Source organism: Perca fluviatilis, chromosome 20 (assembly GCF_010015445.1).
Source record: "Perca fluviatilis chromosome 20, GENO_Pfluv_1.0, whole genome shotgun sequence".
NCBI lineage: Eukaryota > Metazoa > Chordata > Actinopteri > Perciformes > Percidae > Perca > Perca fluviatilis.
Window position 1 is genome coordinate 24,203,089 of NC_053131.1, and position 60,948 is coordinate 24,264,036.

The following is a 60,948-nucleotide window of genomic DNA, read 5'->3' on the forward strand; positions in this document are numbered from 1 at the left end:
TCTATGACAAACCTGTGCCTACTGGATTTGTTTGGTTTCCAAAGAATGAGTCACTGCAAGTCTTTGCCCCAGAAAGCAAAAAGTTCCCTAATTCTAGTAATTTTCCAATTGAAAAAATAGCCTGCAAAAAATAATCTTCCTACAGAGTGAAAAAAAACATTTCAAGAAGGTCATAGGACTCTGAAAGCAATTCTCACTCTAATAGATTTCCATGAAATTAAATACATGAAACCACATTTTTACCGTTGCCTTTGGTTTGACGATAACATAAACTCAATGCACATGCACAAGCACATGCACATGCACACACTCAATTATATGCTATTCCAGGACTTGCACTGGCTAATTCCATTGCTTACTATGAATACTATTTTAGCAATATGAGGCATTGCAGGGCCAAAGCAACCTTTTGAAGACTATTCACAAATGTCTGTGGGGAGTTAGGTGTGTGTGTGTGTGTGTTTGTGTGTGTGTTGTGGGAGGGGGGCAGCATCCCTTATTAGAAAACCATGTCACATTCTCTCCTGCGCCGACTGGACTCGCTGCGCTGCCAGTAATCCCCCCTCCAAGTCTCTCTATGCATGTTATTCAATTCGCTTATAAGTAGTTAGAGAAACTGTTTTCAGTTGCCACTAATAACTACTGACCTCCAGTGACACAGGCCAACAATAGGTTTGTCAGGCCTGAAACGCACAACCAAAGAAGCTGATTAGGAACTCAAGAGGTTTGAAGCAAGAATCAATGGCTGCTCTGTCCTGCCACGGTGCTTCCAGCATGGCACTGATGATTGTGGGACCTCTATTAGTTATGCCTCATTAAATCCCACAAACTCTTCTTTAAGAAAATTAGTTTAGGCAATTCTAAAATTCTATTACGGCCATGGAGTCCCTACTGAGGTGCCACTGTGTTTAGACTCCAAGACAGGAGAGGCTGGAGAAAGACCTGCTTTACTGTGTAGAGATGTGTGTGGGTGCCTGTGACATTAAACACATTACTCTCAATCCATTTGTATCCTCTTTCCTTCCTTAAACATCACTACATTTTGAGCCCAAAATAAAACACCCACACACATTTGGAACTCTAAATTCTTCGTCTAATTCTGCCTATCCTTCTTGTGTTATTGACAAAATATGAAATGCATCAGCAGACACAATGCGATGCAATACATCAGTGTCTCACAGGATATGTTGGTCTCATGTAGATGTTTTGTCATTTTACACTTACATTACAGAGAACTGCAATTGGCCACAGCCTCTGTAGAGAAAGCATTTCAAGTACAAATTTCACTGACTATATAGCTATGTGTTGTGAAACTATGGTGACACACTATTAAGGAATTTAGTATATTGTTATTATTGCCAGGATTAAAATAAATAAATAAATGCTTTTATACAAAACATCTGCAAAATTTTGATCAGCATGAAAATGTTTTCTAAAATGTGTGTCATTCCATGGAGTTAAATCTGTCCTTAGATGTTTATTATCCAAAACAATTAAAGTAAAATGGGAGAATTAGTTAACGGCTGACTGTAAACATCAGTAACTAATTTCTTTCATGACATGAAGTCAAAGCTCAATATGTATCCATTTGTAAGCCATTCAAAATCCTCCTGTACTCATCTGTTTGGCTGTTATATCTCCAGGGCCACACATGACATACTCCATCCTTGGAATGGGTTTGATCTGCCCATAATGACAATAGAAAGATCCAGCGAGCATAAAAGACATTTAATCGTCACCTCTAAATATGTAGAGTTGATGATGATGAAAATGAGTAATAAACAGGGGGTTGTATTCAGAAATAGGAAAAAGACACATTTGCAGGCCAAAAGAGTTCATCTCTCTCCTTCACTACGCTCCTCTTTACTTTTGAACCAGCAAGCCGTTTTCTCCCAGCTCACCGTTGCCACAGTAATGGCCAGCTGCCAGTCTGCGGATTACTGGTTAATAGGGCCAGCACTGAAGAGCAGTTCAATGAAGGTAGGCAATGGATAAGATCAGTGTGTGTTGGCTAGGGCAGAGTTATATATGTCTGTGTGCCTGTAAGTGTGTGTTACTTTGTTTTATGTCTTTTCATTGTTTTATTTCTTTTAATGGAAACAATCTCACCATGTTGTCAATGTATTTAGATGCACACAGTCATGCATTTTAATTTGACATAAGTAGGCATGCATGCTGCAAACACATAACACACAAACAAACACAAAAGAGAGTCAGAAATTGTACAAGTAAAAAAATGCTCTGGAAAATTCAAGGACGCTTTAAACATGCTTGTAAAAAAAAAAGCAAAACAAAGCTCTCAGAACTAGTTAATGGGGGGCAATGATCCAACAGCAAACAGCCAACACACACGCACGCACGCACGCACACACATAAAAACACAAATCGACATGAATGGCAAAAGACGACAGAAACAGCTACCACACAATAGCTACGTCTGTCGAATTAAGCCCAGAAGGACATAATCGTTTCTTCAAATATAACATTCTGTAATCTGCCCCCTCCAAAACATGCAGGCGTCTCAATATAACTGTCCCAGAGGGCCACGGGGGCCAAAGAGGACCACCCACTTTCTTTTCAATTATCATCTTGCAGCAACCTGTCTCCTCTCCAGCATTCAGCAGGAGACACTGACTGCTCTCCAGAGGGAATTACAATTGTGCCTCGAATAAACTTCCAGACTGTAGCTGACAATCTCAACTCTGTAGAGCCTGTGACCCCGAGGACAAACAGGATTACGCCTCAAATCGCATGTTCCTTTCCTCTCTCCCCTCTTCCTCTTGAGTTGCTGTGGTCAGGGGGTCTCAGGGTGGAGGCAGGGAAGGGAAATGTGGGGACACAGCTGAATACCCCTCGAAGTCTGCAAATACACAAATTACTTCAGGTACAAGTGAGATCAATGTAATTTAATAGCCATTAACTCCAGTTTGTAAATTTTCTATGATAACAGAAATGTTAATGTCATATGCTACAAAAAGGAGGGTTTATTTTCTGGATTATTACAATGAAGTTTGGTTCATTTTTGGGGGTTAAGGTTAATTAATTTTGATTAAGTTTAGGATAAGGGTTCCACTTAAAGCTATAGCAGTGGTTCAAACCTGGGATCGAGATCCCCCAAAGGCCCAAAGGGGTCACAAGATAAATCTGAGTAATGACATGATTACCGGGATAGGAGAGAAACAAAAATATATTTTCAGTAAAAAAAATTCTCAAATTATTTCCTTTTTCTTGTGAAAATAGTGGGCAGTTCCCCTTTAGGCCATGGAAAATAAAAAGTCAGGACAATCCCTTGACTAGTCCCTCCCTAGTCGACTGACATGATAAACCTGTGACAAGGTGTCACACATTGACATTGTTTCATATTAAGGGGATACAAGCCCAAAAGGTTGGGAAACCACTGATCTAAACAGTCACAAAGTCCATAGTTTTTGCATTGTACAGACAAAAATGTGACATTTCTTTTCACACAAATAACTGTACATTTCTGAATGGATTGGGCTTCAAAATATCTTATTGTTTGTTTACTAAGTAAGATATTGTTTTCAGCTCAATAATGTAATACTTAACAAAAGTGTGGCATTTTTTACTAAAGGTTTGGTATATTTGGAATAGTATTACTCTTTTATATTTTAGTTTATGAATGATAACCTTTGGATTTTTGTGATTTTCAACTATCTGCATCTACATTGTTTTTTATGTTGAAAAAACAAGTCTCCCTTTATTCTTCCAGCAGGCTAACATTAGTCTATTATTTACTCGTAAATTGTATCTTCTGTGTATTATCTGTCTGTTAAGACCTCATCAGTGCAAATAACAATCACAATGAGAATTTGTCTCAGGGACACCAATTAGGGCACAATCCACATGGGACAAAGGCTCTGTTTCAGATGGGAGTCATACTGGCCAGTGGATCTGGAGTGTTTATTTGCCCCGCTGTAGCCAGCTGGTCATACGAAGGCACAGAAAGGGTACATTGACTCCACCCTGCAGGGGGTAGTTGCACAGCAAAAGGGAAATGGGACTCTTTTTCAAATCTCCTCTCCACAATGCAGCACACCCAATCAAAGAGCCCCAGACCCTTTTGTGGGGGTAGTGAGTGGACAAGGGAGGGAGGGAGGGAGAAAGGGAGGGGGTGAGTTTGGGCGGTCAACCCCTCCTCCTGCCGATGTCCTGTCTGTGCGACCAGCCACACTTCACAGCTAATTAGCGGTCAGATCCACTGGCCCCTAATCAGCAGAACATGTTAAAACTGCCCTAATCAGGCCTAATCCTGGCTTTGTGTCACACATACAGCTTTCCCCTGCCTACTTACTCCGTCTGCTGTATTGATTAAGGCATCATTTGGAGATTTGGTGTTCAATACACTGCAATCTGTGATTGGGCCATAGGTGTGCTCTGGATTACATTGTAAAATGTTGTCTAATGAAACTTTAAGGTAAAGCTTCTTTAGGTAGCATGGGTGGCTTTCTTCCAACCCCAGCAAATTATTCCATTGAAGAAATGTTATTGATACTCTCTTTCATCCTAAGTTAATTCAAATAAAAGAAATGTTTGGAAAAGAAGTTGAGATTGCAGGCTATTAATTAAATGACTGAATAACTACTACTCAGGTGAAAGACAACAACAATATTATATGAAAAATGACTAGGTACCTTAAGTAGTAGAGCTTCTTTGCATTTATAAGCTGTATATGTCAAAGTATATACATTCTGTTATAAATATGGCTTTGGGCCATTGGGGTATCTCTGCTGTTTTCACGTCATTTGTGTGGAGGAAGTGTAGTGAGAAGCATATTTCCATGAATATAAATGATGTTGGCTTGTATGTATTCTATATTGTAAACAAATGAAAAACAGTTTCTTTACTTTTATGAAAAAAATTCCTTTTTCCTTTTCACTTGATGTGGATTCAGTCTCTGACAGATAGTATAGATCAAAACCTTAATAGCAATAGTCTTTAATAAATAAGAAATTAGTTATGAAAATTGTGTGCCGGAACTTGTTTTTCTTCATGAACTAGATTGTCCATCACCTCTCATACCTTTACTTTTTTAATTTATTTTTTAAGTGTGTTTATTTATATGGCACCTATCATACATAAAATGCAGCTCAGAGTCCTTTAGAGTATGGCATTAAAAACAAACACAATAGAGAAAAGAAATACAAAAAATAAGTAAAATATAAATAGAATAGAATTAAAAAAAAAGATGAGAATGTACTACATTAACTAAATACTTGCCTAAATAAGAAGGTCTTTAGTTGCTTATTTAAAAAATGTCACAGAGCTTGCATACATGGGGCAACGCCTGCGAGCTGATTCAGGCAGCCAACTCGAGCTGCACTGCGTACACACACATGACATGCCTCACTCCCCGTAACATTTACCACCCCCCCACACACACAAACACACACACACACAATTTGGTGGCTTCTCCACTTATTTTGTGGGCTACTTTAGCAACAGTAAATACCAGCATCAGAGGACCTAGGGGCTGATTGGTTGATAAAGACTTAAAAGGTCAGAAACGTAGGAAGGTGCTATAATATTAAGAGCTTCACATGGGAGGACAATGGCCTTAAAATCAAATCTAAATGGGGAGCCAGTTAGTTATATAATTGTAGATGTATACTGTAACTTTTATGTGCCTTTATTGTGTTATTTATGTACTGTAATCTGTTGTAGAGAACTTGCTCTTAGTGGTATTCCCTGTTTAAATAAAGGTTTTCATTAATCAATCAATCAAGCAATCAATCAATTAGTGCTGGGTAGCTAAAGCAGGAGTAATATGCTCTCTTTTCCTAGTCTTTGTTTAAAGTCTAGTTTTCCTATGAACTTTTTGGCTAGCCCTGTGAAGTTGCCGTTACAATGTAAATACAACACAATAATAAAACTATAGGTTAACATAGGTTTTGCTGTTGCATAGTGACATTCAAATGTTAGAATACTTATTTGATGCATTTACTGAATTACTGCACATGCATATTTACACCTCTTATGCAACAATTTCAGTCTTTTAGTCATTAGTATAGTGTTAATTAAGATGTAATGCACATACACTCAAAGATGGGTGTGAATAATAAGAAGCTTCTCCTTATGCAGACTATTCCGTAATCATTTATGAGTAATGAGTCTGTCGCCAGACAACCATAAAATGAAATAAACCGAAACATCTGTCAGAAAGTTTTAGTCCATTTTTATTTAATATGCTGCTTGTACAGTCTTTTATCCTCATCTTGATAACATATCTTGATATGATATAATATGATAACATAAATTGTGGCTGTTCTATTTGCTTGATTTAGACGATTCAGAGACTACTTAGAAACTTTAGGAGGAAAAATGAGGTCATCAACATTGACAGTATGGATGAATTTTAATCCAAGTGCTGAACTGTGGAGAATGGATTAGGTAATTACCATACTTTTCAGCGATATAAGGCCATAAATTAAAATCTCCAACAACTTCACAAGTGACAACTCATCTAATCAGGGGGACAATCACGGAGAGGCCTTGCTGTTTACTGATTGCTCTAATCAAAAATGGCTTATTCAAACACAGCTAATTGGTCAGTTTACTCACGGAACGGGGAGGCAAATGTAGAGGGGCTACTGTCGTGATTTGAAGGACCCAAATATCTCCCATTTGCATTGAGTGCCACCAGAATACACTTGACTCCCACAAGTTATCAGCAAACCAGACAATTATTCATCAGGCACAAATTGGCACATCAAAGTCAAATCAGAGAATTACCGTCAGGAAGACCCCAAAGCAAGGGCTGAGAGAGGAAAGGTGGCCTTTGATTGACCGTGTTGCCCTTCGCTCAGTCTATCAGCCCTATACTGTCAGGCTTGGTACTTTTCAGAAAGCTTCAAAGTGCTTCACAACATTTTGCGTCAAAAAGATGAACAGGAGAAGGATCAACACTGGTTAGGACAGCAAAATGCTTCTTTCTTTTCTCTTTCCAGCTATCACAATGGATATGTATGTACATATAGTATGTTAGGGTCAAATATAAAACTGCTATTGCCAGCTTCAGAGAGAGGATCTGACATGACATGGTTCAAGCTCCATTCATGTAGTGGAATATACTGTAAGTACACCTAATTTATCATTTTGACTGTGTTTTAATATTTGTTTGTTAGAATGTCCCAATAGGGAGAAAAAGTCTTTCAAGTCAAGACAGTATAAGTATAAAACAGATTTGTTGGTTTGTTGGCTTATAACAGAAAAACTGCAGGGCCAAAATGCATTTTTGAGGTTTTATTTGAAACCTGAATTCTTCTAGTTTATGTAAATGTGTTTGTTTGTTTTTGGTCCTCGTCTATAACAAGTCATATTTGAATAACAATAACTAAGACATGCTTTATACCACACTATGCCCTACACCACACATGCATTCAATATCTTGTCAGCAACACCTATATACGGTTTCAGACCTCTAGGCCTTACCTTATGGGAGCTAGGGAGCTTTCAGTATGTGGTGTCACTGGTGTCCCCAATCCTTTCCAAAATATCTCCAAGTGATCAAATTGTGCTAAAGGCTTTTAGTCAGGTCTGTGACATTGGGAAAAAAGACACACTGAAGCATTTAAATGACTTATAAAACCATGTCATGTGACTGCTGGCTCTGGGAGGAGGGACTTATCTCCGTTGGAAAAGAAATTTGATTGGCTACAATTGTCAGTATTGACAATTTGATTGTGGATGTATTATAAGAACTGGATACAGCGTTCGAGGCAGAGCCCTTTTCATTCCTATGAGAGTTGCTTAGTGGCGGATGATGAAGCATTCATAGAGCTAAAAATTACCCATATGATCGGTGCTACTTCCGCATTGTGCAGCCCATAGAACAGGCGCTGAATAATTTAATTGTGCAGCTCTTCTAGACTTTGAAATGTGAAACCTGTCCGAAGTTACATAACAGGGTCGCCGGCGACCCATTGTCGCAACATTGTTGGACACGATAGATGGATAGTTTGAAAATAGGCTAAATCTTTGCAGCAGAACCAGAGATATCATTTTTTTCATTACACAAATTCTACTTCCTTGTCAAAACCTACATGGCTACCCACAATGCAACTCAACTGACGACAGTTTGGTCAGAGATCCGGGTGTGTTATTCTAGGGTTAGCTAAGCCTTGTGCCGCTGGATGCAAGCAGAGATGAGGAGCAGGCTACATAGGCCCAGTACACTGGTACAGTTTCTAACTCCAAACCCCCAGATTTATTTATTTATTTTAAACTTGTAGTCTTCAGCCCCAACTGATTGGCGATCTGAGTGACTGGCAATTTGTCAGACTTCACACATTTCCTTCTATACAGATTTGTCACATAGGCTATGGTAGTAGTAGCCTACTTCCCAAGACCAGTGAACATACTAATGTGAAAAAATCTGCGCATTTACCCTTTTAATATCTTTAAAAACAATACAATGAATTTTATTACAAAAATACTACTGTAACCTGCTTAATACTAGACGTCATAAATATGATGTTAATCTAAAGGTATTTGATCACATACGTGACTTAAAAAAACACTAGGTATTGTTATACATATGGTTAAAAAGTTATTTCATGAAAGGGTTAAAAGTACAGTGTAATAAATAAGTTTAAAAGATACAGATGTATAGTTATAAATTTTTTTTTTTTTGAAGAGTTCATGGTTGTAAGAGTGATACTGGTCATCCATTGGTTAAGGTGGGTGGGATCACAGGTAAACAGGAAGTGAAAGGGTGAGAAGGTGTGTTAAGTGTGATGGCTTGACTGACAAAGTCAGAATGTTAAAGGTTGTATAAAAAATGATGTAGTTGTTTTCTTATACTATCTACTCGACAGTATTCATCTTCATTCATTCATATTCATATGCAGTCTACATATTTTCTGTGAACAGCTAATATATTTCTACTCGAAGTTTATCGGACAGTTGTTCACGTATTGCTAGCTTAGCCTCTGAGTTGTGTCTGTTGTTAGCATCCATTAGCAAAGTGAATGGACTCTTAGCCACCGTAGCTAACGCTATTGGCTCCAGTCCAGCGTTTTCAACGTGGAAACCTGAAGATTCATCAGAAAAGTTAGTGCTAAGAACTGCAACGTTCACGGCTTTGAGACATTGGAATAAAAAGACCACACCAGCTTCGGACAGCTGCGTTATACCATTATTTACCAGAGACCGAGAGACGGGCAAAAAGCTTCGGACAACTGCTTGCCATCCCGTTCTTCATCAGAGTTGTACACGTGCAGACCGGACTCTGACGTTTTAACCAAGGTACCACGCTTTATTTTATTGCTCTTTTCTGAGTTAAGTGGAGGAAAAAACAGTGGACTTCTCTGCTCTCAAGCGTCGCATCAGGCCTGCAACGGGTCTTGTTATTTTAATATACCGGCTTGTGCGTGTGTCTGTGTGTGTGCTTGAAGTGTGGGCCCACTGAGTTTATTGTGAACTTGAGCATAAGGTAACCTGATTTAAGGTGTGTGTTTACAGTTCAAGGGAATAATTATTGTGGTTATACAGTAAAATGTGTTTCCATTTGAAGGGAATTCTCATTGGTTGCTGTAAATTAAGTTATTAAAATGAAAGAGAAAAACTAAGTTTAAAGGTTTAAAGGCGAGTATGTGTTAAATAAGTGACATATTTATCTCACTGCCATATGCTAATTCCTTAAAAGTCATCTCAGTGCATTTATTTAAGTAGGTTAAGTAAACTAACCCTAATAGTTTCTACAGATGATTTAAGGTGGCTAAAGGAACTCAAGACATTTAGAAGTGTTAATAGGTAAAAGAGAATGGTACAATATTACTTTAGGTATTTTTTATTGCAAATTACCTTAACTGATTCATCGAAGTCAGGGCCCTCCCTAGGGCTGGGTATCATTCAAAATCTTTCGATCCGGTGTCAATTTCGATACCTCAGTTTCGATGCCGGTTCCTAACGATACTTTTTTTTCGATACCATAGGTTTTAAAATCCATTTCAACATCAACAAAAATACATTAAACACAAAGCTTTTATTTTTAATCAAAACAGTTATCAAAATTAAAAAATTCTGGTAAAACTGCTCACTCAGAGTAACATTAATAAAAGTGCCTTGCCTTGCAAGCTCAGCCTGTCAGTCGGTCATCAGGGCAGAGAAACCATTGTTGTGCATGCTTGTCTAAGAGGAAGTGTAACGTCAACAGCACAGCGACCGCTTTCGGCTCGTCAATCATATCGCAGCAAACACTGTCTGCATGAAGTTTTGAAAAACTGTAACTACACTTGAAACCAACCGTGACTCTCTGTGACTTCAGCAAAACTGCAGACCGTTTACTTCGTCCGCACCTCTGTGTGTGTGTGTGTGTGTGTGTGTGTGTGTGTGTGTGTGTGTGTGTGTGTGTGTATCGGTCGGAGCTACGCTCTGTGTCAATATGCTGAGAGGACAGATTGCTTGCGCTTACGCGCTCAGACGCTTTTGGAACTGAAATTTGGCACCGAAAGATAAATAATTTTTCGATACTCATAGGATTGGAGTATTTTTCGGTGCCATAAAAGTATCGACGTTCGGTACCCAGCCTTAGCCCTCCCCTGACTAAACTGGGGATAGGTGGGCTACACTACAAAATTAGGTAGCATAACAAGGGATGTGCAGGTTATTATTGCTCATGCTATGTTAAATATTGCACTAAGCAGCATTGCACTGAAGTGGCAAGCATGTGTAAGAATAGCAGCATATTGGATAAAGACATGAAAGCAGCAGTGGCAAGGTGCAACTAGAGTACTTTGACCTGGTCCAGCAGTGTAGTACAAAATTCTGGACCCTGTACACAGGCATCCTCTATGGGCCCTCCCCGCATCCACTGCTATTCTAGTATCTTAGTCTATATCCATGATGTTCCACTTCCGGGATTGTTCAGGTGCCGCCGGAAATTCCGCCTGATGTCTTTCATTTCAGCCGGATGTCTGTTACCCTCTCCTTTCTTTGTGTTGGCATTTTAAACTAAGGTGGATTTATGAGGACTATTAACTGCTCCTCAGATCTCTGCAGGTTAAATCCAGACAGCTAACTAGACTATCTGTTCGAATCTGAGTTTTCTCTCGCACGACTAAAATATCCTTTGAACGTACACGTTCAACCAAAACAAGTCCCTTCCCGAGGCTATTTTGCAGAGGTGCCATTGCTCCGTGTGGCTTGTGATTGGTTTAAAGATATGCCAAAAAAAAAACAGAGCACTTTTTACCCCCATCCCAGAATGCTGTGTGGACTCGTCAGACACTCCTTAGCAGTGCTGTGGAGGAAGGTCTGGCAGTGCGAGACTACTAGTATCTTTGTGGCCCCCCTTCTCACATGAGTTAACCCTTATGTCTTCTCGTCAACCTTTTCAAAGTTTGTTTTTGCTTTTTCCGTTTTAAATTGTTAAATTTTTCTTCTACACATTTTCAGTGCTTATTTCTACGTCCCATATTTGCTGATATAAAACAAAAATTGAAAACGGGTCAATTTGACCCGAAGTCAACACAAGGGTTAAATTCTGCTGAAGTTGAGCTCAAAGGAAATGTAATGAACCCCTGTCCATATTTGAGCATCCTCTTGGGCTTCAAGTGCAAGAAAGGCAACAGCTTTATTATGCAGTGTAAGCTGTTTGTCCAGAGAGACCAAACTAGCAGCTTATAAAAACTCAACGTTAAACCTGCGCCAGCATGTAGCGTTACGTTCAAATTTGGAGAATTATGACACCGCTACTGGTATTGGTCCAATACCAGTAAAGATAAATAAAATAGATAAATAGTATCTGTAAAATAAGAAACCAAAGTTTATCAGTATGTGATTCCTTTCCTCTCATAATGACATAGTTTTCAACTAGCCTATATATTTGGAGCTGTAACAATTCCAAATTTTGCTGTACAATTAATTGCCTCAGAAATGATTGTAACAATATAATTCTCTCTAAAAATGATTTATTTATTACTTTTTCAAACAAATTAAAGTTTTAAATGAATCCCAGGATACATCTTTTGTTATATAGACTATCACTGTTACGTGAGCCAGATACGCAAGTACACAGCCTATGAAGTAAACCACGCCTCATTAATTATCATAAAGCATTGTATTTTTTTGCTTAAACATGAAATTGACAATAGAACATTAATCCCCACCGATTAAAAAAAACCCAAAGCATTAATCATTAACAAAAAACAGTGTGTTCAATTTCTCTGGCTTGAGACCGCTACAGCCCAGGATGTTTGGAGTTGCTATGGCAACAAGTGACAGCTGCCACTAGCATAGCTTTAGCTCAACAGTAGACGGTGACATGGGAATCAATTGTTGCTCCCATCCCGAGCATGGATGTATTAAGAGAACTGGCCAAGGCCATGAACCAAGGCCATGTAATCACTATGTCTGTAGTAACGTTATGTAGGCGTGATCTTAATACAGCCATGCTAGCTAACCCTGATGTTAGCAACTAGCTAGCTAGCCGATAGCCCCGCCAGTTTGGGAAACGCTAATGACGTTACATCCACGTAACAGGCTTTACAACATACATACATCCCTCGGATGTATCATAACTTCATAAGATAATACCATGGACGTATTGATAGAACACATGGTGAATTACAACCATTAGCTATATCCATTATTACAGCTAGCTACGTGAGCTCGGGAGAACAGTCATGTGAGCGGGCGTGCGCAGTCCCGTGGGTCTGCTCGCGTCCATTATGCGCGTTCATCATTTCAATGACTGCCCCCCCCCAAAAAAAAATTTAAAAAAGAGAGAGAGAATCCCGTCTCGCTCCCGTTTTGTTCCCTATGTTGTCTAAAGTTATCAGACTCTGTTGCCCCCCTGTAGCATATTTGGTTAACCACGGTCAAATCACTGAGGTTGCCTCGGAAATTTAGGCTACACTACACATTTTCTGAAATGCAATAACAACCTCAAACTAAGACATACATCAACATTACCTTAAGTTTCAGAACTACAAGTTTCAACCTGAGACTGATCTGTATATAGGCCTAAAATTATATATAAGTTATACTTAACCTATTTTCATTTATATATATATATATATTTGATAACAATGCTACACAGCTCTGTTATACTTATGCTAGTAGATCGTTGATCAGCTGTTTCTCCGTGAAGAGAGAGAGAGAGTGAGAACTGATTCCAAACTTCGGACAGTTTCTGTTGTTTTCTCCAGGCTGTCTCTTCTCTTAGCCCCTCACTATTTACGCTCTTTCTTCATTTTGTAATCTGCGCCATCAGTCTTCATGGCATGTTTCGACAGCAGCGTCAGCCTGGTGTGCGACAGTAATAATCATCCGTGCAAAAACACTGTGAGCGGTACGTTTGTAACATTGATTAAACAAAGCTTTAGAGGATTTTTTAATAATCTAATTATTTGCTTTACTCAAGGACTCGTTTCAGCCCTAATAAGATTATTGTTTTAGGTGTCAGGATTCCATTCAATTATGACCCTGATACAATTACTAGATCGAGATTATTCTTGTAAGACTTGTGAAACATCTGTGAAAGATAATTCAGCTATAGATTTTAAAACGGAAATTTCTGTCAAAGTGTATTTTCAATTTAATTACCAATAGATAGGGCTGCAACTAATGATTATTATTTTTATTTTTTTCCCCGATTAGTCAACGATTAATTTTGTCACGCCCTCGATCTCTGCTTCCTTTGGGCGGGGCTCCTGTACCGGGCTCCAGTGCATGTTTTACCTCACCTGCTCAAGTCTGTACACCTGTGAAAGTCACTTCAGTTTCCATAGCAAATTAAAATAATGACCCATGAAACATATGAATATGAAACGTAAGCTTGATAGCTTAATCAAATGTAATTGTGACATTAATACTAGTGGTTACAATCAAAATAATTTAAATAAATTAGTACAAATGTAGCGCTCTAGAATCTTTGGTCCTGCGCCAGCGACAAGACGTTGGAATAGAACATAATTTCTATGACTACTTTTAAAACAACTTGGCTAATATTGAAGAAATGTAACATTATTATTGTTATTATTATTATTATTGTCATAACATTATTGCCTCAGCACCATAGAGGGTCTCGCTCACTCCTGTTTTTTTTTTTTTACACCATAGAGGGTCTCGCTCACTCCTGTTTTTTTTTTTTGTTTACACAGTTATAGCAATCTAAGTAATTAGTAATTAGTAACTAAACTATCTAATCTAACAGCCAGTGTGGGAAATATTGAGTGATTCAGGAGCCAGAGACAGATGAGCTCATGACACCCACTCAAGCACTATTTGTTTATGAGGTAAAATGTATATATTTAGCAGCCTATAGGATTTTTTTTTTACCAAAGAAGCGGTCTCCTCTCTTCGTGTCTCTAACATAACTTCTCTCGCCCAAGTGACGGAGTGGTACCGCAGTGTGTGGCAAATGTCGTGGTCGATTTTGTGACGAGACCGAATGCTACAGCACTGCTGAGGTCTAACACAGCTCCACCGACCGGAAGTGCAGGCAAGCAGGGTTAAGACTGTAAACAAAAAGAGAGGAGGGCTAACGTGAGGCTAAGGCTACCTCCTTATCGGCTATCACTTCGCGGCATTTTCCTCGCCAGTGTACGGTCTTTAGCAAACAAAATGGATGATCCTCGACTGCAGATCACCACTCGTAAATGTATTATGGAATGCAACATCATGATTTTTACGGAAACATGGTAACAACAGTGCTGTGCAACAGCATCTGCGAATGAAGTGTGACGCTACGAAAGCGAGACAAATGTGTAGATGGCGTTACCTACCCACGCAGTAACTAATCACTCCCCGACCCTTTCGCACACATTGGCCTACTCTGGCAGACTTGCTCTCTCCTCCCTTTCAACATAAAATTAAAAAGTCATAACATTAGCAGGTTGCACAAGTGCGAGTAGTTCAAAAAATTACTCGCACCGTCTCACAAAATGGTCGCAAAATGCGACCATCTGGTCGCAGTCTGGAGCCCTGCCCCTAAAGAACATCTGGAACGACACATCGACAATGAAATTATGCGGCGACACATTTTTATTATCGACATCGTCGATTATGTCGACTAATTGTTGCAGCCCTAATAGATAACAAAATTTTTATAAGGTAAATATGGTGCAAAACGTGAGCTTGTAGAATACAATGTGAGAACTTGCAGAACAAAAAATTTAACTTGTATGTTGTAATAGCACTTTGCAAAATGAAAAATTTAGTACTTGTAAAAAAAAAATTTGCGAAACTTGTAAAAATAAAATACGTGCACTTGTAAAATAAAAATTGCACTTGTAAAATAAAAATTTGCACTTGTAAAAAATGTGCACTTGTAAAATTATTCACATTTGTAGTTAAAAAAAAAAAACAGCTGAGAGCTTGTAAAAAATCTGAACTTGTAAATTGAAATTTGCACTTGTAGAAAAAATATTCACAAATGTGTAGATTGATATTTGCATGAACACAATGACAGCTGCAAACTTGTAATGCAACATTTACTCATGTACTTTTTTTACTCAGGTTGATTTTCCATCACAACCACAACTCAGTGATTACAACCTCTCCGAATCTGTCACGTATCGCCGTACGCTCTCGCATCACCAAGAGGCGAATCTCGTACTCGACTTTTGCAACACTTTTGCCGCGATACATTTGGTGCAAAACTAATTTGTACCTGTGGACTTAGGCTGTGGAGCTCTGATCCAACAGAACGGGGAAAGCAGGGTTTCTATCGCCAGATGAGGGACAACTCTGTCCGGCTTATTTAGCTATGTCGCATGGAAGCCTGGTTGAATAGCAACGCTAAGCGTTAGCTAACTAACCAACCAGCCTGATTCTAAATAAATACCTTTTAATTATCTTAACACTTTTTAACAGTCAAACTGAAACACTGGCGGTGAGCTCCAGGTCCTGCCGCCGCAGACGGACCGTCACCAGCGGGTATCGGCCAGCGGGAGCAACATCGCTATTATTGCCAGAAAGCTTCGCTGCCGACCTCGACCTGCAGTCGGAGCTCCAGCGGACACAGAGAGCCCCGCGACCGCAGTACCACCGCTAGTGTTGGTGGAAATAGCAGTTAGCGTTAGCTAACTAACCAGCTTCTAAATAAATACCTTTTAGTTATCTAAACACTTTAACAGTCAAACTGAAACACTGGCGGTGAGCTCCAGGTCCTGCAGCCGCAGACGGACCGTCATCAGCGGGTAACACGTGCAAGTTCTGCATCCCTGCCAAGACTTCCATCCATAAGGGGAAATAATGATTTTATAAGGCAAAGTAGCTACTGTTTAATTAAAATGTAGGCTATATACATTCCTTTGTCATGTTCATCAATGATGATTATAATTTTACAACGTTTAGAGACATCAATGTTTTATCAGACTATCATTTCCTTGCTACCTGGGTGCAAATCTCGGCAGCAACGAGGGTTAAGAGATGACGCATTATTCGGCAAAATAATTGCGCTGCCCGCGAGGTGGATGTAATTCTGCAGAAGCTATTGTTGCTGCCAGCCGGGTGCAATGATTGGCAGTGAGGCACAACATCAGCAAAGCAAGCTGTGGTCATGGCCGGGGATGTGCCGATGCTACCGTGCGGGGCTCTCTGTGTCCCGCTGGAGCTCCGACTGCAGGTCGAGGTCGGCAGCGGCGCTTTCTGGCCATAATAGCGGTGTTGTTCGCTGGCCGATAATATCCGCTGGTGACGGTCCGTCTTGCGGCTGCAGGACCTGGAGCTCACCGCCAGTGTTTCAGTTTGACTGTTAAAAAGTGTTAAGATAATTAAAAGGTATTTATTTAGAATCAGGCTGGTTGGTTAGTTAGCTAACGCTTAGCTTGCTATTCAACCAGGCTTCCATGCCATAGCGCAAATAAGCCGGACAGAGTTGTCCCTCATCTGGCGATAGAAACCCTGCTTTCCCCGTTTCTGTTGGATCAGAGCTCCACAGCCTAAGTCCACAGGTACAAATTAGTTTTGCACCAAATGTATCGCAACAAGTGTTGCAAAAGTCGAGGCGCAGATTCGCCTCTTGGTGATGCGAGAGCGCATACAGTGACAGATTCGAGAGGTTGTAATCACTGAGTTGTGGTTGTGATGGAAAATCAACCTGAGTAAAAAAAAGTACATGAGTAAATGTTGCATTACAAGTTTGCAGCTGTCATTGGGTTCATGCAAATATCAATCTACACATTTGTGAATATTTTTTCTACAAGTGCAAATTTCAATTTACAAGTTCAGATTTTTTTACAAGCTCTCATGTTTTTTTCTTTTGTGACTTCAAATGTGAATAATTTTTACAAGTGCAAATTTTTATTTTACAAGTGCAAATTTTATTTTACAAGTGCACATTTTTATTTTACAAGTGCAAATTTTATTTTACAAGTGCAAATTTTTATTTTACAAGTGCACATTTTATTTGACAAGTGTAAATTTTAACATACACAGTTAACTTTTTGTACTGCAAGTCTCACATTGTATCCTACAGTGCTCACGTTTGACCATATTTACCTTCAAATGTTTCTGGCTGTCCTTCCTTACCACAGAATAGGAAACACTCAGTCTGAGGAACAATTGATGTCCCTGACATTTTTTATTTAATATTAGTTTACTCTTCTTCTTTGACAGTAATTTGTCAAAAACCTTGGTATTTTGGTACCTTTGGAGTTTTAAAACACACTTAATTGCATCCTTTAAAAAAAGCAACAGGTCAGAAATTAGTAAAAACTTTATTAATATTATATTAAATACATTTAATCAGGGTGTGATTTGTAAAAAGAAAAAAGAACGGGGGGATGTTTTGATCATGGGGGGGTGGGTGTGGGTGTGAGACACAGGTGACAGAGAGACGGAGGAGAGCAGGGAAAGGAAATGCAGAAGAATGTATTTTAAATAGCGTTTTAAAAAAATAAATAAAAATAATAACGAAACGCAATGTCCGGTGGCCGGTGTTGATAGTGAGGCGGACCGCCACACAATAATGTGGGAAACACTGACTTCAATATTCAATGGAAAATAATCTGAAAATGACATGGCACAGCGTGGCATTAACATAAAACACAGCAGTTTTAACCCTTGTGTTGACTTCGGGTCAAATTGACCCGTTTTCAAAAAGACGTAGAAATAATTGCTGAAAATGTATGGAAGAAAAATTTTACAATTTAAAACGTTGGAAAAAGCAAAAACAAACTGTGAAAAAAAGGCGTCAAAAACGTCGAAAAATAAGTGCTTTTTTCAAGGTTGACGGGAAGACAACACAAGGGTTAAGCCAGGGAGCAACGCTCACTTTTTCTGGTTAAACTCAACTACCATGGCCCCTGAAAGGAACGTCATCTGGCGGTGCCCGTAGCTGGCTCGCAGTGCACCTATTGGCGGCTAAACAACTGCTGCTGGTAGCCGGCGTTCTCAATGGATGTATTCTGTGGCATTATAGACTGCTCACGTTACAGCTCTTTACTTAGTTTAAAATAGTTCTATTTTAGGTATATGATATATGGTATATTGTTGAAGTAGCATTAATCACTTTGGGGGGGGGGGGTACATTCAGCAGAGGCAGGGATATGTAGACCAGAAAGGGGGTAATCCCACGCATCCTCAATCGCACCCTGCATTTAATAATAAATCTTGACTTTGAAAAGTGAATAACTTATTTGGAATGAAATCTGTCCCTTAAATTGCTTGTCAACATTTGCAGCATTGCTCATAGGACACCGCTGACCAGGTTAACAAGGTGGCTTTTGCGGAATACAAAGTCCAAATCTATGTATTGAACAAAGTGATGAGGAAAATTAAACATTAAGTTATCCTTTAAAATGTAGAATTAGTTCAGAGATGTAATCATTCATAATGTCCATAGTCCACATGCCTTTATATTTTAATTCTCAAACTTTTAAGCAATACATGACATGGTCATTAGGGTCTGAGGACTCTGCTTGGTCAAATAGAGCAGCAGTAATTAGGGACAGCAGCTTTATTCAGTCTGGTCCTATGGTTAGGTCAAAGTACTTATATTAAACAGTCTGCTTAAAGCATCAAACACAAAATCAATAACATGCTTTTCCATTTTTGCTGTTATTTAATCACAAGGTGAGCCTTTTTCCTGACATGTTTCATCAATATTTGGATGGATTGCCATGAAATTTCGTGACGACATGAATCTTAATGATTTTGGTGAATCACTGACCTTTCATTTAGTACCACCAGCTGTTTAAAGCTTTAACTTGATGATCACTGAATGAGCTTTTCCCTTAGCTTTTCATCCAGTGCCATTGTCAAAATGTGTACTAATATCATTCTTTGGTTTAGAACCAAATACCTGCAAAACTAATGACATTCCCAACATCCTCAGCTGTGTTTTTTGTTTTTAGTTGCTAGTTAGTAAATGCTAGCATGCTAACATGCTAAACTAAAATGGGGAACATGTTAAACAATATAACTGAACACTGAACTGAAATTAATAATTCTTTACCTCACAGAGCAGCTAGCGTGGTGTAGTCTTTTTCCATCCATGTTTCTAGTTTCATCAATAGTTAATTTGTTTTTGTTAGGCAATATCTTCCCATACAGTACTGAGCAAATATATCAAAGCGGGGGCTAATGAATAGGGTACTGCTTGGCCTTACTTTGCAGAGTATGGAGCTTTTGAAAAGGGACCTAATTGAATGGTATACATATCAATGTTTGCATACAAGAAGAGCTACACTTATTTCCCTGTGCCTGCCTGACTGACTGACATTTTTCTTGAGTCATTAAAAGGGTGGTACAATAGATATTTGAAAATCAATCCCTTAAGCACGATATCTAAGCAGCAGTTGAATAGATTTTTGTACCTCATATTACCAGTTCAGTTTGAATACTCTATCTATCTATCTATCTATCTATCTATCTATCTATCTATCTATCTGTCTGTCATGTTTCTTTCACATTTTCATTCATATATCTCTACTTAACATACACTTGTTGAAACTGAGTCACATAATACATATAATCCCACTTATATTTTATTATATAATATTCTATAGTATTTGTTGCTGCAGCACTCCAACTGGTATTCATGGTCAGGGCCACTGCAGTCTGCTGTTTTAGCAGCAGATGTATTTATTCATGTATTATTTATGTATTTATTGCAAATACTGTTTTGATTGTACATATCTTTCAGGCTGTCCAAACTCTACCGGTTAAATCAACCTTTACTCTACACTTAGAGATATGCTGATCGCCAATACATACACACCTGTAACATAGACAATGATGGATGGATGGATGGACTTTTATCATAATTTCGCGCCTTCGCCTTTTTTTTTTTGTTTTTTTTTTTTTTTTATATTTTTTAAAGTGGTGTTGTTTTTTTTTTTTTTTTTTTTTTTTTTTTTTTTTTTTTTTTTTCTTACTTATATCACCTACAGGAAATCTCATTCTTTGTGCATTAAAAAAAAAAAAAAAAAAAAAAAAAAAAAAAAAAAAAAAAAAAAAAAAAAAAAAAAAAAACATATTAACAGCTAATCATTTATGTCTATACTATATCCATCAATACATCATTCTCTATTGTTTAAAACCATACCGTTTATGTCACAATCATCCCCATTTATAATAATCACACAACACTTATGTCTTTGTTAACTAATGTCTGTTTATTGAGTTTAAAAGCTAATAGAGGGTGACATGATCTTTGTCTTACCAGCATGTGCTCGCTTTGTTATAAGGGAAGTTTGCCACGATCCTTGGGTTTAAATGGGTCTATGACTTCCGGGGTAACAGGAAGTTAACCGGCATTTTAAGTATTACATTTTGCAGCCATCAAGATGTCTTGTGGCTTGGTCTAATTTGAATGTGAATCATATAAATTATATGCTGTAAAGGTCTAACTTTTTAGTATTGGCTGTATAGAGCTGTGATTGTCTATCCACCTGAGCCACCCCTGTATTGTGTTGTGTTGGTATGTTCCAATTTGGGGGGCGGGGCTTCAGGCTATATAGCCTAGCAGTAGTATTTGTTCGAGAGAGAGAGATTGAGGGAAACCTGAGGGAGTAGGACGTAAGTCTGCTGGAGGTCCTCAGTGTGGTGACTTGATTTAAGGTCCAATTAGTGAACAGTTGTTTATTTATATTATCTGATTGTTTTGACTCCCAAGTCAATTTTATTTTATTTTTTTTAAAGTACATTTTTGTTGCTTTCCTTAATTTTGTTAATTTTTATATTATCATTCTTGCCTGTGGGCCTTAATTGGGACAATAATAATAAAAGCCCATAATTTCAACATCATCTTTGACTCATCCTGAGTGTTTACATCTGCTCAAGACTACTCTTCGACATCTACCCTCAACATACCCCTATCACATAGCGAAAGTCAGATTTCTTCTCCGACGCTATCACTTACCAAAGGAAATAGGCTAACCTCAGTCTGGGAACAGCTTGTGCGTATTGTATTGTGTAACAAATATTGATAGCACTCGTATTTTGATGCCCAGGGAACCAAATTCGTAGGGCTAATTGTCAAAATACCTCTTCTACCTCGAGCACTGCAAAACTTGAGGGCACTTGTTTGCCTCTTCTGCTCTGATGATTCAATAACTCCAAACAAGTTTCCAGCCTCAGGAGTGATGGCTCCTACTTCCTTTTATCACTGCGAGAGACGAGGGGGGATGTGTAAAGCTCTGAACGATACTACTGTGATCTAATAGTGTGTTTTCACCTACACTTACAATGTGTCACATGAAAACCCATGTTATACATGTGATGTTGTGCTTCAGCCTCACACCTGTTTTATAGAGTACATGTGCCTCGTGATAAAAGTCCATTCCTTGGTTATGTTGTTAGTGACCTTAAAGCAACTACCCACAAAGCTTAGCAAAGCTACAGTTCACCTGTTTGCGTCACTACCTAATAACGGCTTTGCGAACCTCAGCAGTAAATAAACGGTGGCAGGCAGTCAGGGGTCTGTTGATTCAAGTTGAGCATTAGCATTTCTACTCCACGCTAATGGCTGACCCTGTATTCCCCCAGTGAGGACTAGTGAGCGTGCCGGCTCCCAGATAACAGCCTGTGTTAATGACAGGGGGTCCAACCATTCCCCCTGCTGTGTCTTGGGCTAATCTGCTTTGATCACCTTTGGTAGCGACTCTATTATCAACAGATTTCAGCCATCAACAAGGAATTACATTAATGCCCCTTCCTGTGACCCAGCTGCACCGAGCACAGACGTGCGTGTGCGTAAGTTTGTTAACATGTGTATTCCCTTGGGAGAATGGAAGAGGTTGTGAGGGTGGAGATTTGTAAATGCAATAACATTCACTATCCTGACATTATGCATTGTCTTGATTTCAGAGACTTGTACGCAGAGCAGAGGCAAGTCACTCACCCAGAGATCACCAAGTTCCCGCAAGGCTAGAAATATAAGCCACCGCAACAACTCCCTCAGATCATTTAGTATTATTTGTGCATTCGGGGAAAGATGCAGAGCAGGAAATCTGTGGATGTGTGGCAGGCGGGCACAGACACGTCTCTAGTGGCTGTGGGAGAGCGTACCATGAATAAATTTAGCGCTGTCCCCAGGAGATTGCCTTCAATCATCAAGCATAAGGTGTCAATGCTGCGCCCTGTGTGCATGGAGCACCAAATTACCTTCCACCAGATTGCTGAGCTGGGTATAATAGGAATTGGGGAACGGACTGTTGAAGACGGACTGCTAATTAATCTGGCCAAAGTCAGAGCCCATGTCCTGGGCCCGCTGACAACTGGTCAAGTTGAGGCCAGGGACGCATACTGTCAAATGAGTTTGTGTTTCAAAGACTAGAGTAAGCCTTGTGAGAACAAGGCTTACTTTTTTGTTTGTGTTTATAAAGATCTTTTGGAAAATATAATTAAATGTGTACATTTGGTTTTAATTGTGATATCTCTACTAATACTGAATGCTAAATGGTATAAACAACAACAACATAGTGCATTATCTGTCCTCAATCAAATATTTATAATGTTTGTTATGCTGTGCAAAAATGTCTGAAGCTACAGTAATGTGGATCCATAATCATTAAAGCATTTTTTGTCGCGTAACAGCATCAAATGTTCCCAGTGAATCCTATGGTGTATGAACCATAACATTAAAGGCCATATCCAGTATTCAGCACAAGATGAAATATTAACATCATAATTTACATACAAATTTCCATGCATCTAAAAGCAAAAAAAACTCTTTACCAAGCCATTTTCCTATTTTGAATAATAGGTGGTTTTCTGAGATCCAGCTGATTGACTATACAAAGACATGACTAGTGCATTAAAGCAATTGTTTATTGCCACTGAATCATGCTGTATGTATAATTTTGCTGTAAATGGTTATTAACTGATACAGAAACCATGGATTTGTATAATAGCTGGTAATCATTCTACCTCAGGATGTGTTTTCACCCTCATACACAGGGTTAAAGAATTAGAGTGTAGTCAATTACATTTAGCAGGTCACAGAAATTGATTTACTGCCTAAGGAATGGTTTTTTTTGGGGTTCCTGCTGGGCTTCGGCTCTGTGGTGGCATTCTGCTCACATAATCAAGGATGAGCGTTGCCTGTCTACCCAATCTACTACTTGGTCCCACAGGGAAAGATGACTTGCAACAGGAAAACCTGTATGAATACTAATTTACCTACTTGGCTTTAACAGCTTTTGCAAGCCAATCTCATAGGAATTTGTAGAATATGATGCCTTTCCATCTTTTCATATTAATTACCGAACTGAAAATAGGGACAGCAAGAGATGGGGATGGAGGAAGAGAGTGTGAGGGAGGGAGAGAAAGAGAGAGAATCATGGGAATAGCTCTAAGCAGGGACTCTCTGCTCTCCATCCTAAATGCGGTTAATTATAATGTGATTTGAAGCATCTCGAGCAGGAATCTGGCAATCTAGGTTTGGAGCTCTGACCACAGCTCCAGTTTGGGTCTCTTCATTATGGCTCAGCATAGCTGGCCCTTCTAGTCCCCTCAGTCTAAGAATCACAGAAATGGACTAGAGGCAGGGGTAAAACTGTTCACAATATAGGCCTATGTTGAGTATTTATCCTGGACTTTTCACTGTGCAAAACATACATCTCATCTGTAGATATACAATATGCTTGTCTGTTTATATCAGTGTGTTTAAGTCACTACTCCCTACATACATACTCCAGGCATGTTTGGAGCAGATTATTCTGACTCTTGAACTCTTACTATAATTCACCGGGCAGGTGAGAACCATGCCTTTTAACTTGAGTCAATTCACCAATACCTGGGAATATTTCAGAAGCCAGTGATCTAATTTATTAATTATGTGTTTTGAATGATATTTGGTCCATTTTTTTTTTTTTTTTTTTATAAGAATTATATCTGTAATAGTATTCCATTTGAGGGAACACTGAACTGAATTTTGTAACAATGTGACAAGCCAATCGATTTTTTAGAGTAGTCAGGCAATTACCCTCTACATAGCTACGGATATGCTGCCAGTTTACTCTGTTGAGAAGAGAGGGTTTAACAACATGCTGAAAGTTTTGGACGCTCGATATACAGTACCTAGCCGCAAGTATTTCTCTGACGTTGCTCTTCCTCAGCTGTATAACAACATTCGGCAAAAGATAATAAGCAAGTTGAAGGGAATTGACTTTTACTCTGCCACTACTGACCCGTGGTCGAGCCGAACCATGCAGCCTTACATATGTGTCTTACGGTTCATTATACAGTATAAATAATTTGGATGTTTAACAATCTTTGTCGCACACTGCACAGTGACTTTTCAGTTAGAGAAAGGGTTTGCCTTTGCAATTTTGTTTATGTTGATGCACTTTAATTAAATACAATAAATATATTTAAAATATATTTACAGTTTGCAGTTATTTTGTTTTTAATGTAAGGGGGGGAAAAAATCGAATCGTAAATCGCCCAGCTCTAGTTAAGGGATGGGTTTTATTTCCCAAATCCAAGGGCTGTTGTCTTCATACTGTTTTTGATACTCAATTGTCATTGGAAGGGTGGGGGAACACTATGATGAAAGCAATCCAATAGCCTGCATTGGAATATGATACACCACATGCATGTATGTAGGGAGTAGTGACTTAAACACACTTGTATAAACAGACAAGCATACTGTATACAGATGAGATGTGAAAAAGTCCAGGATAAATACTCAACATATATTGTGAACAGCCTTAGTAGAGAGGGAATGTAAGTTTTTTTTTTTTTTGGGGGGGGGGGGTTCTACACAGAAATGGAGACTGTGGAATTATTTTACAATACCCTATAAATAGCAAAAATATAGTCTTGTAAGCAAAAGATCAAAGCCCTATGGACATGTAACCGCAATCCATTAAGACCTGGTATCTAGCTGTAGACGGGTGCAACTCAGTGCTTTTATATATGTCCACTGAAATCCTCCATGAAGCATCACCATAATAAGGGTCTTAGGCGTCCATGCTGAACAGATTTTCACTTGGCCCTTTGTGTCGGTGGAGCTCACCTGGTCTTTGGAGTGGGGGCAGAGGGGAGAAAACCTTCCTGCCCCAACTATGGAGAGACAGCCTTCCTCTGTAACCCACTCTCATTCACAGACATCATTCATGTGCAAATCATCCTTGGACCTATTGTTCACCCACTGCGCTTTCAGATACTTGCTGAATCAAGTGATAAATGTAATGGCAGGGCTGGAGATATGTTCCATATGGTGAAAAGGTATAATAAGACATCATAATAATAATGAGCACTCAATACTAGCTAGAAGAATATAGCCAACTTAATTTTTTGTGTAATACTAATATTTCTTTTATTTTTTTGACATTGTACGCTTTCTCCAACATGTTTGCTTACAGGATCAAAAATGTACTATTTCTGTGCTTGGAGACAAAAGTGACACATTTAAATAGTTCCAAGTCCGTCATAATGACTGTTTGGCTATATTACAGTAAATAATAGCAGTGTACAGAAGATAACTTACATAAACAAAATCAGTTACATCAGGGCCATATCTATGCAGCATTAAAATTATTTAAAGTTCCTATGGTGATTTAATTTGGCCATTATAACAAGACAGATGCCTATCCAGACTGCATTATACTATGACTACTACATTATAAACCATAGAAAACAACTACAAGTATAGGGTAAAAGCTCTTTGTAAATGAAACATGAAACAAAACATTGTTATATTTAACCAAATAAAATGGTCCATACTAGGGCTGAAGCTATCGATTATTTTAGTAATCGAGTATTCTACTGATTATTCCATCAATTAATCAAGTAGTTGGATAAGAAATACTTTTGTTTTATTGAAGAGCAATAATATAGCCTACAATAGTTTGGTTAAATTTTTGGAAAAAGCAACATCTTTATTGTCTACATTGCTTACAATATCTAAAAAAAACTAAACATATTAAGTGCATTTAAGAGCCATATTATATTGTTTTTAAAGAACACATTTTCTGAAATGCAATAACAACCTCAAACTAAGACATACATTAAACATACATAAACATTAACTTAACTTTCAGAACTACAAGTTTCAACCTGAGACTGATCTGTAGGCCTATATATAAATATTAGTTATACTCAACCTATTTTCATTTATATATTTGATGACAATGCTACACAGCTGTTACACTTATGCTAGTACATCGCTGATCAGCTGTTTCTCCATGAAGAAAGAGAGAGAGAGAGAGAGAGAAAATGGTGCGCAACAGTCAGCTGTTTTTCCGAAGGGATGGTCAACAAGTCGGCTCTTTAGATCAAATTGTGGTCACCACTACATATTTTCTTGTCTTTGATTTTGGTAGGCCTAGTTGTTGTGTTTAGTGTAGTTTCATCGTCCATACGACTCTGTGATTTAGGCTACTTTTGTCGGGTCCGCGTGGAATGGAGGATTAACCATGCGTTCATGGACATCGGAAAAACGTTTTCCGAGTGAAAACGTCACCATTCACGTAACGTCCTGTGGGAATCAGAGGTGGGAAACTCGGGCTGGATTTTGATAACCGAGTTTCCCAGTTGGTGAAGCGTTGTTGACAACTGACGTTTGATGGAGGTGACTTTGGTTCACTGAACATATTTTAATGACAATAAACTGTTTATTGTGGACAAATGCCTCTGCCAAGAAACATACACAGACATAATATGTTTCAAATTATTCATAAATAGGCCTATGTATAAAAAACGGCACATTATCCGTGTCTTTTCCCGTTCGTTGTCCTGCAGATAACACAAACAAACACCTGTCCATGTGCTGTTTGGATGCTCGTATAAGAAAACAGCAGCAAACCTTTTGTTATTGTGGCCTCCATGTTTTCACACACCTGGATGCTCTCGGTTACGGCCAACCGTTGGTGGCAGTCATGCAAAAAGTTGTTATGCCAAACGCCAATATAACAGAAGAAGAAGAACACGCATCCCGACCATGTGAACCATGATGTGAACACTGCCAGTCGGAAAAACCGGAAAAACAACGTAATCACGGGGGCGGTCCCTGTTAGTCCAAGGTGGCATAAACGCGCCATAATAATCATCCCTGCGGAAACAGCCTGACCGATACAACGTTGGTAACATTGATTAAACGAAGCGTCGAGGCAAATCATTTTGCATCAAGGTTTTTTAGTAATCAAATTATTCGAGTTACTCGAGGAATCGTTTCAGCCCTAGTTCATACATAATCAATCAGCTGTAAAAAACAAACAAAACAGAAGATAGAGGGAATATAACCATGTCTAATATTTCATCATTAGTCAAAGAAAAAAACATAATACTGATTCTGTATTCAAGTGGATTCTTTGTAAAGTCATTTTTGCTTTGATGCCCTAAAAAGTACTATAGACCTTTTTCATGAAAGACATAAAACACTAAAGACACAGCATGCAGCTAAAGACACAGTGTAACGTTAACTTACCGGTAGCCTGCAGCTTGACTGTTCCACACGCTACCAGAGTCGGAGATGATCCCTGAAGTCACCGGTGAGGTAACATTTCGCCTTCCCCGTGAGTGAGTTATGTAAACATTATGTAAACGAACATCAAAGGTAAAGCATGTGGGCTACACAGGACTCCATGGTGCCTTAAGTTACACGTAGTTAAACTGATGGTGCATTCAATTACACCACTAAAAAAGAAAAAGAGAAACTCAACCTGTACCCTTCAGCTATCTAGTCGCTCTTATTGTAGCTGTTAAAAATGAATTGTTTCAATGGAAAATCAAATTGAATCATGGATTAGAAGAATTGTGACACAAGGTTGATACTTGCTGTAGATTAACATAAATGAATGTTATAATTTCAGGTTCAAGATAAATTCTTGTCATTAGGCAACCAAATGAGGCGTAGCTGCAGATAAATTGCTAAAATTCGTGATGTATCAGTGCAACATGACGTGAAACAGAAGCCATGAAGACACAGCTCGATTAAGCTTTGCGAACTGAATTTGTTTTGTTTCAAGATTCAAGGACAAATTCACTTATCCTCGCCAAAGTAAACCTATTACCAACAACTGTTGATCAGTAGAAAAGATTGTTTAACTTTATATAATGATGTGTGATCTCTTTGGAAAATCCCCAAGCTTGTGTAATCAAAAGCACAGCCTTTTGTCTCTCTAACACACATACCAAAGAAGCTGGCGAGGAGGCCACATCAGAATGAATGAATATTTAATTGAGGCCTATTGAGGCAGAAGATCAAAATGACCTTGCTCTTAATGATTATTCAGTGATAAAAATAAAAGTAGGGTAGGGGAGAATGGAAGGCGCACACTCGAGAGCCTCGGTTTGTCCAGCAGGCAGGAATATATTACACAAACATGTGAGAGCGAAACCATAACATCGTGGATGAATGTGTTTAACTTTCCCACTTGCTTTCATCTGTGTCCCCACACCTACCAATAACATAAAATTCCTATTCGAACAGAAATCCAAAATGCATTATAAACATTTTAAAAAGAAAGGATTGACAGACTTTCCAAAAAGATTTTTTTTTTTACAAATTTATTATGATTATTCATACGCATTAAATCTACTATCAGGGGGATACATCCCCTATTTCTGTTACTAGTAAGACAAGTGTCTTGGGTGAACAATTTAGACACAGGCGGGGGACTCAAATGCAAGACACCACTGAAAGAACAGTGACCCCTTCTTATTGGGAGTTGTCTGGACAAAAAGCAGGTCAGTCTGGCTTGTGAGGGAGCAAGACCCTCCTCTCAACTTTCCAGACACTCATGGCAGCAATTGGTGAGGTGAAAAAAAAGGCTGAATTGATGTGGACCGAACATGAATGGCTTTAAGCTCAGTACTTGATAGCGTGCCAGACTGAAAGGGACAGGCTTCCATACTTAAAAAACAGTAGTTGTTGCGAGTTCACATTCTAAATGTGTTAATTTGTGTATTATGTAACCTTTGTTTGGTCTTTAATCTTTGTTCCAGGTTTTGTGGCACTTTTTTATGTGCAACACAAAAATGACATTGCAGGACATACAGTTGTGTTCAAAATAATAGCAGTCCAATATCACTAACCTCATAAATCCAATTTTTTGGTAGAAGTGATATTTCTACATGGCAAATAATTTACTAGTAAGTGTTGTAGAGTCATAGAAAACCAACAGACTCAACAGTCATGACATGCATGCTGCTCATTTTGTGTAATTGAATCTGTAATTGAAAGGGGCATGTTCAAAATAATAGCAGTGTTGTGTTTACTTAGTGAGGTGATTGATTCTGTGGAGACATAGGCTTCAACTATGGCCCATATTTAAGGAAGGAAGCAAGCAAATGTTGTGCATGCTGGTTATAGTGCATTTCACACTGAAATACTCAGCAAAATGGGTCGCTCCAGTCATTGCTCTGAGGAACAGCGGACTTTGATTAAAAAGTTGATTGGAGATGGGAAAACATATAAAGAAGTGCAAAAAACTATAGGCTGCTCAGCCAAAATGATTTCAAATGCCTTGAAATGGCATCCAAAGCCTGAACAACGTGGGAAAAAACGGTCAACTACCATTCGAATGGATTGAAGAATAACCAAAATGGCAAAAGCTCAACCAATGATCAGCTCCAGGAAAATCAAAGAAGACTTAAAGTTACCTGTGAGTACTGTTATGATCAGAAGAAGGCTGTGTGAAGCAAAGCTATCAGCTAGAAGCCCCTGTAAAGTCCCATTGCTGAAAAAAAGACGTACTGAATAGGTTGAAATTTGCCAAAGGACACATTGACTGGCCAAAGGAGAATTCTGTGGATTGATGAGAGCTAAATTGTTCTTTTTGGGTCTAGGGGCCGCAGACAGTTTGTCCGACGACCCCCATGCACTGAATTCAAGCCACAGTACTGTGAAGACAGTAAAGCATGGTGGTGCAAAAATCATGTTATGGGGATGTTTCTCATACTGTGGTGTTTGACCTATTTATCGCATACCAGGGATCATGGATCAGTTTCAACACATCAAAATACTTAAAGAGGTCATGTTGCCTTATGCTGAAGAGGAAATGCCTTTTGAAATGGGTCTTTCAACAAGACAATGACCCAAAACACACCAGTAAGCGAGCAAAGTCTTGGTTCCAGATGAACAAGATTGATGTTATGGAGTGGCCAGCCCAATCCCCAGACCTCAATCCCATAGGTGACATCAAAAATGCTGTTTCTGAGGCAAAACCCAGTAATGCAGAGGAATTGTGGAATGTAGTTCAATCGTCCTGGGCAGGAATACCTGTTCACAGGTGCCAGAACTTGATCGACTCCATGCAACACAGATGTGAAGCAGTTCTCAGAAATAATAGTTATGCAACAAAATATTACTGCAGTGATTCAAAGTAAAGCAAACCCTTGAGGCATTCAGTTTATACAGTAAATGTTTGAGTTTGTAAAGAAAAATCCAAATACTGCTATTTTTTTGAACAGCCTAATATTCCTTTTTCTTCACTTTCTGTAAAGATATTACACAAACGATCAATTTTGGTAATGTTTTGATTTAGAATTGAATGTGCAGTGTTCCCAATGCATTGCTATTAAGGAATTAAAAGCTATTCAAAGGATTTTGAGCATTATTCACTTTTTTAAATCACACTGCTATTATTTTGAACACAACTGTATATCTGAAACACTGGCCATATACTTGGATGACACATCATGTCTACAATACACAGCTACAGTGAGCTTACAATCATAATGTAACACAATGTGTCCGCTCTAAGATATCACTATAAACATCAAATGTGGCTGCAACAAATAATTATTTTAGTTATTGATTATTCTACTGATTATTTTCTCAATAAATTGATAAATTGTTTTGACCTTTAAATGTCAGCAAATGGAGTGAAACAATGCCCATAACGGTTTCCCAAGTCCATGGTGGGATCTCCAAATGTCCTGTTTTGTCCCAACAGCAGTCCAAACCTGATAGACGTTCAGTTTGTTATCATTAAAGACTAAAAAAAACTAAAATATAAACTGGAAATATCAAACTTGTTACAGATTAACTTTTCTGTCCAACATTTCTCTCAGCTCTAGTGTGAGTGCATCGGAATCAAAGAGCAAAGGTTTATTTCAAGACTTTTCAACATTGTTCAACAGTCAAACATGGAGATCGAAGGTACAATTCCTCTGACATTGGTGGACCATGTTTCAACCACAAGATTTAGAATAATGAACTAAGGGTTGTTAGCTGTTTGCGATGTGTTGGTTCACTACTGAAATGTTGTGTTGTCATACACCCTACATGTTTTAAAAAAAATATATTTTTTTTACATATTGTATTTGTGCTTTATTGTATATTTAACAAAGCTGCATATTGTTAGACCTTGACCTTTGTTACATAGGGTAGATGTGAGGCTCTATGGGCATATAAAGAACGAGTCATAGCATTTTGTAAATCCATGAGATGCATTCACATATTACCAATAAACATGGCTAAAAAGATAGAGAATAATAACAAAAAGCTCTTCGAGGAAAGCAAATCTGAATTGAAACATTCTGTAGTTCTGACGCTGCTTCTCACAGATTTTGTGTTTAGGTAATTTGGTTATTTATTTTAAAGAAAAATGTGCTTGCAGTCAAGAGGTCTGTTGGCCCTTTGCTCTCACATTGAATATTTTAAATGTTACACTATTCAAGGACAATTGAGTCTAAATGCCTTCAAATCTGATAAAAGAGACAAAACCTTGAGTTTCTTAGTCTGTGCCCATTCATATATTGTATAATCCATTCCAATGTCATGCATGCCAACTTTTACAAAAGTCTGGATTTCTACTACAGTCAGTGGGCATGTTTGTATTGAAGGCATAGAACACAATGAATATGATCAAATATTGCGTTTGTGGACTGTTTCCTTGTCCTTTATTTTAAGCATGAGAATAAACCTCAACATTGTCTACAGTTTCAATATAAAAGAAATGATATAGCATCTCAGAAATTAGCGATTTGGATTTAAAGATCATAAGGATTATGTCAATTAAGTGTCCTGAAAAGAAATGCTTTAGAGTTGAATAATACTGGGGACTACAATCCATTAATCCTTACTTAAAACAACACCAGTATCAGCGTGACAGTACAGCTTTAAGGGTTGTGACACTCTTATTGTGAAGTGAACAAATAATCCAAAACGTGTGGCACATTTTAAAGACAAGGCTTCTCTCAGATTCCCATGTTCTTTATAGCTTGAAAAAATGTTTTATGCTATTATTAAGGAAATTATTTTTTATATTATAGGATAATTAGTGTATATAAGTGTTCAGGAGCAAAATTGAAAGAGAAAACTCTTTTCTGCATTCAAATCACAAGTGATATTGTAGGACTACCATGAAAAAATCCATTTGTGTTCCATCCTCCCTCACTCTTGAGACAATGTATATCTGGAGACACCATCTATTCAGTCAGAAATAAACATGAATCACCTTCACCAAATCACTGCTGCAAGAACTGAGCTGTCTACTATCAACTTGAACATGATGGATCAAGTAATGTGGCAAAGCCGATACTGAAATTGAGTCAGTCACTGTACAGATATCACCCCTTAACCGCAAGATAAAACCGTCCATGTCCTCCCATGACAGTCTGACTAGTACACACACACTCTAAAAAGAATCATCCTCATCGACTCTGTGGCATGGAATTCGAAAAGTTCTTTTTAAAAATGTAATTGTGTTAGTACACAGTAGTACAATATATAGCGTCCACTGTGAGCTATCTGTCACACACAAGTATCTGTTGACATGCTCCTTAACATGGATATTATGTTAGGGAGCCTTTTAGCAAACTCCAAATTATTCTGCCACAGTCAGGGCTGTCTGAAGCCATTATTTGTTAATGAATGTGGAGTCCTACTTTACAAAGGTTCAGGCATGTAAAGTCACCTAAAGCTGACTAATGGAATCCTGCTGACACTGAATGCCAGGGGCTTTTACCACATCCCAGAACGGCAGTTTTGGAAATTTACACTACAGACATAATGAACTATAAATGTAAACTTGGGAATGTAGCCTCCCACACAGTAGCTCAGAGTTATTGATAGATAGAGAACGTTCAATGTGCTGAAAAATCGCAGAAGGCTAATGTGTGGTTTTAGCAACAATCCTGCTTCTCATGACTCATTTACACAATAGCACAGAGGGATTTTTGACATACATCTTTTGTTTTGTTTCTGTAGCCTGAGCACAATTATTAAAGAAGCAGCTGGGAGAAATATGCGTTTATTGAAGGTTCTAAATATTCTGAGTTTGTTAGCGCTGCAACACTTTGTGCCCTGGGAGATGGGCCTCTTCAGCAGGTTCACAGGTCGTGCAGCAGCGTGCAGAGTGGCCATTGTGCTTTGTCATTTCACAGGTGACTCACATCACTACACTCGAGCATGCTGGAGGTAGAGCACTCGGAGATGCTTGCGGCATTCAAAATGCATGATTTTCAGCCTAGTGCAAACAAATCGCTTTAAAAGATCAGTTTAATCTATTTCGAGCTGTTATTATGAGCGGGGAGAGTTGTTCAGATAAAGAGACTGAAGCAGGGTTAACATCAGAGTGTTGGACAACTCTTCACATACTTTACCCAGCATGAGAGCTGTCAACTTTATTTGTTTTTACGATACAGTGTGCATATGATTTACAATGCAGACCACTAAAATAATGGTCAGGGGGGTGAATTACTGTGAGCCAAACCGCCTGAAATTTTCAGCGATATAATGTAGTGCATTTAAAAAATATCTGCAGGGAAATATCAGTCACAGAAGTCATCAATGTCAGCGTTGTTTGTGTTGAAGGGTTGAGGACGTAAGGCTGCTTCAATCTCTGAGTAGCTGTCATCTGATTCCCCCCAGAGAGCTATACAAAAAGGTAAAGAAAGATCACATTATCAGAGCAAAATGTTTACGCTTCCATGCTTCAAATGAGGTGTAACCTTTTACACAGTCTCCATAATTTCTGTATCCATGAAAGCATTGAAGTTAAAGTGTACCATGAGTTTGACTGCACAATAAAAATCTTAAACTTCTACCTTTTATACAGTCTAATATGTGTTAAATCTATGTCTTGGTCACTAATAATCTCGAAGTGATCTGATCACAGCTGTACAAATCTAAATACATTTGAAAGCGTAGCAACCAAAAGTACATACATTGGGCTCCAACTTCTCAAGCGATATTCAGAGGTCTGTATTCTTTACTTACTTAGCAGCTGAGGTCTAAATACACTGATGTGCTGTGTGTGTCAATTTAGTCTATAGAGCAGTGAAATGAAAGTTGCTACTTAAGAAGAACTGAGCTGCAACCTGAGACCAGTGGCCAACTGCAATCTGTCTCTGCTGGAACTAGACATCTGGATAAAAAAAAAAATCATTTATATCATAGCAAAGAACCTTGTCTGGCCGCTCCCCATTAGAATCAACAATGATCTTTCATTGCATTATCTAGAGCGGTTGTTTAAGGTTTGATCAGTGATGTAAGTAGTAGTCCTAAAGTAGTTCTAAAATAGAACTGTTTAAGTTATGTATTTGGTGATTTAGGTAGTGTTTGCTGACAAATTACATCTAAGCTTTCAGTAACCTGGATTTGTCTTCAAGGTCATTTTTTTCTTCCATTTACACATCCTCAAAAAGGCATAGCTGCATTTACAGAGCAATTTAATCAAACAGTTGGTGTTCTTCCGAGGCTCAACACTTACAAAATGCTCATGCATGTGAACGCATGAACCTGTAATTAACCTTTTTCTGATGCATGCAATTAAAATGGACTTTGTCAATACTCACCTTTGGACTGTAGAGTAGAATGAGCCTTTGAGTTAGTAGTCTCTTTCCTGGAAACACAAAGACAGCTATTAGTCTTGTAAAGTTATTGCCTTAAGCATTGAAAAAGAGCTGCTGTTTTACACCCAAAAAAATTTTTTAAAAGAGGAAAAAAACAAGAAAAAGGCAGGTAGACAGTGCAGCACAGGGAACTTCCTTGACTCCTGTTCTAATTGTGCCAAAGGACTTCCACAAGGCCTTCTTTATTCAAAAATAGTCCAAAGACAGGGTTGCCAGGTTCCCATAGCTCTGGTGATATGGCTATGTAAATGTGTGACCTCCGAAAAGGCTTTGATCTACCTCAATGCATATGCAATAAGGCCCCCCCCGTTCCACTTTTAAAGGCCTCCTTTTTCATTTACATCATCACAGCGTCTATTCAAAACCCCACAATATAGCCTCATCTTCTCCCAAGTTAGCATACATATCTATATGGCTTATTTGTTTGGATCTTCTATATCAGAGCTGTTTTGGCACTTTTCTTGGAAATAGGAAGAAGAAGAAAAAAAAATGGTGTGGTGTGTTTCTCCATCTGTATCAATTCACACTCATGACCTCGTTGATTGTCATCCTCTCAATCACCCTCATCACCTCATCTCTCCGTCCACTAAGTCCTGGCACATGTGACTGTACGTTGAGTATAAGGACCAAATGACTCTGGCTGCGTTCCAATTGCTATCTTCTAAACTATACAGTATATTTCTGCTTTGCACCACTCAAGGCAGAAAAAAGATGCAACACCCATTCCTAACTGTGAGCAGATTGCTTGGTGCTGAAAGCAATATACCATACATCCAGTATAAACATTTGAATATAACCTTTATATTCATATGCTGATAGGACTTCCTACAGGACATCTGGATGATTCTTGCATCTGTTCATACATCATGTTGAACCTCAGGCACTTATAATGCTCACAAATCAAAGCAGAGGCTGAGTAAGAAAAGCGGTGCCAAAAAAAGGAAAATAAATCAAAGACACAATAACAGACAATCAGCCTCTGCGTGCAAACTGAAGGTACACTGCATATGACGGAGTTGTGTTGCTGAAATAGAGGGTTTTTGTTTGCCAAAATGTGTATTTTAGTAAATGTATAATCAAATCCTTTGGTGAATGGAGCCTATTTTGAGACCAAAATTATGGTAGGTACTGTTTTTGGTTTGCAATATCTCCTGGTTATGTTTAGGAACAGCAAATGCAAGCGTTTTTACTTGACAGAAACATTTCCGACTAACCAAATTAGCCTGACAGACGGCCATGTACAAAACAATTTCAATCAAAGAAAATAATATCATAGCCAAGTACTTGTTTGTGACACAGGATATATGAATCTTTAACATGCACGTTTTTGGAAGGTAACAAAATTTAAAATCTTTAGTCAAAATTATAGCACAGCAGTTACGATATGTTGACAGAGTTTGGAACAGGCTAGGGGTGGATAGTAAGGTGAGGACTATATATGTGTCTACCTTAAAAAAAGGCATCCTCCTGCTATCCACATTCAGCTTTTTAAACTGAATAAGAGATAAAGTACAGATCCTGAAGCACAACTAAACCACAAGGACAAAACTGCATCCATTTACAACTGTTAGGCAACAGATCTCCAACAGACCCTGCAGCAGCAAAAATACAGCAATAATCTATACGATTACTTCCTCTCCTTTGCCACAATAATAGCTGATACGGAGAGTAAATTGGGCTTTTCTTTTCTTGAACTTCCCCCCGGGGATGGGAATGGTCTATCAGCTGTTCCACTTCAGTGAGGGACAGGACTGATTTCAAGACAGGGCTATTACCATAGAGAGCCCAGACTGTATCTGACCCCACCAATCTAATATTCCGTTTCCATAAACATTTATGCCAGTTCATCTTCTGCTGAGTTTCCCTTAATTGAGGCAATGATCTGAATATGTAAGACTGGGCTGGCCAGTGTTTTACAAGCTCTGGTAGACAGAGGTGAATGTAATGTGTATAATGATGCAAATTACAGCTATTGTAATGTCCTCTTTTTTCCAATGCCTCGCTCATTCTCTTTGTATGGCCTTTACAATTCATATTGTTGTTTATCTTAAACAGATTTTGTGTCTGCTATGCTGAGTCCACGACAACCTTTAAAATTGTAGGATGGTTTTCAGACACATGACACAATTGGAGCTTGATGTCAGTAGATCAACTTAATCAAACCTCTGTCTTTTTTATCAATTTACACCACACTGGTTTTCTATGAGCTGCGTTAACACTTCTGAATTTACATTTTTACATACATTTTCAAATCAGGTTTTAAAAAGACAAGGTATGCAGGCTAGTAATGCATTGGTATACAATGTGCAAATACCAATTACATTAATAAAAAATAGGACAATCATTTTACCCCATATCTCAGGCACATTATGTGCACAAAAGGATGGAATTTGTGCCATTGCTTAGAAATAGTGACAAAGTGATTTTTCTTTAAGAATAACCCAATGATTATTCAACTGGCACTCTGATGGAAGTTTAAAGTCATTTTGAGCCTATTCTCTTCATTGGTAGATCCGGTTTAGCACTCCATTTTTGTTATTTGTGACATTTTGCTTTGTTTGCCCCTGAGAGAAGCATCCTGATTCTGCTTTACCAAATCTTTTGCAATATGTTTCAATATCTCTACTGTGAAAGAAATAAACAAAAACTACTACAAATTTCTGACAAATACAAATGTGGTCAGTTAGATTACCATTTTAAATTGTGCCAAGACAGACCTGTTCAGCTCAAACATGTTGTACAAAACATGTGTAATGTACTACAGTTAAAGCAGTAGCTAAAGCAGCAGAGACTGAAATTACACATTTGAACTAGGTTTATCTAATGTCCATTTTATAAGAATGCGTCCAGTGTTAGTAGTATGATTAATAGTATATATTGACAAAAATAGCACATGCATGGACAAAGACACTTTCATATAGAACATACCGCTCTTTCAAACTGCAGTCTAAAGTAATTGCAAGACTAGGATGTGTTTCTTGGAGTCACTGAAGACAGATTTGGGAATGTGAGGACAGACAAGAGCAAATAATGCTTACCAAGCATTTAATGCTGCCTTGCACACACAGATAGCGAGGAAAACTGCTTTTATTTACACCCTGGCTTTTTTTAAGCTCCTGCCACCCACACACAAATGCTAATAGCACAATAGCACTTTTGCGCAGCGGTGCTTGTCTAAAGGTAAAGGGAGACCCATCACCTCATCATTCCCATCAACTCCTACTCCCATCCCAGGTATGACCCCGCAGAAACATTGTTTAGGCTCCGTTTAGATGTACTCTAACAGGCCTGAATGGTAGCAGGATATAGCGCTCAGTGGGGGCAAACAGTGAGAGGCAACTGTGAGTGCACCGTGAGTGGGCACTCTCTAACAAGTGAGTGCTCTCTGCTGGCAATGAGTAAGTACTGCAACTCAGAGGAAGAGGTATTGGGGCCAATGATTTCAACACAGCGCCGCTCTCCTCCTGACTGGTGGCAGTCTAGTGGAGACGGCCAATGCAAGGGATGGCTTTGTGCACCATAGCCTATGTGAGGGTAAACTCATTTTTACTGGCTTGTCCAACACGCACACACACACAGTATACAAGTATGATCAAACACGTCAATGCACATACACGCTTGCTCACATAATATCACAGCAGGACTAAACATCACACTGAGGGTCATGACACAAGATGGCCACCCTCTTTACTATTGAATGTGTTGTTGACATCATTTACACTAATAACTAACAAAACACCAGACGTTACAGCCTGATAAGTTACCACATATTTCAAAACTGAACACTATGTCCATGTTTTGCCTTTATCAGCCTACGAACAGCTTAAGAGTAAATAAGTCCAAAAACTAAATTGAATTAACATTAAAATACAACAAAGCACACAAAAGTGTTTTATAGGGTAATCAGGCATTCGTTACTGGTTTGAAGTAGGCTATGTAGGACAGTGACCTCCTCTGGTTGGAGCCTCTAAATGCTGCCTTCCTCTAGAGTCACTGTCTTGTTTGTCCTGTTTGGGCCTGGTTGTAATCTTATTCTTTGGTCTAAACTCAACTAATACATTGTCAAATGTAAAAAAATAAATCTACAAAATGAATCTACTGCTGATTCATTATTATATTGTCTGTTAAATTGTGTACATGTGTTTCCCTTCATTCACTGTCTGATTTTTAGAACAGCACTACATCTTTCACTACCTCTTTGTCCATTACTGCCTCTCTGTCTCCCTCTATCTTCCGCTCTCTCCTTCTACGTCCCCTCCCCTTTAGTCCTTTCTCTCAGCTCATGTCCCTCTCACCCTTCTATCCCTCCTCCCAGTGAGCTGTCAGAGATCCACACAGAGAGAGAGAGAGAGAGAGAGAGAGAGAGAGAGAGAGAGAGAGAGAGAGAGAGAGAGATTCTGATTTTGACATTCTGAGTGATTTGAGGTCGAATGCTTGAGCACATCCTGTTGTCCAAGGCAAAGCTGTAAACCACTAATTGTTGAGTCAAGGTTTTTGTCAAGCAGGCACTAGGCACAACAATCATCACATCGGCTGATGGCTGGAGGATTTTGTTTTGTGTGTGTGTCTGTGCACATGTGTTCAAGCTTTTTTTTAGGATCTAAGATGGGGAAAAGGGGGATGAAAAGGTATGAAAAACTAAAATAAAAATAAGAAAGGAGTGGCATCTGAAATGCCTACAGTAGAAAGGAGCACAATGATTCTTTACACGAGAGGAAGCAGTGGCATGCACTCACATACAAAGGGGAACAAGTGGTCTTTACATGGAATGCAGCTGCTTATTAAGACTCACTCCTTCGTGCATTATTCCTTTCATCCTCACTCAACCACAAAGTGATTTTACTTTGCCACTCACAAAGACAGCAAAAGATTTCTAATGGACAAATCAGTCGCTTCCCCACGAGTTATAATACAATAAACAGCACATTCTATAAAAGTATCTGACTGAAAAACACTGTGTGGGAGAGAGCGAGAGAGAGCGAGAGAAAGAGAGAGAGAGAGAGAGAGAGAGAGAGAGAGAGAGAAAAAAAGAATATGAAAGACCTCAATTCTCTCCAACGCCATAATAGTGAAATGAGCACATATAAATGTGTTAAGAGTATCTCTTTGCATCTTGTATAGACTGCATGTATTTAATCTGTAAAGCTTATTAAGGCCCTAGTCATTGCTATGCAAAGCAGCACCCAGTGCTTTTCTCTCGCTTTTCAGCCAAGTGCAGTGTTTGGCCAATAGGACTGGCCCCCCGCCTCTCATTCTGCATTCATAACATGCAACATTTGCACAATGTATCTCTCAAAGGCCCTGAATAGAAGGCCTTAATACTCATGTAAACAACTGCAAACCAATTACTTAATGAATCGGGCGCACACATAATAAGGAGCCTCACAAAGGGCTATAAATGCATTTTTTGCACCAAAGCCTCTGCTTTAAACTACAATCCCTCTGCTGTAGTCTAGGCTTAACTAGCAAATCATAATTATTGTCTAAGACAACAGAGAGGAAGCCATTTTTGTATTTTGAGTCCAGCTCCATCCTCCTTTTGATGTCACTCATCAGCTCGCTGACAAAATAAAGCAAATAATTAACAAGTAGGACAGAGAGGAGGGGGAGTGGAAAAAACAGGAAGACTGAGAGAAAGAGGGGCAAATAGATGAAGAAAGGGCAAGAGCGCGAAAGAGAGACACACAGAGAAAGGAGAGAAGCAGGGCAAGCATGCTGCAGTGTTATGCTTCTGCTTAAGTGCAGGGCTTCCAGACCACTTGTGGAAGCAATAAAGCACAAGAAGTGACTGTGGTAAGTGGAATGCTTAAATCTAGCGTCCAGGAGAAGCAAAGAAAAGACAGGGAAAATCATATGACCAAAAAAAATGGATTATGCGTCATGGTGACTGGTAGCTCTGGGTGCTGCTTCCTTCCTAACCCTAGTGAGATTACAGTGCCAGGCATGCATAACTACCCATTTCTCTAATTTTGCTTATGTACACAACTTGTGTCTCATTAATGACCATGTCATTCTCTGTGTCATAAAAACATTTTCTGCAAATTTTGTTTAATCACATATATTGCGGGCATCCCATGCACATTCATGATGGGAGGACAGGCACCATCTGAGAGGGTCTGGACCCGAAATTGGCTCATGTTTATTAAAGAGGGTGGTCACTGGGGCTGGCAGTGGCAGACATCAGCAGCTATGAGGACCACAATAGAGCCAGCCCATTAGGCCCTTCCCTGGGCTAATAGGCAGACTGGGAGAGCCTGTTTGCCAGGCCAGGGAGATACAGACTTCAGCCCTTGTGTCAGCGTGGTGCCCAGTAATCACATGAAATCAGAGAAGATTATTCCTCATAACGTTTACCCAGACATTACTACAGCCCAAATAGGTTTGCAGTGAAGAGGTGCTCTGAGGACCCGACATGCAATTGCAGATTTGATGAAGTCGTGTTGATATTCAAATGTAACTGTGATGGTGTTAGCTTCCACCAAGCTATTTATCATTAGATCTTTTTTCCAACCCACTTAGGGCTCTGATTTGAGCAGCCTAAATGCCTTTCATGGGTGAAAAGGGAAAGGACATTTGTCCTTGTCAACACTCGAGTCTCCTTCCAAAAAGGTTGTCCCTGATTCTCTTCTTGACATGATCTGTTTGCCTTCTGACAACAAGCCTGAAGACAGTGAGATTATGACTCCAATTTATTTTTGTGGTGCGCCGTTTTGTTTTTGATTTCTAAAACCTTGCTGAACCCAGCAAACAGTGAGTGAGAGGGGCTTTAGGGGCCTTTTGTCTTTGTAAGCGAGTTAATGGGTGGCGCCCCCTTGATCTTATGGAAATGAACAGGGAATTATGAGAGCGGCCATGCAAATGTACATCAACCACTTTGGTATCTGGTGGCCCATTTCCTGTGGCCCGTTGAATAATAACAATGTTCTTACCGAAGGTAAGGGTCTTGATGTGAGGAGCGTTTGGCCCTCCCCAGGTCCTCTTCATGGCCATGATTTATTCCTTAAAAGAGCAAACAGTGCCAGATAAAACCATTTGATTTGGACATCTCATCACAAGCTAAGCTACAATGCATATTAATATAGAAATATACATATATGTATAATGAGCTATTAGTCTAGGTTTTCTCAACCTAACCTAATTTTTAGTAATCATAGACTTCAACATATAATATAAATATCAGATTCTCACATAACTGTAAGCCCAAACAGCAAGGTTGAGATACCCAGTCTTAGCCTCTCATAAGCCTTATATATATATATATATATATATATATATATATTAGGGCTGGGCGATAGGGAGGAAATCAAATATCACGATATTTTTGACCAAATACCTCGATATCGATACCGCAACGATATTGTAGTGTTGACTATTGGTGCTTTCACAAAATATTTACACAATGAGATTTTTGATAAATAATCATCAGTAATGTGAATATAATGACTAAATCGGGAAAGGCAAATAATAGAACAGCTAGAACATTCTGATAAGTTAAGGAAATGACATCACTTTACTGTAATGCAGCCTTTAAAACCAGGAAAAGACAACACTTATGCCATGTTATGATATTACGATATCCAAAATCTAAGACGATATCTAGTCTCATATCGATACATTGCCCAGCTCTTATATATATATATATATATATATATATATATATATATATAAAAATGAAATATGGTCTTTCTATGTGTTGTGAGAACATATGGCCATTGTTGACCAATGGTTAGGCTCCCGTTGTTCGCTACTTGCCTGGTAGAGTGGACTGCATCTCTTACCTGAGAGGCCATCGTCCTCCCTCTCCTCCTCCCTCTTCAGAACTCCCTAGCCTTTCCTGCATGGCTGATTGTTTAAGTAACTGATATGCTTTTGTCTCTGCACACACACACACACACACACACACACACACACACACACACACACACACACACACACACACACACACACACACACACACACACACACACACACACACACACACACACACACACACACACACACACAAATATTTGCTTAAAACCCAGGTTTCCAACTTTCAGAGGTTTCTGTGTTTGATGAGACAACACGCTTCAGTAACTGAGTCTTTTGGTCTCACAGCTGAACAGAGTGGGTGAAAACACTGTGCTCAATCAGCTAAGCTGTTGATTCTAGCCTACAGTATGTAAGCAACAGTTTCCATGAGACAGCAATCAGCATCTCACATTATCGACCAGCAAGGCAATGATTGATATTCTGTTTTAAAAACACTCATAATTACTTTCCAGCACACTCAATCGGGTATCATATTGGAGAGGAGCTAAGACACTGCACTGGCAAAAAACAGAGCAGAAAAATGGGCTGTTGTCTAAATGATAAAACATGCATACCAAATCAAATGATGGAGGAAAAGTGTGATCTCGTATGACCGAGTCCGATTATTTTACTTGGTTTCAAAAGTTAATCATGTTCTAAAAACCATATGATATTTACACTGATATTTCACTACAGCCCTTTATACAGACATTGCTTTTACATGAAGTAAAAAAAAATGTGTCTTGGCAATTACTATCATTGTGACATTGATGTTGCTCACCACAGAAACCCCTTCCTTGCAAAATCTTGTGTCATGTTTTTTTTGTTTCTTTTTGCTTTTTGCTGGTGATGGCTCTTTTGATTAAGTGTAGCTATTGGAAACTGGACTCACTTTGCTTGCTGTGCACCTTAGGGATGCAGACACATGAAACACCCGTAGGAAGTCTGATAGCCAAGGGTAATATAGGATTGCTTTACATTTCAGAGGTGCGGCTAAGGGATGGGCACACCAACTGCTTCCAGGATGCCTTCACATCTAGTATTTTTCAAGTCCAGCCTTTCCAAAGCATTGTTGAGAAGATAATGAGAGCCGATGACAGATCTCTTGCGCTTCCCACCCTGGCATCCTGACAATTAAAGCAGCCACATTATGTCGGGCCAGCGAATTATCAATTTTGCCAGAATGCCTCAGACCAGGATGAAAACATAGCTAGTGTTTTTCTCGGACATAATTAGAGAGAACTAGCACAGCTCTTCAGGTGGGACTTTGACCCTGGATTCACCTTGATCATCCTGCCTCAGCTATTGCGTTAAAGAGCCCATTATTCATTGCAGTGGGAAGAAAACAAACCACAACATAATGTGTGAATGCTGGGGCACCGGCGATGCCTTTTTACCTCTAATAGGAACACTTTCCATAGGGCTTTCGTCCTGGCTGTCCTCTTCAGTACTTTGTAGTTCTGTAAGAAAGGGAAGCGCATAGTGAGAAGCAGTTGCAGGGAGGAAGGGAGTCTAGGGATAAAAATGGGAATGGGGGGGGTCTTTCTTTAGCTCTGAATAGAAGCCTGCAGGAAAACTGGGTTGTGAGGGATTAATAAAAAAAAGCTCTATGGTGAAATTGATTTCTTTCATAAAAGCAAAGTTTTAGTTCTCTGCAGAGTTGGTTTGCAAAAAAATATATATTAGCAGTTTACATCTGTTCCTGTTAATGGTCTTGTTTTATATTACTGTGCAAAGGCAGACTTATCTCAGTGTGGAATGTTTTGGACATTTGTTGGAATCTACTGGCAACTGTAACAAAACTCTTGCTGAGGGGAGAGTTTTTGATTGTTAGAAAATGCAACCATTCCTCCATATCAAATAGCCAAAACCCCAGCATTCAAATACTGTAGTCTAATTAGAATATCCCATTATGCCTATTTTAATACTAGTAATTAGGGCTGAGTGATTTTTGAAATAATCTAATTGCGATTTTTTTCAAAAATATTGCGATTGCGATTTTTTCAAAAATATTGCGACTGCGATTTAATATGCGATTATTCTTTATGCTCTTTGTCTTCTGTATTATTCAACAAAGACAAGCAATACAACATTGTATAGTATGAACAACACAAGATTAGATAGATTAAACAAACAGCTAGCCGCTACCTACATAATGTAGTTGTGGGTCTGTTTTATTATGTTTTGTTATTTGCAAAAAAAAGAAAAAAAAAGAAATGCATATACAGTAAAACTGCAATAATGGTAGATGTCACCTAGGGCTGAACGATTTTGGAAAATAATCTAAGTGCGATTTGTTTTCACCAATATTGCGATGGCGATTTAATATGCGATTATTTTTTAAGCTCCCTGTCTTCTGTATTATTCAACAAAGACAAGCAGTAAATAATTGTATAGTATGAACAACACAAGATTAGATAGATTAAACAAACTGTTCTTTCCTGGAGGCCAGGCCTGGATGTGATGATGAAATTAGGGGATGCATGAATTTATATGACATCTTTTATTTAACTACTTCAATCACATAGTATATTGAGCACTGACCAAACCTGGTGTAAACATTCATATGAAAGTCAGAAACAAATCACACAAACTAAAGTGCAGATTGCAGAAATACAAAAACAAATATGTGGCTTTACCACACTTAGTAGTATTTAGATTATTTAATTATTATTTACTGTAATAAACATATGTAAACATGTGGATTGCACTTTTTAAACACTGTCTTTGAATTTTACTAGACAGTTAAATAAGTAAAAATATAGTATATACAGTATATACAATGGTGTATTTTTTATTTTTTTTTACAGCACACACAGAGGAGCTGCCGCCAGCCCCTCCCTCTCATGAAGTTGCGTGTCGTGTGCATGACAGCGTCAATGTTGCACTTGCTCAGAGAGGCTATCGTTACGTTTGTAGTAGCATGCTGCTGCTGGTCTTGTCGTGGGATTACTGTACTAATAAAATCGTTGAAACAACGCAGACACGCTGCTGTGAAAGCTCCCCGAACATCATTTATCAGAGTCTGGTTGTTACCCCTCTCCCCAGCCAGACTGATGTCATAAAGTGGCGTATGTATGACACGCAAATCGTATGCCGTTTTGGTGCGTTATCAAGACGCATAATCGCTTTTTAGCGTGTTTATCAACGGCGTTTGGACGCCATTGACCTACATTCCGTGTGAATTTTTCGCCGTAGTGAGTAGTATGAAAGGACGTAAGTAAAACACAGGATTTTCACCCAGGAGAGCCGGGTTCGTGTCCCACGTGTGGGAAAGTGTTAGGAAAGTGCTGTGTATGTTTACGCAAAGTCATGATGCCATGTTGCCCCAGCAGTCTCCTCCGCTCCATATCTTTATAATGGAGGTAGCTAACTGGAGCTAACCGCTAATCAGAGCTAATGGTTGCTAACCGTGCCTGTAGCCTCGAGCCAGAATAAAACCTTTCATTTCATTAAAATGTCTGTAAAAGTTTTAAACTACAACTCAGAGTTGCTTGAATGACAGAAATCTGCTCATGATACGGCGTAGCGTTAGCGTGCTAAGTTGATGCTTTCTCTGCGGAGTGCAGACTGATTTACTCTTGCAAGTCACGTGACCAAATCGCAGCCTTTGCGATTAGGAAATCGCATTTTAACATATTGCGATATTATTGCAAATGCAATTAACAGTTAAGCCCTACTAGTACTCTTCAGTAACCTTGGATCTGTTGCTTCCGGACCGGCCTGGCGGGCTTCACATCACTGTCAGCCAGGAGAGAAGGAGGACCACATGAAGAAGACAAGTCACTCTCGTCCTCTGCTGAGGGGCACTCCCCACTGGACCGGGACACAAGTGTCCTCAGCAGCACTTTGGCCTGTGAGCAGCACAAATTAAAACCACACTCTTAATTGTTCTCATTTTGTGAAGAAAAAGTAAAAAACCCCCCAAAAAGGAACCTTTTTTTTTTTTTTTGGGTTTAAACAAAGGGAGAGCTGTTGTAGTTATAAAAACAAAAAAAAAAAAAAAAAAAAACTCCTCTTCTTTAACAAAAAGATTATTTATGACACACTTTCCTGCTCTCAATCACACTTTTTTCTTCCTCTCCCTCTCTCTTCTCATCCATGAGATTAGAGAAGCGCCTAAAGAATGCAATCACCCTGGCGTTAATGTGCAACACGTTCCAGATATCTCCCCTCTTGGCTGAGAAAATTGAGACAAACTGCTCTCTTCCTCCCTCTCCAGCTCTTTTTTTTCTTTTTTTCTTTTTTTTTTATCTCTGGTGGAGATGAGGATACACAATTAAGAGGAGCTGTTCCGGGAGATGAGGAGCAGGGAGATGCCACACACCGATTTCCTTTCTCTCCCTTTTCCCTCCCCCGTATCAAATCCTGCCATCATCATCTCTCTTTTGTGATCAAAGACTGCCTCTCAGCCTCAGATAGCCATTTGCAACTTTTAATGAGCACTAATAGGGAGGGGATGATCAGGAGGATTTTGACAGTGACAAACTTTAAGTACATTTTAAGTTGTTATCAATAAGTCGCAGTGAAGATTGACAATGTACATGCTTTCATTTTCTTCGAGGGGAAGAGAGGCAAACACATGCCAATCTGAGCTTGGCACTTGGTATTTGATGTTGCTGCACAACAAAAAAACTGTCTTGATCCTTGTCCCCGATATCTGTCTTTGTTCTTTTTTTAGATTTAGTCAAATGTACTGGGGTTGAGGGCTCTCGCAGACCCACTGCATTTTAAATATCAATGAATGCAACTGTTAGCACTTGAATATTCAAAGGGCCTCTTTGAGTGTGTGCATGCGAGCTGCATGCTCCCATTTGTTGGAGTAGCCAGGCTGTGTGGCATTACGTGAATGGAAATTTCTGTTTGCTCTTGTGTGAGGAGAGTAAGCTGTTGTATGAGAGGACACAGAGAGAGAGAGAGAGAGAGAGAGAGAGAGAGAGAGAGAGAGAGAGAGAGAGAGAGAGAGAAGGAAAAATAGAGGGAGGGAGAGAGAGAAATAGATGGAGTAGATGGAGTGAGAGAGATAAAGGGGGAGAAAGATTTTCACTCAGGCTTTTCCTCATGTACTTCGACACAATGATGTAGATGGCCGTGCCTCTCTTCCTTTTGTCAGTTCATATTTTCAAGAGGCTCTACAGTCTCCCTCTTTGCTTCTCTCATTGCGTCGGGGACACTGGAGCAAGATCTCTGAGCCACAAGAACCCCCACAAGATGAGTTTGCAAAAATGTTTATAAAAACCTGCATGTAGTACATATGATCATTCCTGCATATAGAATTGTACATTTTCTGATAAATCTCTTGACATTATCTTTGTGTTTAAAGTGATATTATTTGTTATGTGTTTCTTTGTTTAATTGAGCATAATCTGCACAAGGTCAATGAGAGGGAAATTTAAAATAATTTTGTTCGTTGTGGAGAAGATGCAAATGGCTCCCTCGTTCAATCGGACCCAGCTGATGGCTATACTTTTGGCTAATGCCAAATTAAAAGCAAGTGTTTCTCAGATGAATACGCCACATGAGATGAAAGAAGCCAAGCAGAGGCTGTAATTTGCGATTAGCGCATGGGTCAGGGTTTCCCTTCTGTCTAGGTCAACGTGTGGAGCAATCTGATGAGTCGGCAGCCAGGGCTTGGTTTCAAACACCAGACACAAAGAGGGCACTCAGTACAGACTACAGCGCTCTTCTAAAAAACAAAAAAACATGCTTAAGAAACAAAAACACTAGCCTTTTTGGAAAGAAGAAAAAAGAAGGCATTTTACTCCTGCAGTCATATGTGTGTGTTAATGTCTGCTTGCTTTTGAGAGTGGGTCTCGGTGAATGCAAGTGTGTGACCTCCTATTTGTGTGTGTAGTGGCAGTGTATGTGCCTCCAACGCTACCTGGTGGCTGTAGGCGGCATGGCGCTCCAGCAGCTGCGGCGTAAACAGCTGGACCAAGCGCTCAGTGCTGAGGACACGGCGCTCCTTCAGCAGAAGGGCGTGCTTGAACCAGCGATCCCACAGCCGAGCGGCATCAGGAGGGAGGCTGGTGCTGTGGTGAGGGTGGGGGGCGGTGGGAGAGAAAGAGAGGCTTTCTTATTTAATACACAGTGGGACATCTGTAAATAAGTCCCAACTGAACCTCCTTACAGTGACAGATTTTTTGATTGAAAATTGAGAAATCTTACAAGTTTGCCCATTAGGTGAAATTATAATTCATCTGTCACACTATTTCTTTCATGAAGCATTCTCAAAAGGCTGCTTGCTTGGCATCCATCCATCATAACACTTTAAAAGATAGAGATCATTCATTAATTCCAATTAACACTGAATAGACACAGACAGCAATGTAGCACCTTGAAAACTAGATAAAAAGGTCAAAGAGGCAATAGGCATCTCCACAGGAAAGAGAGGGACACTGCTCAATGTTTCTTGCTTCATGATTCTTTGGATTGAGTATATAGCAGAGAAGGTCTCAGTGAAATCAATAGAGTAGTGAAGCAGAGCATGGATTTGGCTCAGAGTATAACTACTCATTATCCAAAGGACTGGAAGTCACAGATAGGGCATTTTAATTTACTCATGACATTCACCCGTGCAGCGCGCAAGGTGACAGTAAAGATGACCTTTGCATTTGTGGACAAGGGAGACCGTATCGAATGGTAGCGTGCAATATCTCAGTAACTGTTGTAAGTGTGTGCCTTCTCCCTTACTATTTTGGCCAAAAAAATAAATAAATAATGCACACACAGGCAGCTATCCACTCTTTGTCTAAATAGTGGAATTCACTTTAACTGTAAGTCTGTTCTGTGTCTCTCTATGAAAAGAAAAGAACGGTCTATTGAACTCTGTAGCATTCAGAGCATTGATATCTGTGCTCTGAATGACACCATTATAGCACTTCTTGTTAGGGGAGTTGAAAAAGTCATTGTCTACAAAACACACACACTATATTGTATCATATAACAATTTTTTCCCCCGGCATCTCAAAAGTTGCAGTTTGTTACAAATATAACATAATGCAAATTTATGTTATGCAATATGAAAAAAGGCAACACTACCTGACTAGTACAGCTGTACACATATGATCAAACCTGATTATGCCATTGTGATTCTTTTTGCAATCCCACAATCATAAGTTTCATAAAGCTGAAAAATGCCCAGAAATAAATACAGAATAAAAAAAAAAAAACACTGGCATCATTCTTTGGTGTTGGATTCACAGAGAAACCAGGAGGCCTTACCTTATTTCATTAGGCTCAGTGCTGGACTGGTGAGCTCTCACTAGATCCTGTGGTAGCAGGCAGCCCTTTGCTGTGCTCCATGACAACCTCTGAAGCTCATGAAGGATGACTGCTCCACATGCTTCAAGGTCCTCGTCATTCAAGCCCGCTCCACCGTTACAAAGGCTGTCCAATATATAGAGAGCAGTCAGCTATTGCCATGGAGCCCTGGGCTCAGCCCATGGGTCAGGAGCACATGGAGTACATCCAACAGCTGCTAACACTTGACACACACACACACACACACACAAACAAACAAACAAACACACACACACACACACACACACACACACTACAAGTATGATCATACACATCAATGCACATACACACTTGCTCACATAATATCACAGCAAGACTAAACATGACACTAAGGGTCATGACATAAGATACTCTCTTTGCTATTGTGTTGTTGACATAATTTACACTAATGTTTGCATAGATGGGGATAAGTATCAACTGGGTTTAAAACGAGTGAGAAAGCTTTCATTTGCCAGACATGTATCCGTACTTTACAACAACAACTCCAATTATGGTAAATTAATCATGCTATGAAATATGAAAGGCTTATGAAAAAATAAGCCCAGCCTAATGAAACACATTCTCCATTCTCCATCTCCCTGACTCCCAATAACAATTCAACAGGGTGGTTACTATAACAATCCCATGTGTTTGAAAACCCCTCAGAAATAAAGACGTGTGCATGTTGGTGATGACACTTCATCTAAAGTGAGAGCCCTTGGCAGAAGGATAATATGTTTTCCTCGTCTGCACAAAACTGCTCCATGGCCGTTAAATAAATATACACAGCATTTAATTTAGACAGCGAGAGATAAGATTGCAAAGTCTGGGGAAAGAAAGAAGGTATACCTGATAATTCTATTGAGTTGTCTTCCATCAATTGCAGAATCCCCGTACACAATGGTCTGTTCACCATGAAGTCGTCCTTCGATGTTGTCCAGCAGATTAAAGAGTCCTTCCTGGGAGAGACTAAATACACATTACCCATTAATGCGGTGAAAGGAAATAAAAATAGAGGAGGCCATGTGATCGATAGGCCTGCAGCTGTTTGTACAAGAAAAAGAGAGAGAAAAAAAAAAAAACAGGATCCAATTTGATTCAAAAATCTGTGATGCATTTTTCCAGGCAATTTCCTTCAGGTACTCAAGGACCGCTGGAGGAATCTGATCATTAGAATGGTACTGCCACATAACAGGACTTCAACAATTGATAGGTTGCCACATGTAATGACAGGTTGTATGGGGAAAGCTTGTGAAACCGGGCATTTAAAACTAGAGCTTGTAGAATTCCCTGCCTACAGTTAAAGTGAAACAATAAACAGTTAAATGGCAAAATGAATAGGTAATAGGATTATAAAAATAAACAACTGGAAATATTAATAACTCTGTAACATCCCTACCACCATCTCACATTTAAAATGTCCACACAAAAAATGGGGGCCTCAAGATTATTTCTTTTGGTGAGAGATTTACACTTTAATCTGGTCCTGTGTGAGGCTGCAAACTGAGAAATGGATGCCTAATGCATGTGGATATTGGGAATCCATCTCTTTCTTGAGCATTAAGCTCTGGGTGGCCCTCATTGAATTCTCCCATGAAACCCCAAGCCGAGAGATCCTGAGCCCCCCGACATAAAAGGGGCCAAAAAGAATTTATGACAATCTGTAATGGGCTCCTGGGTTAGGGGTCAGCAAACAATTGCTCCCTCTTTTTTGCAGGTTGTTTCCTGGTAACATCCTGATTAAGCTGGTAGCTTGAATTATATCCATGACATTCTGTAGTGTGCAATCCGTCTGTGCTAAGTCCTCTTCAGTGTGGCTGAAGTAGCATAGGCAAAAGCTCTATCTTTTTTTTTTTTCCTTCTCTCCCTTATCGTCAGCGTGGGCCTTGAAATAGTCATCTTTCTCTTTCCACTTTATTTGTCAATGCTCTTCAAAAAGAGACCTTTAGAGAGGGAGAAAGTGAATTAGTTGTGTTTTTCTGCAAACCTCTCTCTCTCTCATTGTATTGTTGCCAGCTTTCATGTCAAGGTCTCCAACCTCACTTTAGATGCTGCTGTTGTTTGCATGTCGACATCATCAGGAGAGTATTGTAAGCTAGGAGGAAGAGGTCAGCCTCTCTGCAGCGATATTACTCTACAGAGTGTATAGTACTGGCTCCGGTGTGATTTACCACACGGAATGGTCTGACCGTTGAAAGGTAAGACGAATCTCACCGTGCTGGCACAGACAGAAAATATAACACACAAAGGAATAGAAAAATATACCACAAGTAAAACACGTTGCCGGACGGAATTTGGGATATGTCCCACCACACTGTGAGCACACAGTTAATAAAGTACTGTGTGATAATGTACAATAACTTTACTGAGACTAAACCAGAGAAGACAACTGAGGAAAAAAAAAAAAATATGACATTGCGAAACATTTACATTATTTTTAAGCCTGTACATTTTACATTCTACCTCTAGACTTGTATAAGATTTTTAAGAACTCAACTTAATATTGTATGGCATGCTGTCACCAATGAGGCAGCACCATCGTGCAGTTCAGGGAGGACATATTTCAGAGCAGGATACAGTGAGACCATTATGATGAGTCTCGAAGAAAAAACCTGGAGGATATTTCAGTCGTATACCCTCACTCACCCCAGCAATGCTGGAGGAGAAATATAATGGGATAATCTAATGAATTGCCCAGGCTTGTTTTTCCTGACTGTGAGCTGAATGGAGGGAGCAATATAAACTCTAACCTTAAGAGAGAGCGAGAGAGAAAGAGAGGGAGAGGATAGAGACTGGATGCTCTCTGAGCTTTACATCAAAGCCTCTGGTTTTCTCCTCATACACAGAAGCCCTCCGTGTTAACAATGAAAGCTGCAGCCCCCACCATCATCTCCCCGGCACAGGCTAACTGCAGTTCCTCTTGAGGTCACACTATAAACAGTATAGTCGACCACACACACACACAGTCGTGCACAAACAAACATGCTAAACTCTCAGAGAGAAAATGAAAGCCTCCATACTCCTTTTGATACATTTTTAGACAATTTTATAAAATACACTAGACAATGCTCAAAAATAATAGAAATGTGGTTGTTTTGAATAACATCATTGTGAGCATATGTGCAACTGGGTACTTAATCTAAAAAATAAAGCATCTACTATTAAATAAGTATAATGTACGTAACCCAAGAACGGGAACAATATAAAAATGTCCCTGAGACAGTCTGCATGGTGAAGAAGAAAAAAAATACACACCCAAAAAGTTTTTGTCTTTTTCTATTGTATATTATAGGGGAAATGCAGAGGCTCTGGGTTCCAACATTCACATGGGATTTTCTGTGGCTCTAACCCCATCCAAAATGATCCTTCAACTCAGAGGCCATCATCACGCTAAGGATTTGTGGCTGTAAGTGCTGTCCACATGCCCACCCTCCAGAACACTCTATGGTGCCACAAATTTCCTCCTCCACTGGGGACTTCCTGAGGTCTCTCAAGCAGAAAATTGCTCTGTTACAGCATTATCTTGGATTATGGCAATATTGTTGGTGACAGGTCCTGAGCTCTCCCTATAAGATGCATCACTGCCACTACTGCAGCTGCCGCTGAGCTACAGAGAGCATGGTGGCATTGACCGTGACTCCCACAATCCTCTTTGTCAGCCTCTGATGTGATGGTGGCAATGACCGTACGGTGTCTTCACCCGCTCCTATCATTAACAGCCCTCTGTGGTTCAGCATGGCTATGCAAAACATTCTCCTTTCTCAGTTTGCTTAGCCTTAAATCTTGGGTGAAAAATAAATACTGACTGCATTGTGCATTGTTTTAATTAGTGCAGTGCCATAAAGCATTTAAAATGTTAGTGTTTTTCTCCATTGACGCACTTAGAAAATTCCAGACAACAAAGTACAGAAGTCATACATACTGTACCTTTCCACGGCCACTGGAGCTGGAGCTAAGGATTCACAGTTTAAATGTGGTGTGTTCTTGGACCCATCAGAGTGGAGAGATGATTCAGGACTGTGCTGATTGTGATCATCACTCCCTCCAGAAGTGCCATTCCCCTCAGGTGCCACACCCTCTGGTAGATCCTCTTCCAGCTCAGATTGTGTCAGGGAAATGGACAGATCACTAGCACTGCTCTCCGACAACTGCACATCAGAGCTTGGTGTGCTGACACTCTCACATCTACCTGAATGTAAAACACAATAAAGATGTCAGCAAAGACAATAAAAAGATATTACATGGTAATAAGCGATGAATAGCATTACAAACCTGGAATATCTTGAGCTTCTTTTTCCAAAGTGGTTTGAGGCATGAAATGACTGTGACCTCTCTCTCCATTTTCCATTATGGGTGGCTGATGAGCCACCTCTCGGAAGTCAGTGTGTTCTGCAGGGGAATTCTTCATGAGTCTACTGCTGCTGGGAGACAGATTCTTCTCAGGCCCCGTCAAGGTCACCAGAGGTAAAGGTTCTTGTTCATCATCACTTCCAAAAGGCACATTGCCAGCTGCGCCTGTTAAGGCACGAACAGATGGGTGCACCGCCATCGTTCTTTCATGTTTGTCACTCAAATTACAGCCGTCAGGGGAATCGTTTGAGCCTGAAATGTCATCTGATAAATGTGCTCGGTTGCTGGCGGCATCCTCTCCGCCAACTCTGAAGTCCTTCAAAAGGCCACTTGGTAGACGTTCGCGGGAGTGCATGCTGCGATTGGGTGAACGATGCAATGCTTGGTGTGAGTGTACACTTGTGGTGCCAGCTTCAGCGTCAGACCCTCTGGAGGTCTGGCGGTCCATAAAAATTACCGCTGGTGGTTGTGTAAAATCCCTAGCTGGGTGAGAGAGGGAGCTGTCCCGGTGCCATCTATACACAGTTTCAACCTGCAAAAATGGGGGGTGGGGTCAATTAAGTATGTATAGCCTATTCGTTTTTTGGTAAAAAACTTTCCATTACCTCATAAAAACGGTATTTTTTGTCAAATACAATTCTTCAAAAGACTTTAAATGACTTGCTTAAGTTAAAGTTGAGTCAACTGCACTTTTAACCCATGTAAAGTCATGCGTTTTATTAATTTGCACTGCCCCCTTTCATAAATAAACTGAATTGAATAAGCCTATTTAGAAAGAAATTCAAGTACGCTAACTATCCCCTTTACACATTTGAATACGTGTAGCTTATTTGGGCCAAGGTCAGAATTCTTTTCACAACATCTTTCAGAAGAATCAGGATCAATGTTTTAACTTTTCATCTTATTAGAAATCCTTTAGACAAGTTATGATTCATGTCTGCAATGTCACCATGGGGTGGGGGGAAGAGTGAGGCAAAAAAGCCTCCCTCCAAACATAATAACAAAAAGCATGGCTTCTGTTTCTTTTCTGATAAGAGTCTTAAATACCAAACAGTTAGCTGCTTAATAACATTCACTGTAAACCATGCAGCCTGCCCAGCAGATCCACAAAGTAGGTAAAAAAAAAAAAAAAAAAGAGGAAAAGTTAATTTCTTGGCTGAGTGATTCCATCGGTAGCTGCAGGGCAAAGTAGAAAGTGTTCCACTAAAGTAGCAATTGATTCTTCTATCAATCTGCGGCACGCGTGTGCTCTTCCAAGGAATGTATTAAATATGAAAATCATATCCCGTTATCATCTGTCTCCAGCTTTCAGCCCGGTAAGCTTCCCTTAATGAATGCTGCAGCCTAAGGGACATGCACACTGCCAGCCAATGGCTTGTATGCATAATGGAGTGACGGTACCATTTTGCTCATTACAATATCGACAGGCTGACGGGGTTTTGCACACAGTTACAAGTGACTGCTCTAGACAGCATGCTCCAAGTTATTATGAGATGTCTTAGACATTTCATCTAAAAGAGCTTTAACTGCTTTAAGTGAAGGGAGAAAGCAGCTATGGACTTGAACTACATCGCTTGTACAGATGCACCAGCTAGGATTAGACACCTGTGCTATTACAGATACACAGTTTAAATGTAGACTCCTCTACAGATTTACCCAGCATAATGTCTACTTTCCTTTGTTATTCTAAACCTGAAAACATAGCTTAAAAGAACTGAGATTTGCATAAACCTTGTAAACATTTCAAAAAAGAAGGATCCAACATTAAAAAAAACAAGTACCATTTTTCAACCATAATAAATGGTCTAAAAACCCACACACACAAACACACACCAGGGGTCACACAATATAAAGTAGAAGATGTGACGTGTAAAGTACATGATGTACAAATATGTTACTTCCAAACACGAATGCTATTTTTTTTACTACACTAATGGTATACACTTTGTTGCAAATATTAGCATTACCTTTGCTATGCCGAGCTCCTTGTCTACATTCTTCTTTGCTTCCATAAATCTAGAAATCTTTTTGAAAAAGTCAGCCTGTAAGAGATGCAACGACATGAATTATACACAAGGATAAGAGTAAGATAAGAGCAGAAAAATAACAGAAAGATGATAGTCATAATATTTAACTGACAGGCAAACTGACACTTCATGCAAACACTAGGAATTGTCTGTTATAATGCTGTGATAGCGTTGTTGAATATTATCTGCATATAGTATGAAAACAGGAGGTATGAAAGCAAAAGTGACAACGTCAATCACAATGGGTTTTCTCAAATAAGGGTCATGCGTGTTGCTGCTGACATCCTTTAACATTTATCTGACCGGCCAGAGTAACTGCCTTAATCCCAACTGAAATAAAAAAAAGGGCACTTAGATTAGCTCAAAAATGTCAGACCTTTTCATCAAAACAATGGCAGTTTACAGAAGCAGACCATTTAAAAGACAGCTTTCATAATTTCTCGTTTATCTAGTCTTGTATTCGAATGTTTTGCACAACCAATATTAAAATACTAAGATTACACTAAAATTGTCATAAATGTATGAATCCCAGCACGTGTAACTTCACTTTACTCACTGTCCACTCCATGTTTTTCAATGCACCAAAAACATCAGAGTTAAACCAGAAAAATCAGGGTGACTTTATACAATGGAAACAGACAGCAACAGGACGACCAAAACAACAACAAACATGTAGGACTCATAAAACATCAAGAGGAAATAAACCAACTGCTTGAGGGGAGAGAATGACTAAACCTCTGGAGCACTTCAGAGTCTCTATATTGGGCAATTAACTCAGCGAGTCATAATTAGCCAATTTTGTTAATTTGATATTAAGCTGTCAAGCACTGTCGTTGAGTTTTAAGTGATAATCTGACTGGCTCATTGTTTTCTCCCTCGTTTATTTGTTTGTTGTGATGAATTGCACAGTTTGAGGGTTTACTATTGTCACATCAAGCAATTGCAATGAAATATTTCTACTCTGTGTTGAAATTACAGCACCTACAGTATGCTATAATATATAACTATATATTTCTCGAAACAATTATATTATTTCTGAGTTTATTGTCCAGTATATTTGGTATTACGTTTTTTTTTCAAACAGTATTCAAAAAATGAATAAATGATTATTCAATTTAAATAATAAAAGTGTGTGTGTGAGTGTGTGCATGTGTGTTTACGTGTGTGCGCATGCGCGCACTCTATACCTTTTGTTGTTGCAGGGGGCCATGGTCAGGACTATATTCCTTCATCCTAATTTCTATGCACTCCACATCTCTCAGAAGCTCAAGGTTTCTCATTTTTGCTCGTGCTTCCCTGTCACAGATTTCCTTGAGATAACTGCGCAGTTTGGAACACTTTATCTGTGAGCTGAAGGCAGTGGAGAACTATTATTCCAAAGAAATATTATCAAGGAGCATTGTCAAAAAATAAGAGCTAGACTTTTCACAAGAAAAGGTTAAGCACAATGTGTTTTAAATGTTAATCTTATTCTCAACTCTCGTATCAGCTGTTTTGATCTGGAATGTTAATATTCACAAGAATCAATTTACAGTGAAAACAGGCTGTTCAGCTTACATCCAAAGGGGTACTGCTTGTAACACACTTGTGGTGATAATATATTGTTGAACAAAAAATCAAATTAAGATTAACACAAATACAGTATGTAGGCCTATACTGCTTAAATATACATGGTGAATACTAAAACTAATCGTATATAAAATACCGACTTTTATATATATATATAAGCATTATATATAAATAAATAATGCAATATCTCATTTATCAAAAGTTGCATCTTTAATTTGAAAGTCCAGGTATAAGAACAAGGTATGGTAATCTCTTTTTGATATACAGTAATCTGTATAACGTTAACTTACATTCTATTATCAGATCTGGAGTAAGCAAACAGTTCCTTCTCCAGCTGCAGCCTCCGTTTCTCCCTGCACACACACAAGTCAGGGGAACTGTCACCCACACAGACCACTACAGCATCTCCGTGGTTTTGCTAGGATAATTAAGGGCTAATTATCAGCATATTAACGGTACTTATTTATTTACTCATTAACAACCTGTATGCTAATGTTGGTATGCGAATTAGCTACATAATGTCAGCTACATCCGTATGCTAATGTTGATAACGTTATAAGAATTAGCGAACTAACGTTAACGTTTTATAAAAAATAAACATGGCCATTAGCTAGCTAGCTTTCTTAATGTGAACTTTGGCTAATAGGCGGACGTTAACCTTTCACAGATACGTCAGGTTAGCCTTCCATTCATCTAACGTTACATGTAAGAGCAAGTGCAACATTACTGTTGTTAGCTGAAGGTAGCGCCTGAAGTAAATAGGCTAATGAACAAGCTAGGTATACGGCATCTACCCTGACTTGTCTGTTTAGCTAGCTAGCTAAGTAGCTAGTTAGCTAGCCTGTTGTCTCCCTGTGGCAAGCGGCAGGAGGAGGATACCCGGCGGGAAGCAGAAATCACAACTCGAGTCCGCGGTCTCCACTAGGCCGTGTCCCGTTAACCAAAAATAGGGAAACCATACCTTTTATGCATGTTTTGTTGAATCGATGTTATCTTTTCATAATACTGGTCCTCGCTGCGAGCCATGCTTGCCATTTTCATCCGCTTTGGCGCTACTGCAGAGCCGAGACGAGGAAGAGAACAAGAAGGGCTGCTGTTTACATTGGTTACCATGAACACCGCTTCCCAGAATACCCTGGTGATAAACACAGAGAGCACGTGGTGCGAGTATGTAGGCTACAGACGTTCTCCTCATCCATGGCTCCTGCTGTTACAGAAGTCGGGTAAGAACAAATAGTATTCCCCCCCAACAAACTCTTAATTATTTACTGAAACAGATAGCCCCCTTTTAGAAAGTGTAAAACTAAAGTTTCAACCGTCGTGTTTTGTTTACCAGAGTAAATTAAAATGATTTATAAATGATGCTTCCAGGATTAAATAGTTAATAAAACCCCACCTTTTGCTGACAAAAAAAATGTATGTTAACTGACTGGGTTAAATACCAGCCATTAAAAGACTTCCTTTGTCTACATTTGATAAGCTTCCCCCGATCAGATAGATTGATGTCTCATTTACCCAGATGGATGCTGTATCATCCCCTGATCTTGTCTTGCATTATCAAAGTTCATCACTGACAGTTCTCATAATGTCATGTTTTGACTGCAGCAGCATGCCATTTTGTCAACGCGACAACACTACACATCCTTGCTGGGATTCTGAAATTGACAGCCCCATCCAAATGCACACCCTAATCAAGCAATTTTCCCCAATTCCAGTCCCATCAAATTGCTCTTTAGCTGTTGAACTGGGGAGTTTTGTTGTCCTTTTCTAATGCTAATCTGCCCTATTCAGCATCTCTCTGTGAGGCTATTTGTTGTGAAATAAATCCCCTTGTTTGCCCCCTGCTTGTATAATTGATATTGTTGCCAGGCTTTTTGTTTGTGCTGTTGAGAGCTGAAAGGCGGTACTTTGGAGGTGATGAAGAAAATGGGACTTGCAACATTGCTGTTCCAGCTGAGCTCAGCTGAGGTTGATGCCAGTGATCAAAACTTTGTTGGATGTCATACCATGCATTCATGTTTATATTTTCAGCAGATTATGGTTCACAATATAGACACCATTTATAACCACCATTTACTCATGATGTTCTCCCCTACTTTGTGTATCAGGCAGAAACCTCCCCAAGATGTACTGACACCAAGTGAGATTGCATCAAAAGTAAAGACACTCAAGTTAAGGTAAATATATATTGGTGAGTATGATTTCAGGCCTCTTGCGTAGATAATGCATAGAAAAACTTCAGGGCTCGGAACTTCTCTTCTCTTTACTTGTTCTTATTTGCATGTTTCTTGAACAGCATTCATTTTAACTTTACAGTGAGTTATCTACAGTACAGTTCCTTCCTAGTTAGAAAAACGTATACAGCCCAAATGGTGCAAAACAAAAAACAGTTGTGTTAAGTGTTTATCAGTAAAAACAAAAAAGTGCCATGCATACATTTTTCAAATCTTACTGCATGAATAGCTGTATTGAAAATATTATTTTCCCTATTTGTAGTTTTACACAGTGTTTCTGCACTGTTTCTGCCTAATGCTCCCCATAAGACATACAATGTGTATGGCCATTGATATGCCCTAACAGAGGTCACAATTTGCATGAGAATGAACAGCTAGTAAATTAAATTGATATTCAGTGCACATCTCAGTTGAATCCTTCAGACCTTTGTTCCCTTGCCTGGCAGAGCCCATGTTCAGCCCCTAGCTAGTCAGAA

The 60,948-nt window shown here is 39.2% G+C and overlaps 1 protein-coding gene across 1 annotated transcript; it reads right to left on the reverse strand.

The window, feature by feature from the left end:
* Positions 1-33,930: 33,930 nt before the first annotated feature.
* kiz (kizuna centrosomal protein) lies at positions 33,931-59,437 on the reverse strand. The gene is given in 17 exon segments (XM_039786267.1): positions 33,931-34,241; positions 35,164-35,210; positions 42,150-42,219; positions 42,999-43,029; positions 43,031-43,095; positions 44,409-44,471; positions 46,709-46,865; positions 48,893-49,043; positions 50,236-50,400; positions 51,142-51,261; positions 54,220-54,481; positions 54,565-55,174; positions 56,610-56,684; positions 57,857-58,019; positions 58,529-58,591; positions 59,200-59,413; positions 59,416-59,437. Coding segments are annotated over 17 exon segments (2,382 nt in total). The 3' UTR covers positions 33,931-34,137.
* Between the last annotated feature and the right edge of the window lie 1,511 nt (positions 59,438-60,948).